At 38.9% G+C, this 72,089-nt stretch overlaps 1 protein-coding gene and 2 pseudogenes across 2 annotated transcripts; 2 read left to right on the forward strand and 1 right to left on the reverse strand.

The window, feature by feature from the left end:
* Positions 1 to 3,333: 3,333 nt before the first annotated feature.
* Positions 3,334 to 4,181, reverse strand: LOC101428498 (OTU domain-containing protein 3 pseudogene; annotated as a pseudogene).
* Positions 4,182 to 5,517: 1,336 nt separating this feature from the next.
* Positions 5,518 to 38,238, forward strand: LOC101428052 (zinc finger protein 596-like). Of its 2 annotated transcripts, none has more exons than XM_058296724.2 (7): positions 5,518 to 5,660; positions 31,695 to 31,829; positions 31,913 to 31,994; positions 34,130 to 34,256; positions 35,161 to 35,256; positions 35,778 to 35,860; positions 36,325 to 38,238. In XM_058296724.2, exons 3-7 carry the CDS (start codon positions 31,983 to 31,985, stop codon positions 37,180 to 37,182), a joined length of 1,176 nt encoding a protein of 391 aa, XP_058152707.1. In that variant the 5' UTR covers positions 5,518 to 5,660; positions 31,695 to 31,829; positions 31,913 to 31,982; the 3' UTR covers positions 37,183 to 38,238. The 2 variants fall into 2 exon arrangements, with proteins under 2 accessions (XP_058152707.1, XP_058152708.1); XM_058296725.2 differs by having other exon boundaries at positions 5,524 to 5,655.
* LOC111758658 (adenylyl cyclase-associated protein 1-like) lies at positions 37,229 to 52,793 on the forward strand (annotated as a pseudogene).
* Positions 52,794 to 72,089: the final 19,296 nt, after the last annotated feature.

Below are 72,089 nucleotides of genomic sequence, written 5' to 3' on the forward strand. Positions count from 1 at the left end.
ACTCCACTTAGGCAAGAAATATAAATAAAATCAGGCAAATTAGAAAGGAAGAGGTAAACCTTCACAATTTCCAAATGACCTGATCTCATTTACAGAAATTCCCAAAAAGTCTACAACAAAGCTTCTAGAACTAATGAATTCAGCAAAAAGTCAGGGTGCAAGATCAACATGCAAAAATCAGTAAGTTTCTATGCTCTTGAAAAGAGCAATCTGAGGGGGAAATCTAGGGAAAAAATTTAATTGACAATAGCAACTAAAAGAATGAAATACCTAGAAGTAATTTTAACTAAAGATATAAAGAACCTGTGCTATCATAAACATAGTTATTAATATTTCCAATAGAAAGGCCCACCAGATGCAGTGCCAGAAAGACACAGTGTGAAGGTGATTTATTGGACTGCACAAGCAGAGAACTGGGAGAATCTTCCCCAACGAAGTTCAAACTGAGAATGGGAGCTAGGGTTTTTATAAGCAAGGAAGAGTGTATTAGTCAGCCAAAGGTATGCTGATGCAAAGTACAGAAATCTGTTGGCTTTTATAAAGGGTATTTATTTGGGGTAAAAGCTTACAGCTACAAGGCCCTAAAAAGTTCAGCCCAAGGTACCATAAGAGGTACTTCCTCACTAAATATCTGTTGCCATTTGTTGAAGCAAGGTGGTGGGTGATGTCTGTGAATTTCAGCCTTCCTCTTCCTCATAAGTCTCCATGGACCTGACTTCTTTTGATTTGAGCTAGAGTTCGATAGATAAATGGCCAAAGCATCCTGGATACCTCTTGGCCATATCTGGGAAACAATGATACAGTATAACTGTACTCAGCTTCTGGGGGATGGACTTGGTCCCAACCAGCACACACGCCAGCCAATCGGTGTATGTAACATGATAGGTATGTCACTGTAAGAGCCAATCATATATTCTGATAGAGTGAAATAAAAGCAGCTCCCATGTAAACAGAGGAGTGAAGAGAACAAAGGAAGGGTAAAAAGAGCAGGGAATAAACTCAGCATGCATAAACTCCCCACAGCTACACATGTCTTTCTCTTTGCCAATGGCCCTGACTCTCCCACTGTGACTGAGGAGCTTGAACCTGACATTGGGCATAGTTGGCAGAATCCTCCAAGCTTGATGAGTGGATCTCCAACCCTGATTGTCCAACAGTGCATGATGGGGGTGCAATGTGGCCCTCTTCTGGTCTTTGGTATCTGGTGGCAGTGATTCTCCTGTAATGCACACCCCTCCCCCCCCACCAGGGGAGCTGGGATACAGTTCATCATACTCCAGAGTTCATTGCAAAGGCACTGGAATCCTTGGGAGCCATGTTAACTCTTTCTCAGAAGGAATGGGCTGTGGGAAAAGCACAAGGAAATTTTAGCTGCACAAGCCCTCATTCAGAGACTTACAGGGTGGCAGGAGGGACTGAGGCCCACCTTAGAGGTGGCTCTCAGAGAGGCTGGTGGTGCTGTGATCTCAGGCAGGATCTCCACACCACCCCCAGGCTCGGTTTATTGTGAAATGGTAGGTAGAGCATAATCAACCACTAGCACCAGGCAGAGAAGAGGCAGGGGTCCATCAACAAACTATATATATGTGATATACACCTGAAGGTCTGAGGAATCTGGCTAAGGAGGTTCACCAGTGGCATTCTGAGACTGTACCCACTTGGTTGCTGTGCCTTTGGGATGTTGACACTGATAGCATCTCCCTGCAAGATGCAGCAGTTGAGCTCTATCACCTCCCACCCTTTGTTGCAGCAGTGTATTCATTTGTGCCAACAGCTTAACATATAGGGTGAATACCCCCTTATAAATTGGGTGATGACTCTGTCAAATGATCTGGCACAATGTTGAGGAGCTCCCTGAGACTGTTAGTAAACGGGCTGCTTATATGGACCTGGTTCAGATTGTTCATAAGATGGGAATGCATTGAATGATGTTCCAGGCAAATTACATGGGCCCAGACAGTGAGCCCTTTTCCATCAGTATGAAGGACATAATTCTGACTACAGCTTCTCCAGGTACTTTTGGCTCCTCAGCAGCATTCTTTGCCTCATACATGGATCATAATATCTACGAAGTAACCATGGCCCAAGCTCAATTAGGGGATATGGAGTTCAGAAAGCAGGACGATGGAGTAAGGCCAATATGCCAAAAGATCATTACCCCTCCCAGAGCGGCATGAGGGAGGGCTGTAAGGGGGGGTAAGGGACTGGCTCAACTCAGGCCCAGGGAGCAAGACCTTGGGGCCACTGAGAGTGTCTCAACTGCAAATGTGGGCTGGTGCAGGTCCAGATAAGAAAGATCAGCAGCAAAATAAGGTGCTATTAGCCTTTGGAAGGAGTGGACACTGGAACATCAGTACACAAAATTTTGGGGGGAAATGCCCCCACTAAGGGGATGTCTGCTCCGTTTACAAGATGTTTTATGAGCAGAACCAGAGGACAATGTTTATGATGATTGACAAGTGGGCTGAGGAACCCAATTAGGGGGTCAGAGGACCATAGACTTCACATAAAGTTAGCAATTTATTGGTCCGCCCATAATGTGCAATGAGTTTTGGCCCTAGTGGATACAGGGGCCAATTGCGCTTTGATTCACTGCCATCTCCTTCAAATTCCTGATGGGTAACAATCAACAATCACACTACTAGTGGCCACAATGGAAGAGTTCCTGCTGAACAGTTTGACTTCTTAAGATGTTCCTTTTTGTTTTGTGTGTTTTTTTTTTTTTGAGGAGAAATGTAACAGTTTAATTTCCACCCTGACTATAGGTCACAGCCCTGAATTATTTCCTGAATAATATGGATTACAAAAAAATTATATCTAAAAGTGTTCCTGAATTGGAGATAATTTACAAACTACCCTGTATGTTAATATCTGTTTGAAAATTAAAGGGAAAGAGAGAAAACTTGTCATTCTAAATTTCTAACAATTAATCTAAACCACTTCATGAACAATTACAGCAAAACTCACCCAACTATTAAGGAATGATCTCAGAGACACTGAAAGCTGACTTTCAGGGTAAGTAAAGCCACACTTAAAAAGTTTTTTCCTAGCCTAATTATCCATATCTAAAACTCTAATTTTTAAGTTTGTATTACAGAAAATGGCTTTACTGCATCTTCATAAAACAAAACACATCACTAATGTAATTAAAAAAAAAAAAAAAGAGAGAGAGAGGCACCTTGGAGGGAACTAATTGTATAAGCTTGTTTGGATTTTCTTGGTTCAGTTTTCAAAAGGATGACCTCACTGGAAAGCATGATGTACAGCATTCCATTTCCCATCAGCTTGACAGAACTCCCAGGAAGCAGTCAGATACTGTGAGAACATAGCTGCTCACCAAGGGGACCTGTGACCTAGCACCTGATTTGCATCTTTGTCCCCATGACCACTACTGCTCTCTAGGCATTTCTGATTGTGCCTCTCCTCCTGCAGTTTCTTCTTCTCCAGTCGCTGCTGCTTGTTTGTGGCTTTCAGAAGTTGGGTTTTAGTTGCTTTGCTTTCTTCAACAGGGTTGTTTTCAGTCCTGCTTTCATTTAAGCCTCAATTTCCAAAGATTCTGGCACCACTGCCACCCTCTTCCCCTAAAGGGCCACACTGCTTCAGCACTCGGCCACTGGACTTGAGGCTTTCCTCCACATTATTCCTTTTCCCCTAGTTCATATGAAGCATGGCAATTATTCCAGGTTCAATATTGTAATTTTTGGCTTTCAGATTCTGGACTATTAAATTAAAATTGGATCATGAAGTTGCATTACAAGCTTTCTGGACAGCCTCTTCTGCTTCATCTCAGGTCATCTTCAAAGTCCACTCCCTTTGTCTTGATCTCTTTTACTGATTCCTCTTGATGAAGCATCTGAAAACCAGTCTGGTGATGTGCAGGTGCTTCCAAATTGTAATTGACCCTCAGAACACTGACATAATGTTCTCCACACCCACAGGCGATGTGTAACTCCCTCACATTGCTTTTATCTGTACCATGAAACTGCCACAAAGGGGCATTGAGTAATCAGCACCTTCCACTGATGATTTCTCACAAGGTTGCAATTGCATCATTGCCTGCCAAAGTACCAGGCTTTGCTAAACTGGCCACGTTTTCTCAAAATGTCATCTTATATATAGGGTTCAAAATCTTCCCTGTGCTTTAACATATAATCCACTGTCTCTTTTTGTTGCTTGGGATGATTTAATCAAAGGCCAATCTAATGTCAGAAGTCATTGTTTGCAAGTGTTACCTGACCTTGATTAAGCAGGTCTAATAGTTGTTATTGAATAGTAATGTAAAATATTGAATTGTAGAAATTTGTAATTAGGTGTCGATGATATTTTTTAAAGATTTATTCCCCCTCTCCCGTCCTGCTGTTTTTGTTCTCTGTGTTCATTTGCCATGTGATCTTCTGTATCTATTTCTCTTTTTTGGTCTTCTCATCTTTCCCCTCTAGAATTGATAGAGATATGATCCTTGGGACCAATGATGTGGTGAGAGGTTCCCTGTCGATTGCATCACCTCGGTTCCTGGTCTCTGCTGCACTTCATTTTGACTCTTCTCTTCTCTCTGTTTTGTTGAGTCATCTTGTTGTGGGCCTCACTTGCATAGGCCCCGGCTCACTGTATAGGCACTAGGCTCACCACACCGGCACTCACCTAGGCATTTGACTCACCACACAGGCACTCATGCAGGCATTCAGTTCACTTTATGGGCACTGGCTCTTCTTCATCTCTTTTTCTTTTTCACCAGGAGGTCCAGGGATTGAACCTTAGTCCTCCCATATGGTAGGCAGAAGCCTTATCATTTGCATCGCATCCACTTTCCACGTCAATAATTTTTAATAGTTGGATTACAGCAATGGTCTCTGCAGCCATTCAAGGAAGTCTCAAAAGGGTAGCAAATACAAATATTATAGGTACGCCTGTGGCATGTCATAAATGCTTGGCTTGGGTGAGGGAAGAATGATTAACATTTACATAACTGAGAAGGCCTAGGGGCCCAGTATACGTTTGTGACTTGGTAGTGGAAGAGCAAAGTAGTAGGAATTAGCACGCTTGTTTGTTGGACAGGAGACAGGTTGTCTCATATCTGCCTTCCCCGATTTTCAGGAGTTGAGGGTTTTTATGGATTCAAACAGGGAAAGCTGAGAGGTTACCATCACAACAGTAAGTATACTCAAGTGCGAGCCTAGGTTTAAAATAGCCATAAACTAATGTGAGCCAGGTGTAGCCAGTCTCCTTAACTTCAGGTTTTAACTTTTGGCTATTCTAGAATATAACGGAAAATAAGAAGAAAGAAGCACCTATATAACGATTCAGTAATCATAACCACTTCTTACTTCTTAAGCCTCCATGACAGATAGAAAATCCATATTCATGAGCAGAATCCTAGTAAACAGGAAGACGAGACAGGCCGCCTTGAAACAATACAATTTCGTTTGTGTTGTAGCCATCCCAAAGGGCTGGGATTTAGTGGAACGGAGGTTGGGCAACAGCGGAACGAGCAAGCGACTAAAGGCCTCGGAAGGCTGTGACGTCATCAGCACGGCGCCGGAAGACGGCCGCTGAGAAAACCTGGAGATGAGCGAATAAAGGACGACGTCGCTTGCTGAGAATGCTGGAGTAGTCCAGCCTGGAGGAGGATTCCAAAGCAGAACTGGGGAGAGAAAGGTCAGGTAGGAAGCTCCGGTAGGGAGCGGCCGCCCTCCCCCTCCCCGGGGTCCGAGGCCGCGCAGCCCGGGGCCCTCGCAGCGCAGACTTCAGGGGAACCACCAAGTGAGCTCGATCCCGCTCGTACAGGCCAGGACCCGAGTCCGCGGGTTCCACGGCGGAACAAGCCACGGAGGAGCGCCGGGAACCAGGCTGGGGTGGGGCGGGAGAGACCGCGCAGGAAGGCTGCGGCCGAGCGGCGCCTTCCCTCGGTGCAGTTACTGTCGTGGCGGCTTTCTGAGCGCGGAGTGGGCTTTCCCGGAGGGACCCAGCTTCCTGGATCGGTCCCGCCTGGCCTCCTGGGCAGGATAACCTAGCAGGGAAGAAACCTGAGGCAGACAGCCTCCCGGAGAAAAGAGCAGGGAGGGGAGTTAAACCAATCCAGTTGTAAGCCTGGAGCATCCTAGAAGTGAAAAGTGGAAGGAAAATGGGGCACTGGTGAGGGAGAGAATTTAAAAGAATCGGAGCTGCTGGGAGAAAATTCTGCACATCAACAGACAACACATCAAGATGCCCAGAGAGGGAAGAGAGGAAAGGAAGCTGGCAGTTATGACAGGTTGTTTTAGGTTTCAGGTTCTGGGTGATGAGCACTTACAAGGGGCAGGAACTTAGGTAAGCGTCAGTTTGCTGATGCAGGGTTTAATATGAGGGACTCCCCTGGCCTACTTAATTTATTTAACAGATTCCCTCAGTGATCTGGCTCTCAGCCATTGAGAATTGTGATCAAGTTTAAGGTGTTGGACGCTCTTTTCAGTTATTGCCTATGGTCTTGGGTTAATACTTGCATGTTGTTTTCCTATTGGGTCATGAGTGGTCATGATGGTCTCAATTTTTCCTTGATCATCATTTGTACATTATTCTAGAGATAAAATTTTTTTTTACTGGTTCATAAGGGGCTGGGGACACACTTGCAAATATCTTGAAAGGAAACAGTGCACCAGGGAGTCTGTAATGCGTGCTGTGAGTGATAACATGCCGAAATGCCCATGTCTTAGTATGCTCCCAAGCCCTGGCTCCCCTGATTTAAACCACCTGAAATCAAAGTGATCAAATCAGGGCCCTGAGGAAGGCCTTAGCTGCTGAAGTCATGTGGCTCGTTTAATTATTTCATGCAATTGTGTCTCAACTTCCTTAGTAATGTTCACCAGAGTATAATAGATGGTGTTGGCAATGTTTCAAATGCCCCCTTGTTCAACTAATGAGCAATCAATTTCAGCAATACAAAACAATTTTGGCTAATGAATCTAATAATTGTTATTGTGCAGCTATAGCTTTAGCAGGATATTCAGTAATTTCCCTTATTGTGATTGATAGATTTCTAGTCATGTTTTCATCTGTGTTAACATCAAGCCAAGGTAGCAACAGTGTGCCAAGAGATAAATCCAAACCTTAAAATCCCCAGGAAAATCCAATAGTTTGTAGATGAGGGATGGAGCCCAGTGAGTAGTTTAAGATTATAAACTCCTGAGGGGCCAGTGAGGAGACCAAATGCACATTGCCCAGACATTTCCAGCTATGAAGGCAATTTAGTGCCCAGGCTCATACCTAATGAAAACCTCCACAAATAAAATGTAGCCTGGCAGAACAATGTAACTCCAGCCATGGGTTGTTGTTTATAGAATACTATCATTTGTCTTTAGTACGTAAAAGGAGGTGGCTAAAATTTATTTGTGTTGTGAATCTCTTGCATAACCAATGTCTTAATCTAAAAGTAGATATGCCTTGTCATGGTAACTTATAGTTAGTGGAGGCATATGGACTATGAGGGTAAGGTCTCCACGCTCTTCTATGATATCTACATTATACTCTAGAGCAGTTCTGTCTACAGTGAGGTTACAGCTACAAGACATTTTAAAGTGAGGTAAAGAGGCTCTTGGGTCTAATATTCACAGTTGATAGAAACCAGTGTGCAGCTTGATCCAAAGAGACCAAAGACTTTGAGACAAGAAAGATCTTTGGTATGGGTAGAACAATGGTCCCTGCATTGTCCAGCAATCAGGATTTATGATGTCAATACCAACATTTTGTGAGGTTACCTCCCTTTGAAATGTCCTGGGGAAACCAGACCATAGCATTGCCTTTCCAGGCTAATGCAAGGAGAAAGCATAAGATATAGAGGACTGTATGCATATAAGTACTAGGGAGATAAAGTCTATGTGAGGACCTGATCTACATTTCAGAAGGAGTCATTTACCTTGTGATATCATCTACCTCACTTCCTGGCTAGTTCTATTTTTAAGTCCCCAGAGTTAGAACAAGTCCAGGACTTTGGTAGTGCCTTTTTTAGTTGAGAGATGTGAGGCCATGGTTCAACATCCTGTGATTTAGTTGCAGAGTCAGAACATAAGAGCACTTGGTGGGGTCTCTTTTTTTTTTTTTTTTTGCCATAGAGAATTTTTTCTTTATTTTTAAGGAAGGTTTAGATCACGAAAATGTTACATTGAATATATAGGGGATTCCCGTATACCTCACCCCAAATTGTAGATGGCTGCCTCGTTCACTCAATTCATAGTGAGTGGTAACTACATAACCAGATTGGAATTTACCATAGAAATTTCTATCATAAAAACCATTAATACATAGAAAGATTTCTGGGTTGATTAAGGGAGTATGTATGCAGTCACTAATTGTGAAGTTACCAATCTACAGTCATGGGGTTTTCCCTCATTGGTTGAAGGTAGCAGAGTAGCAGGGTGAAGAGCATTGCAGCACATCAGGTTAAGATTAGGTGAAAGTAGAAGGATCTTATACGTTTTCCATTTTGTGGAGGTAAACTTTTGGGTCTGCTCAGAGTTAAGTGGCTGAGGCTTTAACACATTTGGCAGCTTTTATGCAATTTGGATAAACACAGGCAACTGCATTAAGTTTTAGGTTAAAAGAGACAATAGGTTTAGAATTTCCTCTGTTCTTAATTTACCATTCCTACATCTTGGTTCTATAATCAGTGTCTCCAATTATTTCCTGTTATCATGAGGACAGATTCTGATTAAACTTCTGTGAATAGTTACATTTTCATAAAAATATAATATTCAGTAAGAGTTCCTAAATTCTGGAGGGGTCAGGGAGGGAAAGAAAGATGACTGTTTTATGAATAGCAGCAGCTTCTTCACTAAGATTCTAGGAATCTTGACTCAGTCCAGTGGTATACTTTCAGAGTTATTGAATTAATGTCATTAGAAGCTGGTGGCTCAGAGAATATGGCATAATCCTTTCCAAAGGTCTGTTAGGTATCCCTTTTGTTGAAGATGTGGCATAATGACCTCTAGCTGATTACAAATGTTTTCAGGGAATCATCAGAACAAAAAATAACTGGAGATGACAAATACCTTAAAATGTCCATGGTTAGCATATTGCTCTTTTATGGAAGTGAATGATCTGATTGAGAGTTCTTTAAACATTATTTTAAGAGTAATTATTGTTGTCCCATATCAGTCTATCATAAGTCTTTGGACATCTCATGGACAGAGAGGATATTAACAAATCTCTGAGAACTTTATGTAACTTTTGAAATGTTTACTTTAACATTTCCCTATAAAAGTAGCTAACGAAGGTTAAAAATCATTTTACATTTGATAACACTTCCCATATACCTGATAAAATAACAAATAAACTTAAGTAATTTTAGCATTTTTCTTTTTACAAGGTGAAAAGAACAAATCCTTTGTGATTTCCAGGAGCTCCCTTGAAAGTCCCAGCAACAGTTTGAATTCAAGAAGACATCATTTAGGGTTCTCTTGTGGGAAGGCAATATGTCAAAATCTATTGGTGTTTTTCGTTTTGTTTTTTTATTTTTAAAAAATTTTAATGAAGCTTTAGATTACGTAAATGTTACATAAAAAAATAAGGGATTCCCATATGTCCCCTCCCACCCCCTCTCACACTTTTGCAAATCAGTAACATCCCTCATTAGTATGATACAATTGTTACAATTGATGAACACATATTGCAGCATTGCTGTTAACCATGGATTACAGTTTGCATTATAGTTTATACTCTGCCCTGCTCAGCTTTGTAGGTTATGACAAAATATTAATGGCCTGTATCTGTCACTGCAGTGTCTTGCAGGACAACTCCAATGTAATGTCCCCAAAATACCCCTCATGTTATACCTATTTTTACCTCTCCCATCCCTCAGAACCTCTGTTGGCCACTGTCTTTATATCAATGTTAAGTCTCTTATGCTGGGGAGCGTAAATTCCAAAGTAAGGCTCACTGACAGGGTGATGAATTCCTGAGCTGTCTGCCCTGCTTATAGTTTCTAGATGTCTCTTGAGCCCTCAGGAGCCTGCTATTTGAGGTACTGTTTACTGTGGCAGTCAATGAGATCCTGCTGTGACTTGCATAAGTGTAAACTCTGGAATGACCTCTTGACTCACTTTGAAATCTCTCAGCCATATAAACTCATTTGTATTTACCATTTCCAACTTTTGGTCAAGGTCTTTTTCCAGATGCATTGCTAGTTGGCACTTGGTAATAATCTCTCAGTGCCAGGGAGTCTTATCCCTGGGAGTAATGTCCCATGCTGGGGGAAAGGTAGTGCATTTGTCGGTTTAGAGAGAGAGAGTTGAGCAACAAAGAGGTTTTCAGGAGGTACCTCTTAGCATATAATACTAGGTGTAATGGTCTTCCATCACTAGGCCCTGCCCTTGCACTCAGGGGATTCTTGATGTCCTGTTAGAAAATGTCGCAGAACTTCCCAGGATGGGACTTCAATATTCTTTTTTTTTTTCCCAAGTTTTGGTTTTGTTGATTCTCTCTGTTGTTTTTTGTTTGTTTGCTATTTCATTTTTCTCTGCCCTAAGCTGACTTATTTCCTTACTTCCATTCACTTTGGGTTTACTTTACTCTTCTTCTCATTCTTCCAGTTTTGAGTTTAAGTTTCTGACTTGAAGTCTTTCTTCTTTCATTTTCTTAAACACTATTTAAAATATATAATTGCTCACGAAGAACATTACATTAAGAAACATAAGAGGTTCCCATATAACCCACTCCCCACCCCGCCACCCCCATCATTTTTGTGAATTGTATTTTTTGAAGATATATACATCTCAAAAAATGTTATGTTAAAAAATGTAACAAGGGGAAGCGGACTTGGCTCAGTGGTTAGGGCATCCATCTACCACATGGGAAGTCCACGGTTCAAACCCCGGACCTCCTTGACCCATGTGGAGCTGGCCCATGCTCAGTGCTGATGCGCACAAGGAGTGCCATGCCACACAGGGGTGTCCACCGTGTAGGGGAGCCCCATGCATAGGAGTGTGCCCCATAAGGAGAGCTACCCAGCGCAACAGAAAGTGCAGCCTGCCTAAGAATGGCACCGCCCACACGGAGAGCTGACACAGCAAGATGACGCAACAAAAAGAAACACAGATTCCTGTGCTGCTGACAACAGAAGCGGACAAAGAAGAAGATGCGGCAAATAGACACAGAACAGACAACCGGGGTGGCGGGGGAAGGGGGAGAAGGGGAGAGAAATAAATAAATAAATAAACAAACAAATAAATAAATAAATCTTTAAAATATAAAAATAAAAATAACATAAGAGGTTCCCATATACCCCCTACCTCCCCACCCCACTCCTTCCACACCAACAACCTCCTCTGTCGTGGCATACTCATCCCACTCGTTGAACATATTTTGGAGCACTGTTACACCACATAGATATTAGTTTACCCTGTACTTCACACTGTCCCCCATTACATTCACTGGGTTATGGCAAGATTATTATAAAGTCCATTATCTGACCCTGCAATATCATTTAGGACAACTCAAAGTCCCAAAAATGCCTCCACCTCACATCTCTTCTTCCCTCTCCCTGCCTTCAACAACTACTGTGGCCACTTTCTCCACCTCAGTGCTACAATTTCTTCTATTATTAGTCACAATAGTTTTATAGTAGAATATCAGTAATCCACTCTAATCCATATTTTCTTCTTCCATTCTGTGGAACCTGGGATGATAATGTCCACTCTACCTCTAGATCAAGAGGGAGCTTAGATTCCATATAGATGATGGATGCAATTCTTCTGCTTGCTGTTGTAGGCACTCTTGATTCCCTGGTGTGGTGGTTGACCATCATCACCTCCCTGTTAGCTGACCTGGGTAAGTCCAACAAACCAAAGAGTAGGAGTTGCAACTCTGCTGAGGCTCAGGGCCCAGCTGGCACATGGGCAGTCCAGAGATTCAAGTCCCCTGAGTATACACCATCCATAGTGCCAACCACAGGTTCAATAAAAGTGATGGGAGAGGCATGTGTAGAAAGGTCACATCTGAGTCTAGCTCTATCACACTCCGGAGCACAAATTCCAAAGTAGGGCCCTCAGACATGGCACAAAACTCCAAATCCATCTGCTATGACCATCTACCCTGTGGGTCTCCATAGCCTTCAGGAGAACCAGTACCTAGGGTTGTATCTACTTTGACTGTTTCTGGCATCCTGCTGAGGCATGCGTAAGCGCCACCCCTCTGATGACCTCCCAACTTTTTTTGGAAGACTCTTAGCCATATCAGCCCATTTGTCTTTGCCATTTCCCCCCTTTATTCAAGGTCAAAAAGCAGTTTTTAAACACATGATCATACATGTAATCTGAGATATTCTGCTGGTCTGAGTTGACCCTTTTATTCAAGGTCTCTTTCTAGTTGTATCACCAGCTTATGATTGGTAGTCATCCTTCGGTGCCAGGGAGGCTCATCCTGGGAGTCATGCCCCACGCTGGGGGGAAGGTAATGCATTTACATGCTGAGTTTGGCTTAGAGAGCAGCCACATGTGAGCAACATGGAGGCTCTCAGGAGGTAACTCTTAGGCACCCTGCAGCTCTAGGCCTAGTTCATATTTCAGACACATGGGCGCATAAGCATAGTCATCAGTATCAAGGGCTCATTATTGGACCAGCCTTCCTTGTTGGTCTTTGCCCTTGCACTTGGGGGATTATTGCCCTTCAATTGGGGAATGTGACAGAGCTCCCCTGGATAGGAACTCAGCACTCCTCAGTTGATGTTTATAACTGTAACTACTATGAAAGTACCCAACATATATCAGAACTCTGTAGTCTTTTGATTATTGTGTGGATCTCTACCTTGACAATGCCCCATGAACACTTGTACATATTCAATGCCTTAGAGTCATGTCCAGATGAACCCTTTCCCATGGAGCCCCTTTCACTGACACCCTGCACCAGTCTTCCTCCCCTGCTACTGTTGTGACCCTTCTGTGATCCATAATCTCTCCAAAAATGAAGCCTACAGGAAGCGGACTTGGCCCAGGGATTAGGGCATCTGTCTACCATATGGGAGGTCCATGGTTCAAACCCCGGGCCTCCTTGACCATGTGCAGCTGGCCCATGCGCAGTGCTGATGTGCGCAAGGAGTGCCCTGCCACACAGGGGTGTCCCCGGGTAGGGGAGCCCCACGCGCAAGGAGTTTGCCCCGTAAAAAAGAGCTGCCCAGCACGAAAGAAAGTGCAACCTACTAAAGAATGGCACTGCCCAGACGGAGAAATGACACAACAAAGATGATGCAGCAAAAAGAAACACAGATTCCCGTGCCGCTGACAACAACAGAAGTGGACAAATACACAGCAGATGGACACAGAGAACAGACAACCGGAGTGGGGAGGAAGGGGAGAGAAATTAATAAATAAATACATCTTAAAAAAAAATTCCACACAATTTAAACAGCCAAGCAGATACTTTCCTTGGGAACTGATTCGCCCCTGGGAGTTTGGCTGAGCTGCCCGGGTTGCCTGGCCTCAAAGTTTAAAAAAAAAAAAAAAAAAAAAAAAAATGAAGCCTTCAAAATAACCAAATATTAGTAACAAAATAAAATAAATTTTAAAATAACCAATAAAATAAAAAAATTTTAAATTTGACAGTAATAAAATTTTTGGACCTTGTGTCTTTTATCACTATAAGATCTGTTATCTCATATGTACAGTGACATTTTCTTCCATATATCCCTGCAGTGTCTTATTTTTTTCATTTAATCTTCAAATAAGCTTTAGGTTACAGAAAAGTCATAGAGAATATAGGGGGTTCCCATATACCCAGTGCCCTCCCCATTTTGCCCTCTCCCTTATTAATAATAATTTGTATCAGACGGTACATTAATTACAGTTGATGTACAACTGTTGAAGCATTGCTCCTAACCATGGTCAATGGTTTACATTATGGTTTACATTTTGAATCATACATTTTTATAGGTTTTGACAAAATTTGAAGTGGCCTGTATCAGTTATTGCAAGATCACATCGAACAATTCTGATGCCCTAAAAATGCCCTACGTTCCATCTATTTTATTCTTCCATCCCTTCCCTTCCCCCCCAGAACCTATGGTAATGACTAAGTTTCAATTTTTGAAGAATAAAATTCATAGTTACTTGCAATAATATTGATTGTTTGACATACTAGTCTGTTTTCTGTTAGTGGGCACTGCCTATGTTCTCAAGGGATTCTTGTCCCTCTAATTGAGAACATAGCAGGACTTGCCAGAATGGGAGTTTAATAGTTTTTTGTTTATTGTGGGTCTCCACCCCCTGATGTGACACACTATGACAAGATCAACAGTTACATATTGCATAGAAGTCTGCCCCAGCTGCTCCCTGTCCCATATACCTCCCCCGCCAACATGCAACACCCTCACTGCCTAGTAACCCTCACTGCCGCATTTGCCAAAAGAATATTCCCAACATTGTAGTTATAACCACAGACTTCAAAATCCCCAGAATTCACCTGCTCCTTTCCCATCCTTTACATCATGGAACTGGGGGGAGGTTTTAACATTTTGTTAAATAGGATCTTGGGTTAAAGTGAGAATATCTGTTCTCTAAACGATAAAAGATGATAAGATCAATATGATATACAGCAAATTATTTTGATAAATTACAGAATGTTTGCCTTTTAAACAAGTTAATCAGATGGTTAAGGAAAATGTTTTATAACTTTTTATTAAGAGCAAACCAATAATCCAAGAAAACTGTCATTTAACAGAGAGAATACCAAATTCTAGTTTTGTATGAAGATACTGTCTGATAAGAAAACTCTTAAAAATCATATAAACCCATCAAATCTTAGCCAACCTTGACCATGATAAATAAAATTCCTTTTCTGCAAACCTACAGCTTTCTCTATTCATGATTATCCTACATATTACTGTTTCTCATCTTGCAACAACCAGTTATTTTACTTTAAGGCAAAACTACTTTGCTTTACCTTAAAAAAACTCATCTTGTATACTATATTAGCCAAAGGGGAGCTGATGCATGATACCAGAAATCTGTTGGCTTTTATGAAGGGTATTTATTTGGGGTAGAAGCTTACAGTTACCAGGCCATAAAATGAAACTTCCCTCACCAAATTTGTTGCCATGTGTTGGAGCAAGATGGTGCCAGTGTTCAACCTTCCTTTTTCTCTTAAGGCTCCATGGTCCCAGCTTCTTCCAATATCATTGGTAGGCTGGGATAAGTCTAGTCTCTTTCCTGGGGCTTGGTTTTCTTCAGGCTCAACTGCTCTTTTCTCTCTACAAGGTCAGCTGTAGACTATCGGACAAGTGGATTCTCTCTCTTCTTGGGGCCTGTGCGGATTCTGTGGAGCTGTTTCTATTCCTCTGTGTTCTTCTCTTGTGTGTTTACTTCGCAGGCTCCAGCTCAAAACTCCAACTCTCTTCTCTGCCATGTAGTTTTCTCTGTGAGTTCTTACCCACCAAGATAGTGGGGGCTCAATATCCCACAGATGTGGCCCAATCAAAGCCCTAATCATTATTTATTCACACCTAGGTGCAGACCAGTTAATTCTTAAACAATGCTAAACTGCCACATATACCTAACATTTAAGTTCTCAAAAAGATCTCGGAAGCTGTCCTCAAGTTAACTTTCTTCAAAATGCAATTATTCTTTAAATATGAATTTGATTTTTATCATTTTAAAGATCTACTGGATATAATACTAGATTTTTTGATCAGTAATCCTGTATATATTTAGGAACAACACATCCAAGTGAATGAAATTATATGTCTATATTGTACTTATATTGATAGTTTCAAAGACATACCTATTTTTATTTGAGTAATATTATTAAATTAGCCCTATTTGCCAAAGGTTTATCTGAATAATGTAAACTTTAATTTTCTTCAAAATATTTGGATTTAGTTCTATGAATACGCTTTTCTCATTGGAAATATGAGATGTTTGGTTTCCTTGATTTCTGGAATGCTAGGAGTATTAATTTATATACAAGTGCTTATTTCTCTTTAAGCCAGTTGATTTGGTACTACTATTCAGAAGTAGGAAAATACCATATATCAAACATACAGACACAAGTAGCTTATACCTTCCATTTGAAAATTTTTAGTCATTGATTTAACTTAAAACATAGAAATACAGAAAGCATAGTCATTTCATGAGTTTTTAAAATCAAATTAACAGTTTTTAATTAGAGAAGTTATGTTTTTACAAAACAGTTATACATAAAATACAGGATTTCCGTATACTACGCTATCACCAATACTTTGCTGCAGTGTGGAACAATGTTATAATTGACAGCACACTTTTTATAATTGTATTATTGTTTAACAGTAATTACCTGTGTTGTAATTGATGAAATATTGTCCATAATGTACATTAGGTGTATTTTCCCTATTTGCCACCCTATTATTAATAAACATTTTATTAGTGTTGTACATTTGTTATAATCCTTGGAAGAACATTCTTTTTCTATTAACTATAGTTCATCTACAAAAGAGTTCACTGTGTTATATAGTCCTGTTTTATCTTTAACATTTATGACCTCACATTTCCTCCTTTAACCACATTTACCTAAATAATTCAGTGCTGTAAATTAAACTCACAATATTGCTACCATCACCACTATTCATTTCCAAACCTGTATAATCTACATAAACAGAAATTATGCACAAGTTAAGCATCAACACTCCATACTCTAAAGCCTATCTATCCCCTGAAAGACTGTAATATAGATTCTAACTCTATGGATTTCCCTATTATAATATGTTTATATCAATGAACTCATACAATATTTGTCATTTTTTGTCTGGCTTATATCAAACTAATGTCATCAGTGTTCATCTCTGTTGTTGTATGCATCAGGACTTTATTCCTTTTTACAGCTGAATAATATTCCATCATGTATATACCATATATTTTTTACCAATTAATTGACTGATAGACACTTGGGTTGCTTCCATCTTTTGACAAATTTGACAAATTATGGCAAATGGCTCTATGTACATCCATTTGAGACCCAATTTTTAATTATTCTGGGTATATACCTATTAGCAAGATTGCTGGGTCATCTAGTAATTCTCTACTTAGTTTTCTGAGCAACTGCCAAACTGTTTTCCCCAGTGCCTGCACCATTTTACTTTCCGTCCAGCAAGGAATGTGTGTTCCTCTTCTCTGTATCCTCATAAACACTTGTAGTTTTCTACTTTTTTCTTTTAATGGTGGCCATACTAGTGGGTGTGAAATGATATCTCATTGTAATTTTGATTTGCATTTTGCCAGTGATGTTGAGCAATCTTTTCATGTACTTTTTAGCCATTTGTTTATCCTCTTTTGAAAAATGTCTATTCAAAACTTTGCCCATATTTTAATTAGGTTGTTTGACTTTATATTCTTGATATTAAACCCTTAATGGGTTCTTTCCACCATCTTGGAGCCTGTGGAGGCCTGCTGGGAACAGGACTTCTAAAATGGCAAATATGTCTGGAAGGCTGTGGTCCTAAGCCACTTTTGCAGGCTATAAGTGGGGGCTCCGGAACCAGAGGAGCACACAGCCCTTTTTAAAGTTGAAGGTGTTTATGCCCAAGATGAAACTGAATTCTCTTTGGGCAAGAGATGCGCTTATGTGTACAAAGCAAAAAACAACACGTGACTCCTGGCGGCAAACCTAACAAAACCAGAGTAATCTGGGGAAAGATAACTCATGCCCATGGAAATAGTGGCATGGTTCATGCTAAGTTCCAAAGCAACCTTCCAGCTAAGGCCATTGGATACCGAATCTGTGTGATGCTATAACCATCAAGGATTTAAACTTACTGAAAATTGAATAAATAAAATTGTGGAAAAACAAAACAAAACCCTTAATGGGTACGTGGTTGTCAAATAGTTTCTCCCATTGAGTAGGTTATTTTTTCACTTTCATGACAGTGTCCTTTGTGCAAAATATTTTTAATTTTGCAGAAGCCCCATGTGTATTTTCTTTCATCACTTGTACTTTCATTGTAAAGTCTATGAAGCCATTGCCTAACACAATGTTTTGAAGATGCTTCCCTACAAAAATGTAGGGAAGTTTGGTAGTCTTGGCTCCTATATTTAGGTCTTTTCATCTATTTTGCATTAACATTTATATGTTATGCGTTAAGAGTCCCTTTTCATTCTTTTGCATATAAACTTACAGTTCTCCCAGCACCATTATTTGAAGGGATTATTCTTGCCCAATTGAGTGGACTTGGCAGTCTTGTGAAAATTAATTGTTCATAGATGTCAGGGTCTATTTCTGAACTTTCATTATGATTACATTGGTTTATCTGTTCTGTGCCAATACCATATTTTTGAACACTGTAGCTTTGTAATATGTTTAAAAGTCAGGAAATGTGAGTCTTCTAACTTCATTATTCTTTTTCATAATGCTTTTGGATATTCAGAGTTCCTTACCATTCCAGTTAAATCTGATCATTGGCTTTTGCATTTCTACAAAGTAGGCTGTTGGAATTTTGATTGGGATTGCATTGAAACTGTAAATCATTTTGCAAAGAATTGACATCTTAACAATATGTAGTGTTCCAATCCATGAACACTGAATATCCTTCCATTTATTTAGGTCTTCTTTGATTTCTTTTAGCATTAAAAAAAAAATCTGATTGTATCATTGTCTTTTTGGTGCATAGCTTTGCCGCACAGGAGCCAGTGCTTTGCCGTGCTGCACGGGTCTGGGATGCCTTTTTTCTTTTTTTTAACCAGGAGGTCCCAGGGATTGAAACCAGGTCTTCCATATTGTAACTGGAAGCTCAATTGCTTGAGCCATAGCTGCTTCCAGCAATGTTTTGTCGTTTTCTGTGTACAGGTCCTTTACATTCTTTCTTCCTATTTATTTGATTCTTTTAGTGGAACTTTTTCTTTGATTTCCACCCCAGATTGCTCTTTCAAAGCACATAGAAACATTCTGATTTTTTCTTTGATCTTGTTCACTGCCACTTCTTTGCTGAATTTGTTATTCATCTAGTAAATTTTTATAGATTCTTTGGGACTTTATATGGGATCAGGTCATCTGCAAATAATGAAAATTTTATTTCTTCCTTTCCAGTTTGACTCCCTTTATTTATTTTTCTTGCCTAAGTGCAGTGGCTAGAACTTCCAGTGCAAAATTGAATATCAGTGGTGACAGTGGACATCTTAGTCTTGTTCTGGGCTGTAGAGGGACTCCTCTGAGTCTTTCACTGTTGAGTATGATGCTTTCCCCACTAGGAGTTTATCCATTCTATCTAAATTGTCTAACTTGTTGCCATACAGTTCATAGTATCATTTTAGGATCCTTTTTATTTCTGTGGGATTACTAGCAATGTCACCTCTCTCATTTCTGATTTTATTTATTTACATCATCTCTCTTTTTCTTTGTCAGTCTAGCTAAGGGCCTGTCAGTTTTATTGATCTTTTCAAAGAACCAGTTTTGGTTTTGTTCATTTTGTTAATACTCTTTATTTATTTTTCATTCTCAATTTCAGTTATTTCTGTGCTAATCTTTGTTACTTCTTTCCTTCTGCTTGCTTTGAGAGTAATTTACTGTTCATTTTGTAGTTCCTCTGGGTGTGCAGTTACATCTTTGATTTTAACTTTTTTTCTTGTAGGACTTTAGGGTTACAGATTTCTCCTTCAGGACTGCCTTTGCTGCTTCCCACAACTTTTGATATGCTGTGTTCTCATTTTATTCATCTCTAGATATTTACTTATTTCCCTTGAAATTTCTTCTTTGACCTACAGATTATTTAGGAGTGTATTATTATTTAACTTCCATGTATTTGTGGATTTTCCAGTTCTGGTCCTGTTATTGATTTCTGGTCCATTCCATTGTGACGGAGACAATGCTTTGAATAGTTTCAATCTTTTAAAATTTGTTGAAACTTGTTTTGTGACCCCAAGATGTGATCCTAGGAAATGATCCATGTGCAGTTGAGACGAATGTATATCCTGATCTTTTGGAGCTCATTGTTCTGTATAAGTCTGTTAAGCCTAGTTCATTTATCATATTATTAAAGTTTGCTGTTTCCTTATTGATCTTTTGTCTAGATGTTCTATGTATGGATGACAGAGGTATATTGTAGTCTTCAACTATTATTGTAGAAGTTTCTAATCTCCATCCAGTTTTGCCAGTGTGTGCATCATGTATTTTGGGGTATTGTGGTTAGGTGCATAAATATTTATGATTGTTATTTCTTCTTGATTAATTGCCTCTTTTATTACTATACGGTGTCAGTCTTCGTCTTTTTTTTTTTTTTTGGTTAAAGATTTATTTATTTATTTCTCTCCCCTCCCACCCCCCCCCCCCCCGTTGTCTGTTCTCTGTGTCTATTTGCTGCATGTTTGCATGTTCTTTGTCTGCTTCTGTTGTTGTCAGAGGCACAGGAATCTGTGTTTCTTTTTATTGTGTCATCTTCTTGTGTCAGCTCTCTGTGTGTGCGGCACCATTCCTGGGCATGCTGCACTTCCTTTCGCGCTGGGCGGCTCTCCTTACGGGGCGCACTCCTTGTGTGTGGGGCTCCCCAATGCAGGGGACACCCCTGCGTGGCATGGCACTCCTTGCATGCATCAGCACTGCTCATGGGCCAGCTGCACATGGGTCGAGGAGGCCTGGGGTTTTAACCGGGGACCTCCCATGTGGTAGACTGACGCCCTAACCACTGGGCCAAGTCGGCTGCCAGCCTTTGTCTCTTATAACAGCTTTTGACTTAAAGTATGTTTTGTCCTATACTAATTTACCTGCCCTCTAGGTATTTTTTGGTTATTATTTGCATTGGATATCTTTTTCCAGCCTTTTGATTTCAACCTATTTGTCTTTGTGTCTAAATTGAATCACTTGTAATAAATATATAGCTGGATCATACTTCTTTAAAAAAATTCATTCTGGCATTGTGTTTTTTGGTGAGTTTCATCGATAAACATTCAGTATTACTACTGTCAAGGCTGTCCTTATTTCAGCCTTTTTTTTTCCTTTAGTTTTTATGCCATTTTTTTGGTCTCTCTTTTCCTTCATTTCATTGATACCTTTCTCATTTCTGTTTATATTTTTTAAATTCTTTTTTTTTTTTTACCCTGGGGTTTATATTGCACAACCTGCATATATAGCCTACTAATTTGAAAAGATACCAACTTAGCATCAAGAGTACACATATTCTCTGAAACTTCATTTCTTCACACTATTCAAAGCCATTCTTTCTGTCTTTTCCTTTTCAATGTACAGATCTCCCTTTAGTAATTTTTGTAAGGCATACTTTTTGTTGATAAACTCTCTGTTTCTGTTTATCTGTGAATATTTTAAACTCTCCCGTATTTTTGAATGACTCTTTTACCTGATGAAGAACTTTTGTCTGGATGTTGTACTCTTTCAGTACTTTAAAGATAGCCTACCAGTGCCTTCTCACCTCCATGGTTTCTGGTATGATTGATTGGCACTTACTTTTATTGAGGATCCCCTGTATGTGAAGAATCACTTTTCTCTTGCTGCTTTCAGAATTCTCTTTATCTTTAGCATTTGACATTCTGATTCAGATGTGTCTCAGTTAAGTCAATTAGGATGTATTCTGTTTGGAGTACTTTGTGATTCTTGGACATTTATTTTTATGTCTTTCATAAGATGTGGGAAAATTTTGGCCATTATTTTCTCATATATCCTTTCTGCCCCTTCTCTTCTCCTTCTGGGACGCCCATTAGGTATATGTTTGTGCACTTCTTGCTGTTGCTTATCCCTGAGACATTGCTCAACCTTTTCTTTTCTTTTTTTAAAATTTCTTCTAATGATTCTGTGATTTTGATTGCCTGTCTTCTAGTACACTGATTCTTCTTCCTTTTCATATCTGCTGTTGTATACCTCCAGTGCATTTTTTTAAAAACAACACTATATATAATACTATGCCAAAATATAATTAGATTTTCAGGAATTTTATGCGCTCTTTAAGTATTCATATGAACATTTTGCTGGTACAATTTTGATTAACAGAGGGTTAAAGAATCTTTTAATTTATAACACTTTCAAACACTTTTCATTCAACTTATAATATATACAGTGAATTCACCTATTCTGGTATCTCACTTTTTCCCAAGGTGAAAGATATTTTTCAGGATTTGACTCTGAGAAGACAGGTTTGAACATTATGTTCTTTTAAAAGTGATAAGATTTATTTTTCTTAAACAGCCAAGAAAAAGATAAGGTTAAAGTATAAGAAGTTATTTTGATAAAAGAGATTTTTCTTTTGTATACTGATTATTCAGGAAAAAACCTTTTTGTAAACTTTTGCTGAAACAGACCACTGATTTGGGGAATTTTGCTATTTAACGGGGAACAAAATTTTAACTGCATCAGTATACTATTTGATTTTATAACTTTTAAAACTTTATACACAGACACAATACATTTTACCCAACTTTAGCTACAAAAATTTCTGTATTCATTCAGGTTTTGTTTTGTATTTTAAGCTTTCTTCATCACCAGTCATTTTATTTTAGGACAAAATTACTGTCTTTTTCTTTAATAATAAAAGTACATTTTATGCACCCTACATACATAAGTTAGCAAAATGATTTTGGGAACTGTCCCAAAGCAAATTTCTTAAAACATATAGTTACCATGATTACATTAATTAACAGGTATTTTATTTTAGCAGTGCAGGAAAAACTACTTTCCTTATTATTTTATGAAAACCTAAATTCCCAATGGAATCAAAATTATCTTCTATCTATCACCACTTTAATACGTAGGTTGAGGTGGCGTCTGATAGGTTTTCCTGTTATGCATCAATTCAGTTTCTGGTTAAAGATGACTTTCTGTAATTAGCCATTTGAATATTTCAGTTTAAGCAATGCTTCTGCGAACTTCTTATAACTATTCATAACCACATAGAGCATAGTTACTTCACTTCAAGACAAACTCTGCCTTCACAAACACATTTCCTTACTTAATGCTTCCATAATACCTTCTACAACTTGCCATATGCATTCAGGTTTTGTCCTATATACTTCTTCCATTCTGATTTTATGAAACCACCCATCAGATCTTAGGACAAAACACTTTCTTGAACAAACATCTTATTTCAGTCAGCATTCCTACAAACTTTTTACTTCTTTTGATATCCATTTAAGTTTCACATCCTTCATTTTATTCTGTGAAGAAAAATAAACTCATTTCAATTTAGGCAATTTATGAAAAGATTTGTAGTAATTTAATTAGTCAAGACAATTTTCATCACTTTAAGGATTAGCATTCATATTTACTTATTTTAAAAAAGATTTATTTATTTCTCCCCCTTTCCCATGTTCCCCCCATTGTTTGATCTCTGTGTCCATTCACTTTGTGTTTTTCTGTGTATGCTTGTATTCTCCTTAGGCAGCTCCGGGAACCGATCCTGGGACCTTCCAGAGTGAGAGAGAGGTGATTACTGTCTTGCACCATCTCAACTCCCTGTTCTGCTACATCTTCTTATTTTCTTTCCTCTGTGTCTCTTGTTGCATCATCTTGCTGCACCAGCTCTCTGCATCAGCCAGCACTACTGCACAGGGTGGCTTTCTTGAACTGGGTGGATTTCCCACACAGGGCGGCACTCCTGCGTGGGGTGGCATTCCAGCATGGGCCAGCACTCCACATGGGCCAGCTTGCTGCATGGGCCAGCTTACCCATGAGGGTAAGCCTGGGCATTGAACTCTGGACCCTCCTGTATGGTAGACAGGAGCCCAGCTGGTTGAGCCACATCTGTTTCCCCATACTTACTTTTTAATGTAAATGCTTATTTAATTTTTGGCCATTTGAATAGATCTCTTTTAGGAATTTTCATTTATAAATTTAATATTACCATCCAGAGGTATTCAAATATACACTGGCACTGAACAAACAGAAAAACACAAAAAGAGTTACCACACACTGACAGAAACATAAAGTTCATTAATTTGACTTGTAATTCTTACTCATTTGGTATGGCTATTTTTAAGTTTTCATACTTTTATATCTTTAATTTCATTGCTTTTATGGTATCTTTTTCTTCTGGAATCAGTGTTGCTTGTTATATGTAAGCTCGTTTTTAGAAACACTTTAACTAAGAATCAGAAACAATTAGGAATATATGAGCACTTTAAATGAAGTTCAGCTTTAATTTAGTAGTTTAGATAGACAGGTATTTAACACATATGTTTTGAATTATTGCTTTTTAGGAGTGCATGTAGACTTAGGAGTCAGCTAAAAGCTTACTTGTAAGAGGTGAGCATTTGTTGGTTAAGTAAGGTCATTGGGGACAGCTGGGTGTTGATAAAATGAGAGGGATCAGAGGAATAGGATCTGAGACAGTGTTTGATTTGGGAGAGATCAGAGAGGAAGAAGGGGATGTTAATGTGCATAATGCCTTTTGCCTGGGCCACTTCCTGGAGAGGGAGGACAGGAGCTGGGGAAGGAGGCTGGAGAGTGGGGAGTTGGGCTTGAGAGCAGGTGGTAGGTGGGGAGAATGGAGTGGGTTTAAAGGAAGATGTGGGGGAATAGGAGGAGGATGGAATAAGTCAGGGTGCTGGAGGCATACACCAGTGAAGGAGGGGTGTGATCGGAAGGACTGGAGTTGGAAGAAGGGTTTTCTATGTGCAGAGGTTGGGGAGTGAATGGGAAGGGAGGGGAGCACTGTCCTCAGTGCCTGTATGAGGAGAGGAGAAAGTTGGGGTGGGAGGTGGTGACAATGAGGAGGGGGAGGAAGGAGAGTCAGAGAATGAGGAGGATGTGATGTCCAAAGTATGTATGGAGGTGGTGCAGGGGGATCCTGATTAGCTGGATCAAAGTCAAGGTTTTTGGCAGATTTGGGGGTGGAAAGGAGGAAGATGAAAGCTTTTGAGGTGGTTTTTGGTGTGAAAGAACAGGATTGACAGAGGGAGAGGTGGATACAAAGATGAAAGAAGGCTTGAACGTAAGTAACCTCAGGCTCCTTTGCTGCTGCACTGGATAAAGTTCTTTTAGTCTTGGAGAACTTGGAAATCAAAGATGCTCCTCTCTGGCCATTGACTTTAATTGTCATATTTGTATGTGGCCACACAGTGATCAAGTAGAAAATGAGTTTTTTGGGTTTGATGTCTCCTTTCAGATACTGTGTTTTAAAGTTGTGAAGGAGACAACCCAGAGGTGTGGTTTTTCAGGCACTGAAATTGAATTCCCCATTTTAGGTGGCATGGGTGAGACTAAGGATTTCTAGGACAGGGGTGATTCTGAGTGAGCCAGCCATCTCCAAATCAGTTAGAATTCTCCAAGGAAACAAGAAACCATGCTTGGAATCAGACATCCCTGGAGCCAAGGAGTTTCTTCTCATGAAGACGCAGGCTTTCCCACTGCCATGGTCCCTGGGGACAGCATTGGGAATCACTGACGTAGTGCTTAGGATTTTCAGTGGGTTGTCCTGGACAATGGAAAAAGGAGAGAGAGAGAGAAGGATCCTCTAGCATAGAAACCCTTGACTCACCCAGCTATGAATCAGTGTCCATTGTTGGATGTATTCTTTCAGCAGCAGCAGGGTGGAAATTCCTCACCAATAGATTGGTCTCAGTGTGACCCCAGCCTTGGTTTTTGGCACCAAATGTTAGAGAAAAACAGCACCCACTGGGACAAGGAGACTGAGGGTTGCAGGCAGGAAGTTTATTGGGAAGCTCTCCCAATGGAGGGGGTCTGAAGAATAGACCTCACACCCCCCACCGGCATGGTGGGGGTCTGAAGAGAGACCTCAGCTTCTCTAGTGCATGTTAATCTCTGCTGTTGTATCTTTCATCCACATGCTTTTTTATACCTTAAAATCTTTGTTATGTTCACACATTGTCTTCTTAATGTCCTTTATCTCTTTATGCATCTTTTCCTTCATCTCCTTGAACTGATTTAGATATGTTTGAACTTCTTTGATTAGTTGTTGCAAATTCTGTCTCTTCAGAGTTTTAATTTGCTCCCTTGACTGAGTCACTTCTTTTTGTTCTTTAATATAGCTTGTAATTTATATTGAAGTCTAAGCATCTGATTATCTTGAGTTCACCCTAAAGATAAGTTTATTCCTCTTGTGTATGGTTTTATTGTTGATTGGCTTTGTGTTAAGACTTCTTTGACACTTGATCCAACTTATCCAGAATCTTTATAGAGTATCTTGCATTTAACTGCTCAGAGTTTCTCAGGTCTTCATTTAATTCTTGCCCTGGATAAATGGTATAATTTTTTAAATTGCATTGTTTGTGTAATTCTTTCAGGAATCCTTTATTTAAACTATTTTAAAATATTGCAGTTTCTTAATATGCTTTGGTTTGGAAGCTCCTCTCTGGAGTACATTTTTGAGAATAGTAATTTTGTCTATTTGGAATGTTTCCCATAATGAACACTGAAATTCTCTGTTGTCTTTGATGAGATTTTGCCATTTTATAAGATAGGCACTGTGTCCTATCTTATAAATTTTTTTTCATTTATTGAAATATATCACTCATACATAAACATACATAAACAATAAATGTATAATAGTTGTGAACTTACAAAACAAACTTATATAGCATCAAACATATATAACGTCTCACCCTACCACCAATAACTTGCATTGTTTTTAAACCTTTTTAACTAATGATTAAAGAGCATTGTCAAAATATTACTACTAAACAAAGTATTTTCTCCCTAACCAATCTGATTACTGTTATCTTTATGTCATTTATATATGAACATACATAAACAAATGTATAGTAAAAGTGGTGAACTTACAAAGCAAACATGCACAACATCATACAGGGGTCCCATGCATCAACCTTCCATCAACATTGTCATGAGAAGTTTGTTACAAACTATGAAGAACACTGTCAAAATCTTCCTACTAATCATAGTTCTTTTCTTACATTTGGTGTGTTTTTCCCCCAACCCATCCTATTCTTATTTTTTAAATATATTTTTTTATGACAGAAGTTGTAAACTTATAAAACAATCATGCACATGTACAGAATTCCCAAACAACATCCCTCCACCAACACACCACATATCATCTGATTATTGCCATGTCCATAGTGTACATTTGGCTCACATTTTCCATACTGCCTCAGTATCAATACAGTACATCTTTTGCACAGATGTAAGAATATTTTATTATTACTACTAACCACAGTCCACAGGTCACTCCAGCTGTATTTTTCCCATGCTTCTCCACATTCCCAACACCCATCAGTAGTGATATACATTTGTTCTAGTTAACAAAGGACACTCTTGCGTCTGTACCATCAACCACAAGTCTCACCCACCTCTTGGTTTACTGTGCTATCCAGTTCCTAGATTATTCTCCAGCATTCTGTCAATTGACATTTACATAACTAGACTACCATTTTCAGTCACATCCCCATTTATAAACTAGCTGTTACTCTGTGTGTTACCATCCACTCTATACATTTCCTCAATTTTACAGTAGAGCTAATTAAAACTTCTATGTATGTTAAACATCAGTAGTCCACTCAGTCCTCTTATCTTCTTTAAGAATCCACCATCTACCAACAGGTCTTGAACATATTTTCCTACAATTTCTTCTAGAAGTTTTGTGGTTCTTGCTTTTATTTTTAGTTTTTTGATCCATTTTGAGTTAGTTTTTGGATAAGGTTTGAGATAGGGGTCCTCTTTCCTTCTTTCAGCTATGGATATCCAATTCTTTCAGCACCATTTGTTAAATGGATTGTTCTGCCTGAGCTGTGTGAGTTTGACAGGCTGGTCAAAAATCACTTGACCATATATGTGAGGGTCTGTTTCTGAGCCATCAATTTTGTTCCATTGGTCTATATGTCTGTCTTTATGCTGTTTTTACCATTATACTTGGTAGTATGGTGTAAAGTCCAGAGATGAGGGTTCGCTTTTCCTTTTATGATGTGTCTAGCTATTCAGGACCCCTTACCCTTCCAAGTAAATTTGATAATTATGTTTTCAATTTTTTTTTTTATACTAGTGGAATTTTCATCAGGGTTGTATTGATTCTGTATATCAATTTGAGGATAATTTGACAATTTGACATCTTAATGATATTTAGTCTTCCAATCCATGAGCATGGAATGTTCTTCCAGTTATTTAGGACTTTTAAAATTTCTTTTAATATTGGGTTGTACTTTTCTGAATAAGAGTGCTTTACATCGTTGGTTAAGTTTATTCCTATTTGAGTTGTTTCTGTCATATTTTATTTTTATTTTCACCACTCTTTTGACACTTTTAGTTACTTTTATTGATATAATCATTTCTAGACTCTCTTCCAGGCTTCTCTCTCCTGTCTTTTCTTTTCAGGCTCTAGCTCACCCTTTAGTATTTCCTGAAAATCTGATCTCTTGCTTAGAAATTCTCTCAGTTTCTGTTTATCTGTAAATATTCTAATCTTGTCCTCATTTTTGAAAGACAGTATTGCTAGATATAAAATTCTTGGCTGGAGGTTTTTCTCTCATATCTTAAATATATCAGACCGCTGTCTTCTTGCCTCCGTGGTTTCTGGTGAGAAATCAGCACTTAATCTTATTAGGGATCCCTTATATGTTATGCATTGCTTTTCTCTTACTGTTCTCAGAATTCTCGCCCTGTCTTTGGCATTTTCACATCTTTAATTTAGGGTTTCCTACTCTTTCTCCCTTGCTGGTTGTGCAGTAGGAGACAAGGATGTAATTGGTGCTATAAACTGGAGAGCCTCAAGCTGCCCTCATTGCCCCAGGGACCAGTGAAGCCTCTCCCAATTTTCTCATTACAGCAGAGTCACAGTTACATGGAATAATCCAAGTCATGCAGGCCTAGACTGTGGTTGCCCAGAGAGACTGATGAAGCTTCACACCCCTTTCTCCCCTGCCTGGAGTGGGGATGGAGCTGCAGGTGTAAGCAGCAATCTATGCATTGTGGGCCCAAGATGACCGCAGTTGCCCCCATACACTTCAGATTATTCCGTTTGTGGCAGCCAAAGGTACCCAAAGTTACCTGGATAGGCTGGTGCAGAGCTAGCCAGCCTCCTCTCTGCTAGAGGTGGGGCTGAAGCCTAGTCTAGGGCTACGGGCTTACCTAGGTGAAAAAAAGCAGTTCCTACTGTCACTGTGATATTTGGTCAGCCAGGCTTCCCCTCAGTCTAGGGGCAGAATCAAATGGTGGCCACTGGCCTCTTTCCTTTCCAACTTGGACAGATTCACAGCCCACTTGTTTCTTGGTTTATTCCTTAGCCATCCAAATCTACCAGTCAGTAGCTGAAATTGGCAGCCAACCATCTCCTCCTCCCGTTTTTGGGAAATGGAACTTCCAATTCCAATCACAGAACAGCTCCTTGTGTGGCTTGTGCCACCAGAGTAGGACAGTCACCGGCCTCTGCAGCTTGGCTGGCAATTTCCTGGAGAGGCTGGCGCAGGTCCCTGCAGCTTCCTCCCTGTTGGAGGTGGCACTGGGGCTTAGGCTAGACCTGCAATATGACCTGGATGGAAAGAAGCCAGTCCCCACCAGCATTGTGATTCTCAGTCCACCCCACTTCCTGCTCAATTCAATTCCATCCTTCTAGTTTTTGGCGATATTCTTATCGCAGGGAAAAGGACGCAGCTCAGATCTTCTGTAACTACTTCCTGGTGACATGGACGTTGAGCTCTTAGAAAACTATAGTAAGAGGGTGGTCTAAGGAGGAAAAGTTAGTTTGTTAGAGTTTGCAACTGCTTTTAATTAATATATGAGTATAGCTGCAATCATTAAAAGAATAAGGATAACAATTAACAAAGGGGACCTGCTACTTAGTGAAGCTGGATGGGTTCCAGGAGGAGAAATTATTTTCCTGTATTATGAGGTTATTGGCTTTGCTTTTTTAGTTTTTTAATGCTCTCACTTCTTTGGAGTGGTTGATAACTAAGTATAGGGATGTGGCTGCAGTACCAACAAATGCTGTGATTCCTAAAAAGGTAAACAAGGGCACTAATTGGCTTTTAAAAAATTATTTGTGGTGTTACCTGTTTTGGGGTTTACTTTTACAAAACCTGTTGAATTTTATTTAAGTAGGTTGTTTTGGCTATTGCTTTTAAGGTGTAGATTAACTGAAACATTTCATAGTAAACTGGTTTAGGCATTACTTGATATTGATTGTGCAAATTTTCACAGTACCAACACTTGGTTCTAATTGTAGAGGTTTTGGATGATTTGCAAAATATTTGTGAAGGATGAGTGATATCTTTCCTCAGGGCTAGTTACTGGCAGGTTCCTGTAGTAGGAAGAACAAGATTAGTATTTGGTGGAGTTTTTTCTTCTTGAACAGGAACCGCAGGTTCTCAACTGGCTCCATCCCATATTTTGCTTCATGCTCTGGTGTGATCTCTGGCTCAGGACCTACTTTATCTGCTGGCTCTGATAAGTAGTAGGGTTTTGCTCTAGTATGATGGACCCAGGACTTGATTCCCTGTAAAATTTCCTGTGGTTTGGGGCATTACTGTGAAGTCTATTTGCCAATCTTCCGCCGGGGCAAGCCCTCAACTTTGTGTCCCCAAAAAAGTCCATGATGTTCCCTTTGGGTTATTTTTCTGGCAAGTAAGACACTGGTTAGAGACTTTTTGCACAGCTCCCATGGAGGGGAAGCTGCGGGAACTGGGTCAGTGCCAGGGACGTGATGATGAGGGTCCTGTTTGTGTAGGGAATCTCCAAAGGCAGTGGCTGCAGCCCAAATGTGGCTTTTTTCCTCAGGGTGGTAGAAGTTATTATGACACAGAAATCCTGATATGTGAGATCACAGGAGCGAGTGAGGTGTTGGAATTCTTTGATGTATGTAGCAGTGTTTTCTGAGAAGGAGCCTAATTGCTCTTCTGTCTGACTAAGATCTGAGAGTGAGAAAGGAACCTGTACTGGGATGATTCCTCAGCTCCCACCGCTTCCCTCAGGCAATGTCAGGGGATGTTAAGGGGACTAGGGGGGCCAAGGGTGGTTCAGCTAGTGGGGTGGAGGGAGGCATTCTGCGGGAAGAGTGTGACGGGGAGAAAAGGAGGTAGGAGCAGAGGTAGGGGATGGAGGCGGAGAGCCTGAGTCAGGTGAGGTCAGAGACTTGAAAGGGGATGCTGAGGGATCATACCAAGGAGGGAGAGTGTGTTCAGATGGATCATAATTTTTTCATAATTGAAAGGGAAAAATGATGTGCATATTGATTATGATGAGGGAGAGGTTTCTGGTAAAGATTTCAATTTTAATCAATAATATTGTATAACAGTTACTATTTATGAATTCTAAAAAGATATTTGATTATGTTTGTAAACTGGTTTGTTCCTCTGGACACGATACCCTTTGTATTAAATTTAGAGATTTCACTTTTACTTGATTAAATTATGATTAGGGTTTTTGATTCGGCCACATCAGTAGGGCATTGAGTCCCTGCTCCTTTGGTGGGCGATCACTCACACAGAAAACGACAGGGCAGAGGAGAAAGCTTAGTTTTGATGCTGGAGCCCTGGGGAGAGAGCCCTGCCATTTGCCTGATATTTTACAGCTGGCCTTGTGGAGAGCAGAGCAGCTGAGCCCAGAAAGAGATGAGCTCTGAAAGTGAGACGAGCCTTATGCCAGCCTTCAGCTGAGATCAGAAGAAGCTGTACCCATGGTGCCTTAAGAGGGAGAAGGAAGGGATGGATATTGGGGAAATAACGCTAGTGCACAATGAATAAGTATATCCAAGAAATTCTAGACTACCTTCATGGGTCAGGGATTCCTATGTTGGAATCAGGGAGGGAAAACAGTATGAGCTAATTAATACATACAATTCAATGAATTTCATATTTTTATCCATACAGTGGCAGTATTCAGATATTTATTTGCCAGAGAAGCCAAAGTTTCCTAACTTTTGACCATGAGAGAAGAGAGTCCTCTCCCTATTTCCATTGGAGCACACCTCATGTTCTTGTTGATTGTGCTGCTGTAATTCCCAGGTAAAATATTTGGCATGCATGACAGTTGTGTTGGGAAATTGTGGCCAAGACTTGAACCTGAATGTTTCTTTGTCCATTCTCAGCTTTGTTCATCTACTGCTTTTCTGGTTGTGAGTGAAAATCTGGAAGAAGACAGTTGTCATCTGACCTACAATGCAGCCACAGGTGAGTAGGGAATTCTTTAACTGAAATTACACATCTGTTGCCAGCAATGACCAAGTTCCTCCTATTGACATGGAAATTTTAAGTGCATTCAGGAGATATTCATGGATGAGCTTCATTTAAGGTTATCTAAGACGCAATAGTTATGGTAAGTTAGGGACTCATCAATAAGTAATCTCTTGCCAAAATCACAATAGTTTGTCCCATCTCCATTGAGACTGTATTTTCTGAAGAGATGAGAGAGGTTTTCTGTATTTTATTCAACCCATGGCCTCGTTAAAGAAATTATGCACTCATGGATCATGTTAGTGCCTGAAATTGCCTTAAGCATGTGGTGAACATAGGTGATAGCTATGAACAGGAGCAGTTTATACTTAATAGGAAGGCTGAGGTTGATTCAGTAGGTGCTTACAGTCAATCCAATGTTACACATCCTGGTGTGTAGGGCTGTGCATTGTTAAGAATAGCGTAGGACCACAGAATGGAAGAATAGAGTATGGATTAGAGTGGACTTACTGATATTCTACTCTGGAACTATTGTGATTAGTAATAGAAGAAATTGTAGCATTGATGTGCAGAAAGTGGCAACAGTAGCTCCTAAGGGTAGGGAGAGGGAAGAAGAGATATGATGTGGAGGCATTTTCAGGACTTGGAGTTGTCCTGGGTGGTACTGCAGGGACAGATGCTGGACATTGTGTGTCCTGCCATGGCCCACTAGGTGGACTGGGGAAGAGCGTAAACTACAATGTAAACCATTATCCATGTGGTACAGCAGTGCTCCAAAATGTATTCACCAAATGCAGTGAATGTGCCACAATGATGAAAGAGGTTGTTGATGGAGGAGCATGGTGAGGGGGGTGGGGGTTATATGGGGACCTCATATTTTTTTAATGTAACATTAAAAAAAAAGATAAAGAGACGAAAAAATAAAGAATAACATAAGAGATGGTTAGGCAGTAAAAGAAAATGAGGAATGACTTATTTTCCCCAATCTTAAACTTTTGATAGAATACATTTGATTATTTTGAAAAATTAAAAGAAAAACAATAAAATTCTCATTGCCATGAGTGTTCCCAATTACCCAGTTTCAATTTTTGTAAATCATATTTATTCAAATTTATATATGGATGCATTTTATAAAATGTATTGTTTCTTCAGTTTTAGCTGTGCATTCAGGAGGAGTATAATAGGTAGGATAAAATTTATGATCTTGTGAAAATGTGTGCATAATTGGAGAGACCAGAAGCAATGAAGGGTCTTTTTTTTTTTACTCTTGGATACACATATGAGATGAAGAATAAGACAGACCATGAAAACTGGTATCTGTAGATCCCCCCAAAATTTGAGAATGGTATATCTCCCATTACTTGAGTGGGCAGGCTAGGGCCGTCTTTCAGTACAGTAGTCTCAGGGGTCCTTGGCCTGTCATTCTGAATCATGTGTATGTAAACATTATATCAAACACCTGAGTTATGTAGAGGTAAGTAAGCGAGCAAGCACTCACTGATCCTGAGTGTTGTGTGAAACCTGTTCAGTTCTGCAGAATTTTGTGTACTTCTTCAATGTTCTCTGCCATTTTTATGAATAATAGACCTGTAGATAGAATTTACATAGAAAGTACTTTACATATTACCTCACTGGATCAGTAAAATACATATGCATAACATGTTGGTTTATGATTTTATAAATGAGAGGAAATGAAGTCATCTATCCAAGGGAATCATCTAACTATAGTCCTTGTTGAAAAATAACTTATGGTTTGCTTATCTTATGATAAGCCTGTAAATTTACTTGAAATTGGTGAAAAAGTGTATTTTAGTTATGAATGCTTGTAGCAAGTTTAATAATAAGCATTGTGAAGTAACAATGAAGAGTTTCTTGAGAAATTTCCAGGTGTATTTCGCACCACATTCATGTAATATTCCTTTCCAATGGACTTTTATGTATTTGGAGTTTGTACTTGTGAGTGCAACTTAAAGGCAGATGGCAGTTCAGGACTGAGAATGTTCTGACAGGAACTCCAAACACATATACTGACTGGTTCCTCAGTGCATCCTCAGTGCTATTATTTTAAGCATCACACTCAGGACATGGGTATGGATAGCTCTGTATGAACCCAAATTTCTCTGATGTTTCAGGAGTTAGTAACTTTCAAGGATGTAGCTATAGACTTCACCCAGGAAGAGTGGGCCCTGTTAGACACATCCCAGAGACAGCTATTCAGAGAAGTGTTGCTGGAGAATATCAATAATCTGGTCTCAGTGGGTGAGTCTCTCAAAATGAATCTTATCATCAATATATATCAATCATCTATCTAATCTGACTACTATCATGTATCCGCTAGTCATTTATTCAGCTATCTATGGAGATCAGAGTCTCCATATTGTTGTGTAATTTTTTTATACTTTTTATATTATATTTTTATATTTTAAAACATTTATATTATTTTATATTATTAATATTTTAAAACACATACAACTGCCTAAATGAAAATTTTCTTTTAAAGAAATCAATTTTATTGGTAAATATTAAAGCATACAATTCATCCAAAGTATACAATCAGTGGTATTTGTTATAAGAAATTTGTTTCTTTACCTTTTACTTACATCTACGTTTTGAACCCAATAGAATGTAATCTTGAGCACAACTTCAGGTCTGTCTTAAAAGTCATATCTCCAACACACATAGCAGGTCTGGGAATACAATAAATAATTTTTGAGTGGATAAGTGACTAAACTTTTTGAAATAATTATTCTGCTCTCAGGAGTATGTGGAGGCTTCAGACCACAGTAATAAAAATATCAGGTATATCTCTTTCAACATATAATTTGGAAGTTATGGTAGAGTTTATATTTATTGGATTATGTTTGAAAATAATTATTAATTGTGGGAAAATAGAATTGCTCCTTATTTAGAATATATGCCATTTTCTCATTGATTTTGAGTATGAGCAGCAATAACCAAACATCCCATGGTATTGGGGCACAAGTTCAATATTTACCCCTTCACTGGTGAAAGATTGTTAATGTTTTCTGTGTTCAAGATACTTATCCCTCACTGACCTTCAGTGCTTACCTTTCCTTCTTTGGTAGCCTGCCATGGTATGATGATACTACACTGTTATCAATTATTAATTCAAAATACACCTATTTTTTTTTCCTATAAACAGGCTACCATGTCTGCAAATCAGATGTGCTTTCCCAGTTGGCACAAGGAGAGGAACTGTGGAGAGAAGAAATAGAATTTCCCCAAATCCAGAGTCCAGGTGAGCTCTTGGAGCCTGTGCTTCAGTAGAAGAGGGGCATGGTCAGTTAGTAATAAATCTTTGGAAATATGAACTTCTGCTTTCTTTAGGTGAGTTATATTTTCTGAAATGTAAGGAGAATATTGGGAAAGTTTTCTGTAAGTGTCATTATTCTATTCTATATAATTCTCAAACTTTTTTGAAATATCTTTGATTTTGGGAAAGTGATATACATTTGCTGTTGGACTTAAACTTTCACAAAATGAACCTTGTCCTGGTCCTACATTTGCAGGGTTTTCCCTCTATTTGCCTCCCTGAGTTCTCAAATTCTTTTCATATTTCTCATATTTCAATCTTAAAAACTCTTCTGATTGTAATATCTTATAATGTTTTCTTCTGCTTCGATTATTCATTGATTTTTCTTTCCCAGAAAAGTGCCAATGTTTGAAACACATTAACAAGGTTATTTAGGACTTTCCAACACTTTCATTTCCCTAATATTATTTTAATAATTTATTGTGTTTTGTTTTCAATTTTGACAGGCAGGGAAATTGCCTTTAATAAGCAGCTAATGAAATTCATGCAACATATCTTCAGGAAAGACACATCGGTTATCCTGTCATTGGTAAGTTTTATGGGTGTGAACCTATCTGCCCAAAAAGATACCTGATGATGGAATAAATTAGGAATTCAGTACAATCAACTGATTGTTATTAATTTGGGGGTTAAATACTAATCCAGGAAAAATCTTTAATAGTTTGAATGTAGGGAAACATTATCCTGAACACAAAACACTAAACTGAGTTCTAAGAATAGATAATTGCATAAACATTCTTCATATACATAGTCTTTGAAATATCATGAAGTTTAAATAGATCAGACAGGGCTGCAGTTGGGATGCAACAGTAGAGAAAATTTGTGCATGAAGGAGAATAGTGTATATATATAATAGTGTATATATATAAGTAACCTTACATGTTAATTGGAGACTATTATGAAAGGATTAATTTAGAATTCATATGTAGGTAAATGAAGAAATTCATGTATATGAGCAAATGTTTTACAGTCTCTCATCTAATTTCCCCACAGCAGGAATCTCATCCTCAAAAGAATTCCTTTAAATGTAATTATTTGCAAGAAGATTCCACTCAAAGATCCTCAGTGACTGAAGATGCATTAACTCACATGACAGAGCAACCATATTTCAACAAACAATTTGCAAATGTCCCCAGTGACCTGTCATCTTTTAATGTACATAAACAAATTCACACTAGAAGTAAACCATATGAATGCCATCAAAGTGTTAAAGCTTTTATTAAAAGCTCTGTCCTTAGACAGTATAATGGAACTCACATTGAAGAGAAACTCTATGGATGCCATCTGTGTGGGAAAGTATTCAGTCAATATTGTGATTTTACTCGACATGAGAGAAGTCACACTCGAGAAAGATCCCATCAGTGTCATCTATGTGGGAAAGCCTTTAGTCAATATGCTGATCTTACCAAACATGAGAGAACTCACACTGGAGAAAAGCCCTATGTATGTCAGCAATGTGGAAAAGCCTTCATTCAGTCTTCTAATCTTAGAAAACATGAGAGAACTCACACTGAAGAGAAACCCCATCAATGTCATATATGTGGGAAAGCCTTCAGTGAATATGGTACTCTTAGAAACCATGAAAGAATTCACACTGGAGAGAAACCCTATGAATGTCATCTATGTGGAAAAGCCTTTAATCGATGTTCTAATCTTAGACAACATGAGAGAACTCACACTGGAGAGAAACCCCATCTATGTCATCTGTGTGGGAAAGCTTTCAGTCAGTATGCTGATCTTACCAAACATGAGAGAACTCACACTGGAGAAAAGCCCTATGTATGTCAGCAATGTGGAAAAGCCTTCATTCAGTGTTCTAATCTTAGAAAACATGAGAGAACTCACACTTAAGAGAAACATCATCAATTTCACATATGTGGGGAAGCCTTCAGTGAACATGGTGGACTTAGAAACCATGAGAGAATTAACAGTGGAGGGAAATCCTTTGAATGCCATCTATGTGGAAAAGCCTTCAATTGGTGTTCTAATCTTAGACAACATGAGAGAACTCATGCCAGACATAAACCCCATCAGTGTCATCTATCTGGAAAAGCCTTCAGTCAATATTCTGTTCTTAGAAAATGTGAGAATACCTACACTAGATAGAAACCCTGTGAATATCAGTGTGGAAAAGTCTCCATTCAGTATCTTAATCTGAGAAAAAATGAGAGAACTCACACTGGAGAGAAACTGTAAGAATATCTATACAGGAAAACACTAATTTTTCTAAACATAGACTGTATGAGAGTATTCAAAGTGAAGAGAAACTCTGAATGCTATCTATGTGGGAAAGCCACAGTCAATATTCTGGCACTTAATGAAATGAGAGAACTCACAATTTAAGTATTTATATGGAAGAGTCTTCAGCCATAGATTTAGCATTTAAGCTTGCTCAAGAAATCATTTACTGCAGAAACAGTAGGTTCATAATCAATGTGCAGCTCCTTTTTCATCCATACTGCCTAATTAATCCTAAATTCATCCTGGAGAGAATTTATAAGAAGTTCATCTGTGTAGCAAGACAGTTAGTGCATAGTCTGATGCTATACCATGAGAGTACTAACAATATACGTGTAATAGAAGTGAAGAATCCTCATTCAACACTAATAAGCAAACCAGAGAAATCCCATTTGAGAGAAATTCTGTTTATACTCAATGTGGGAGTGCCTTAGTTTATAATTTATCCCTTAAGTAAAATGAGGGAACTTTACAGGATTGAAATACTAGATCTGTAATCATTGTTCACTATCATTTATCCAAGCACAAGCCTTGGTTTGCAAAACTTTAGGAAAATAATGAAAATATGAAATAAGAGGGGTAAGTCTTTACTGGGAGGGTGAACCCCTTGGAAGAGTTCCAGAAAATTCATGCTGGAAAATGTATTCAATAAAAAATCATGTGGAATCATTTATTTTGAGACTGGAAAGTTTGTGGGGATCAGTGATTGTGGCTCTGTAAAAGATAGTGTTTGAGAAGTTAGAGGAAATGATTGTGTGTCTGAGAACTGCATTGTGAAGGTTCATGGTATAAGTGCTAAGGTTTGGGATAGAATGTGTTAAGTCTGATTTGGAAGTCTTCTAGGGTAATTAAATATGATTCTGTGGTTGCTTCAATGTGTCTGTGATGGACTCGGATCAGTTATTAAGTATCTGAAGGGTAAGAAATATGTGCTTTGTTTCTGATCTTAGAGGAAACAATATTTCATTTCAGTGACTAGACCCTTCTCTTTTAAATTTTATTTTGTTTTTTAAAATATACTTTTTCTCAAATACTTTTTCCAATATACATATACGTATCCTACACTCATCCTTTCCTCTATTGTTAACATCTTAGTTTAGTGTGGGATATTTGTTACAATTTGATGAATTGTTACCAATCCAAGTCTGTAGTTCACATTATACTTTAGACTTTTTGCTGTACAGTTCCAGAGGCCTTGAAAGATGCATAATGTCATGCATCTGCCATGTCAGTATCATAAAGAGGGCTCTTATAGCCCCAAATATGCCATTATCCATGGATTCATTCCTACCCCTTCCTTTTGGATTCCTGGCAACCAGTATCTTTTTATCAGTGTTAGACATTTTTCCATTTACACACGATAACTACAATAACATCTATTTTGGTCCATGATTACACACACCATTATTTTATTTTCATTCATTATTTTTGAGGGATTTGGGATGATGTCTGCTCTGACTACTTCAGGCTGAGTGGCTGAAGATATAGGGCAGATGGAAGGAATTGTTTTGGTTGCAGCTGTAGATACACCTTGTATTTTTGTGACAGAAACTATTTGTCATCCATTTTTTTGGTTATCCAGGACAAGCTCAAGGAACTAGAGAGTGGGAGTTGGCTGCTGCTCTGCTGGGATTCAGGGCTCAACTGGATATGAACAATTCAAAGATTTCATTCTCTTGAGATATAGTTAATGGATATTTTTAGAATTATAGGGTCAAATAAAAGTCATGGAAGAATCATGAGGAGGGGAATTATAAATGGATATAACTATGTTATATTTGGGAAATAGATTATATATTCTCAAATAGGACCCACGGAAGGGGTGTTGATAACATGAGGCTGTATGCCTTTCCTCTGGTGTCCAGATATCCTTAGAACCCTTGGGAGAACTCCTGTGAGGCTTTGTTTACTGTGGCAGTTAGTGAAATGTTTGAGATCTGCATAAGCTTAACCTCTGGAATGACTTCCCTGATTTGCTTTGAAACCTCTTAGCCTTAAAAAAAAAAGATTTTCTTATGTTGAACTATCCTTGCATACCTGAAATAAAACACTTGTCCTGGTGTATAATTCATTTGATTTTCTGCCGTTGGATTCTATTTGTAAGTATTTTGATGAGCATTTTTGCATCTATATTCATTGGAGAGATTGGTCTGTTTCTTCTCTTGTAGTATCTTTACATGGCTTTTGTAATAGGCTAATATTGGCATCATAGAATGAGTTAGGTAATGTTTCTTCCTCTTCAAATTTTTGGAAGAGTTTGAGTAGGATTTTAGTACTTTTGAGAATTATTTTCTAGAATTCACCTGTGAAGCCTTCCTGCTCCGAACCGGCCAGGGCGAGTTCTAGGACCTGTGGGAAGGAGCGGGGGTAGGGGACGAGAAGAATGGAGGCAAGACAGGATTCTGATCAAGCCTCGTTTATTAGGGGTAGGGCAGTACAATTTATACTGAGGGAAGGGAGCGTGTACATAGGTGATAGGCTGGTCTCACAGGTGACAGGCATCCAAGGAGAGGATTTGCTGAAAGTTCGCGCCGGGTCTGCAGAGTTTCACGCCTTGCGCATGCATGGTGCTGTGGTTACCAGAGTTGTGGTGGTAAGGGGAGAACAAAGAAACAAGGAGGAAGAAGAAGGAGAAAATGGCGGGGCAGGGTTGTGAAATCCGCCATGTTGTTGGAGGCTGTAAATAGGTTTTACAGCGGGTAGCTCCCCACACCTTCCAAGTCCTGGGCTTCTCTTGGTTGGGAGGTTTTGGTGACGGATTCAGTCTCATTGCTTGTGATTGACCTATTGAGAGCTTCTATTTTTTTTTTTTTCCATCAATATAGGTTGCTTATGTGTTTCTAGAAATTCATCTAAGTTGTCCTTTTTGGCATACAGATTTTAATCATATCCTCTTGTGATACTATAATATTTATTTCTGTGGGGTTACGGGTGATATCCCCTCTTGTTTCTGATTTTAGTTTTTGGATCTTTTCTTTTTTCTTTGTTAGTTTAGCTAAGGGTCTGTCAACTTTATTAATCTCTAAAAACCACTTGTCATGTTGTTATTTCTCTCTCTCTCTCTTTTTTTTTCCCTATATTTAACTTAATTCTGCTCCAATCTGTTTTTTTCTTTCCTTCTGTGTGTTTTGGGATTAGTTTGCTGTTCTTTTTCTTTTCCCTCCAGATGTGCAGGTAAGTCTTTGAGTTTATCTTTCCTTTTTAAAGTAGGCATTTATGGCCATAAATTTCCCTCTCAATACTGCCTTCAGTGCATCCCTTTAGTTTTGATATGTTGTTTTCTCATTTTCATTAACTTCTAGGTATTTATGATTTCTCAATCAGTTTCCTCCTTGACCTACTGATTGAATGTGTTATTTAACTCTATGTATTTATGAATTTTCTTGTTTTCCAACCCTTATTAATTTCCAGCTTCATTCCATTGTTTCCTCTGATAGTGTTTTATATAATTTCAATCTTTCTAAATTCATTGAAACTTGGTTTAGGACATAACATAGTTTATATTGGAGAATGATCCATGAGCACTTGAAAAGAATATATATCTTGCTTTCTGGAGGTTCAATATTTTGTATGCATCCATTAGTTTAGTTCCTCTAACATATTATTCAAGGTTGGTTTTTCTGTATTGATCCTGTGTTGAGATGGTCTGTCTATTGCTAAGCATGGTGTATTGAAGTTTCCCACTGTGATCATAGAGGCATCTATTTCTCCCCTTTGTGTTACTGTTTCCTCATGTATTTGGGGGCACCCTGATTAGGTGCATAAATATTTATGATTGTTATTTCATCTTGGTAAATTGTCACTTTTATTAATATAGAGTTCCTTCTATGTGTCTTGCAATAGGTTTTTCATTTAAAGTCTATATTGTCCAATATTCATGTAGTTACCCCAGCCCTTTTTTTATATACATTTTAATTTTTTCAAAAAGATGTTTTGATTACATTGATGTTACATAAAAATAGAGGGGATTTCCATATGCCCTGCTCCCTATACTTCCCACATTTCCCCACATTAACCACATCCTTCATTAGTGTGGTACATTCCTTACAAATGATGAAAACATTTTGGAGCATTCCCACTAAGCATGGATTATAGTTTATATTGTAGTTTACACTCTCTCTTGCACAATTTTGTAGGTTATGGCAAGATGTGTAATGGCCTGTTCTTGTTCTAATATCATGCAGGACAATTTTCAAGTCCCAAGAATGCCCCAATATTTCACCTGTTTTTCCTTCTCCCTGTCCTCAGAACCTTCATTGGCCACTGCCTGTTCTTCAGTGATATACTTTTTGCATGGAAAATTATTTTCCAGCCATTCACTTGAAACCTATTTGTGTCTTGGGTCTAAAGTGAGTGTCTTGTAGACAGCATATAGATCTTTTTTTAAAATCCATTTTGCCTATCTTTGTCTCTTAATTAGAGAGTTTAATCCATTATCATTTAATATTATTACTGTAAATGTAATACTTTAGTCATTCTTTATGCTTATATGTGTTGCATTTTATTTTTGTTTCTCTTTTTACTCTTTTAATTACCTTTACTAATATTCTCCCTTTCTACACTCTTCTCCAAACTTACCTCTCTTGTCTTTTCATTTCAACCTGAAGAACTCTTTCATATTTCTTGAAGGGCAGGACTCTCGTTGACAAATTCTCTTAAGTTCTGTTTATATGTGAATACTTTTATGTCCACTTTCAAAGGATAATTTTGCTGGATATAGAGTTCTTGGCTGGTAGTTTTTTTCTTTTAGCACTATATGTCTTAACACTGCCTTCTTAGCTCCATGGTTTCAGATAAGTAATTATGTAATCTTATCAAGCAACATTTATATGTGATGGATCATATATTTCTTGCTGCTTTCAGGATTCTCTTTTTATCTTTGGCATTTGACTATCTGATAAGTATGTATCTTGGAGTAGGCCTGATAGAATTTATTCTCTTTGGAGTACATTGTGCTTCTTGGACCTGTATATCCATGTCCCTCATAAGAATTGGGAAATTTTCAGCCACTACTACCCTCTTTTCTTCCCTTTTCTTTTCACTCTGGGATACCCCTAATGTATATGTTTGTGCTTTTTGTGCTATCATTCAATTCCCTGAGTCCCTGCTGGTTTTTTTTTGCTTTTCTTGTCTATCTTTTCTACCTTGTGACTTTGAATGTGGTATCTCCCACTTCACTAATTCATTCCTCTGCCTGTCCAAATCTGCTATTGTGTTATCCTTGTATATTTTTAATTTCTTCCATTATGCTTTTCATTACCATAAGATCTTTTATTTTTTATGTGTATTTACAGTTTCTTCTGTATGTTCTCCCGGTGTCTTTTAATATCCTTTATATCTTCCATCATCTCATTGAATTGATTTAGGATATTTGTTTGGGCATCTGTTGATTAGTTGTTCCTAACTCTGGGTTTCCTTCTGCTTTTTAGATTGTTCATTTGTCTGGGCCATAGACAGACAAGTTGATGAGTATATGCTCTCTCTCTTGGCTAGGGTTTGATATTTGTTTGGCATTGTGTTAAGGGTCTTCCTTGACACTTGGTTCCTCTTATTCTGAGTCTGTAGTGTTACAAAGAAAAAGAACAAAAAGAAAGGGAGGAAAAGAAAGAACTATATGTAAATAAAAAGAAACATAAAAGATAATATATAAAAATAAACTTGGAAAAAAGGAAAGAAAAAGAAGAGACAAGAAAAACAGGAAGAGGAAGAGGAGAAGAAAAAAAAGAATGAAAAAAGGAGTGCCTCCCTCTCAGGTTACAGTCTTCCAGCTAGGCTCCTCCCTATTGGCTGCCCTTGCCCGCCAATTATTCAGCCCATGTCCTTTCTTGTTGTGGGTGTCCAGATTAGGAAGGAGGGTAGGAGAGAGCAAAAAGAGGGAAAAAACCAACAGGGCCTCCCTCTTCAGACATCTGAGAAAGGCTAGTCTCTCTGGCCACCCAGGCCTGCCAGTCAGTCACTCCATGTCCTGCCTCTTCTCAGGTATCAGAATGGGGAAAGGGAGAAAAAGAAATAACTGGGCCTCCTTCTCAGACCACCAGCAACCAACTAGTCTCCTTCCTGGTGGCTCCCCATTCCTACAGTCAATCACCCCACAGCCCACCTCCCCACAGCTACCTGGGTAAGAAAAGGGAGAAGGGAAAAAAAATGGGGCTTTCTCAGGCCACTGGTAATGGTCTTGGTTTCTCCTCATTGTGCCCACCAATAATCACCCCACAGCCTCTCACCACAAGTACCCAGGTGAGGAAAGGAAGAAGGAAAAAGTAAACAGGCCTCCCCCTCAAGCTTCTTTTGTCTGACTAGGTTCCTTCTCACTGGCCACATCACCCCACTTCTGGCCACTCTTCTGGTGCCAGCTCAGGCACCCCTATACTACACTGATTACCCAATGGCCTGCTACTTGCCTGGGGTCTGGGTAGGCACCTGGATTGTTGCCTGGATTGTTGTGTATCTGCCCTCTCCCCTGGCCTCCCATGCCTGCCAGTCATTCAGGCCATGGCTGGGCACTCCTATACTGGTCTAACCACCCCACAGCTTGCTACCCTCCTTATGCCCATTTGGACACCCCAACACTGCTTTGACCATCTGCTCACCCAATGTCTGTGCACCCAGGCCCTGGTCATCTTGCCCTGCAGCTCCCCTCTCCTTCAGTTCCTGGCTGGGTACTTTAAACCACTCCCCCAGTGCCCCGCTGGGCACCCTTCTCCAGCCACCTTCTCTAATCATTCCCATGGCCTTGTGGCTTTCCCTATACCCCACAAATCTGCCTGCCATCCTACAGGATCTGGAGGTGGAGGGAAACCTGCTATTCCCTCACCATCTTGGATCTCTTTTTCCCTGCCATCCTGGATATCCTAAAATATTTTCTCAATGGGTGAGAGTATCTTGTATTTAGCCATTCACTGAGTGAAGCACAGTCCCAGGTAGTTCCCATTGCCCCTCAGTAATGGCAAGAATCAAGTCTTTTTCTTAAAATATAAGCATGTAATAGATTCCAAAATCTACAAGACCCATTGGAATGCCATTCTGAAGGACCAGTTGTGGAAATCCAGTCCTGGACATTAAAAAAGGAAAAATTTTGATCCAATGCATGCATATATAGATACTTTTCAAGTAATTTCATACATAATTTTGAAAGACTGCTGAATGTTTTCCTACTAAAATGGTTCTCAACAACAGATTTCATATTTTATGTAATACTTTTATTTTATTAAAGATTTATTTTTTTTACTTCTTCCCCCCCTCCCCCCCATTGTTTGCCTTCACTTCTGCACTCTTGTCATTTGTTGTGTGCTCATCTTTTTAGGAGGTACTGGGAACCAAACTCAGGATATCCCATGTGAGAGGGAGGTGCCCAATGACTTGAGCCACCTCCACTCCCCTTTATGTAATACTGAAAGAATGAATGTTTTAACCTAAATAAACACCTAGAAAAGTATGTCTTCTCTCATCCTTTCCATTATATACAGATATAATGGTGGACTTAATGTAATAAGTCAAGAGTAGAAAGAAAAAGCTAAAAACTTATGAAAGAAAATGGCATTCATTTGCAAATGACATGATTGGGTACATAGAAAACTCTTAAATTTATTAAAAATTGGAGTTAATTAGTAAATTTAATGTTTACCATATGCAAAGTAAAGAAAAAATCAGTTGTCTATATACTAGAAATTATCAAAATTATCAAAAATTGAAATATAAAAAAACATCAAAATATAAACTATAAGGGTGATTTTAATGGAAGATGTATAAAGCTCTATTCTGAAAATTATGAGATATTACTTAGAGAATTTAAAACCCACCTTTATTAGGAAATATAATACACACATGGGTTCAAAGATTCAGTGCTGCTAAGGCATCAGTCTACCACATAATCTACAGATTCAATGAAATTCCAATCTACATCTGTTTTATCAAGAACTGAGAACAAAGGATCCTCAAAAAGATGAAGTGTTGATTTGTTTTTGGAAACTGAATAAGAAGGCAGTGGGATGTCATATTTAAAGAGCTAAAGGAATTATTTTTTAAAATATATTTTTTGTCTTTTTTTTTTAATGTTACATTCAAAAAACATGAGGTCCCCATATACCCCCCACCCCCCTCACCCCACTCCTCCCCCCATAACAACAACCTCCTCCATCATCATAAGGCATTTGTTGCATTTGGTGAATACATCTCTGAGCACTGCTGCACCTCATGGTCAATGGTCCACACCATAGCCCACACTCTCCCACAGTCCACCAGTGGGCCATGGGAGGACATACAATGTCTGGTAACTGTCCCTGCAGTACCACCCAGGACAACTCCAACCCCCAAAAACACCCCCACATCACATCTCTTCCTCTCACTCCCTACCCCCAGCGGCCACCATGGCCACTTTCTCCACACCAATACCACATTTTCTTCAATTTATTAAAAAAAAGTTTTTACATAAAACTCAACCAAGAATTCTATGTCTGGAAAATCTGTCTTTGAAAAATGAGGGAGACATTTCCAGATAATCCAAAACTGATGCAATTTGTCATCAATAGACTAGCCCCAGAAGAGATGCTAAAGAGAGTTCTGTGGGTTGAAAGGAAAGGATACTGGATGTGTCAGCCAAATCGATGCTGATCTGAAGTCCTGGAAATTTGTTGGCTTTTATAAAGGGTTTTTATTTGGGATGGAAGCTCGCAGTCACAATGCCATAAAGGGTAAATTACTTTCTTCGCTAAAGTTTGTTGCCATGTTGGAGCAAGATGGCTGCCATTCTCTGTGAGGGCTCAGCCTTCCTCTTAAGTCTCAATGAGCTGAGCTTATTCTAACCTCAGTTGTAGGCTGGCATAAGGCTAGTAGTTTCTCTTCTCAGGGCTTCTCTTTCTGGGCTCAGCTGCTCTCTCTCCACAAGGCTAGCTGTAAATTATCAGTCTAACAGCTTGGCTCCCTCCCTGTGGCTCCAGCATCAAAAACTAAACTGTTCTGCATGTATTTTCCTACAGAATAGAAGAGCACTTGATGCTGTAACAGTCACCCAAGGTGACACATGTGCCTTTTTGGGAGAAGAGTGTTCTCTCTATAAAATCACTCAGGACAAGTCCAAAGAGTCATCAAGGAAATTAAAAAAATAAACCAAAAAAATTCTAATTCTGCAGGAGGTTAGGCACTGTGGATCAAGTCTTTCTTCATGCCTTTTGTTCCCTTTCTCATCACAGCTTTCAGTCTTTTAATATTTGGCCCTCGTCTCTTCAGAATCTTTTCTGACTTCATCCAAAAAACAGTGCCCATCCTGACTGAAACACATGTTGACAATATCCTACTCATTGGAAGAGTCAGCTACATGCTCCTAAACTCAAATTTTCAAAAATCCCACTGCTACGGGCAGCCAGAGGGGAAGTAGCACCATCCCCCACAACACTGCGTGACAGCAGGAAGCAGCCAGATGATCAGATGATCATCGCCCCCATTCCAGCTTTCACTCCCTATCCCTTACTATACCAAAAAGAGTTGGGAATGTTAGCCACATTTGGTGAAATAACCCACCTGTGACCCCCAGCCTGCTCCAGCCTGTCTCCCCTGTCCCAACGACAAATGGCCAAAACTCTCACCCTTTGCCCCTGAAAAAACAGGGTATGCCTTACCTCAAAGCAGATCGCAAGATTGTCAGACATCCTATCGAGCATTCCTACATGTACACTTCATCCTCAAAGACCCCTTCCCAAAAGGATAAAAATCAGTACTTCTTCACTATTCTTGCTAAGCACCTTGCCCCCAGGCTATTTAAGTGCAAACTAGAGTCACTCAGATGGGTTGAAGTAACTTTGGACCCCACCCTTCTGGCAATCTAAAAAACTTTCTCTACCCGTCTCCTAGCCTCATTGAACCAGGATCTAACGATAAATTGTGCATGGAAATACAAAAGTAAACAAATATGAATGTATTTGCAAAATTGAATGTTACAGTCTCCAAGCCTTTCAGAAAGCTATCATAGAAACTGAAGGAAAGATGAGAACAATACCAAACTATATGTTGAATAAAGAAGGAAATGGAGACCACTTGCCCTGCCAAATTGGGAAAATTAATAATTTCTGTTTGACCATATTTATACATTTTCTTACTCTACAGTCTTGCTGATAGTCATCTTGAGCCTCCATGTATGGTCCAATGCACTCTGTTCTGCTCCCCTCTGCCTGTCCCATTCTTCACAACTTCCTTTACTCGCTGTCTTCTCTGATGGCACAGTGAACTTCACTCATTCTCTAGGGATCTCATACTTTACTTGTTCTTGCTTCTGAGACTTTGCACATCCCTGTCCCCCTTCCCGGTGAAGCAGGCTAATAAGATAAGGAATCAATAGATGGATCTGGAACCTGGCAGAGAGTCCACGTGGACATCAATAACCCCCAAGATGGCTGCTGGAAGATCCCCACCCCCATGACCTTGCCATCCAGAACAAAGACTTCCTCTGGAAGCCAGGAGAAGCCCCGGATATTCCCCAAGGACTTTATCATTGGGCCCTCCTGGGAGACTGATGGGTGGGTAATCAACCAAAATAGCAAACAGCTGGAACTCCTCCCCTGCGATTAGCAAAGGGTGGAATAATTAACAGTTCAAAAAACCACATACAAGGCCTGAACTAGCGCTCTCGTTCTCCTGCTCTCTCGCCTCTGGACCTGTTCCTGCCCTCTGTGCACCGCTTCTATCATTTTTCTTCTGCCACATGGCCATGCAAGTAAACCTGGACATTTATAATCTATAATGGGAAACTGTAGTCTGTAAATCAGCTTACTTTATCACTTTTCAACTCCTTACTCTCCACCTAGGACTCCTGATCTGTTATTTTTTCCCATTTCTCGTCCCTCCATATCTCACTAAATTATTGACCTAACTCAACCAATATGCTCTTGAAATTCATTTTTGCAGCATAGTCAAAGAACCTAGATAAAATCCGGTAACACTAGTAGATTCTAGATGACAACTTGGCTCCAAGATGTCAACTCAATGATCTCCACCTCTGGGATCTCCCTGCCCCCAAGGTCAGGTGAATGCACTTCCTCTGGACCTGCCCCTTTAGAGCACAATACCTTGTGTTGCATTTGCTTCTTTAATTGTCTGCTTCCTCCATTAAATGGGCCACCTGTTAGGGCAGAGCATGTAAGTATCTTCATTGCTGTATTACTTTCATAAAGCACCTCAGAGCTTGACAATGAAGAGACTCTAAGTGCAGGAAGAAACAGTGATCAAACTATTATAATGCATATATAAAATTATGGTCTCTGGGAAGTGGAAGTTAATCAGAGATCATCTCAAACTGCCATGAAGCAGCTCACTGGTCTGTTGAGAATAGGTCACCAGGCAGCCCCTTCCTAAGAGTTGTTAACTTTGTCCAGCCACAAGAGTCTGCCAAATGCACCCCCAAAGGCTCCAGAGACCCTCTGTCTCATTCAAGGGAGTGGGAAATGTACCCATGGGTGTCCCAAATACCTCCCACTTCAAGATCTGGGTGCTGTAGAGTCAGATGCAAGCATAAGACTGGAAACTGACCTTGAATATTTCTATCTTATTACTTGTGACTAAGAGGACCAACCATGGAAACGACCATAATCTTTAAGTTGTACCATCCACACAGGTGTGGGTAAGGTTTCAGGGTGGGCTCTAGCTTGTGTGGTAGAACTGGGACAAAGAGATGGATTGAAGAAGGATGGGGTTTGGAGACAAGATGAGGAGCATTAGGTCCAGGCAGAGGGTGCAGCATCAGAAAAGGGAAGCATGAGAATGAACAAGATGAGAGCAACTTCTCTGTTTGGAGGCTTTGGGTGAGGAACATATCAAAGCCAGGCCCATTCCTCAGTTTCACTTGCCTTTGTGAGGGTCACTTCATTTTTCTTGGGAAGCAGTAGCAGCAGAGAGTGTCCAGTGGGTCCTGTCAGAGCAGGAGACAAGAGCATGGAAAGATACCATGTTTCCCACAGCCTCCCCATACTCCTTTGACATTCTGTATTGCTGTTTGATGCCTCTGCTTTTCAGAATCACCTAGGATACTGTGTAGTTGCTGTTCCTTCATTAGCTTCAATTCACAACATCCAACTGAATCAGGTTTGTTAACCACTTCTAACCTCCCACTCTGTGTATAGGAATCCTTTGAACCAACCCTTTACTTCCATAATATCCTAATGTCCTCACATCCATTCTGCTCTGCTTAGCAGCCAACTAAGACTAGAATCTTCCTGGATCAGTTTCTCTGCTGTGGCTTGGGTAGACTTGTTGTGACAATGGTCAGCATACTAGAAAGAGGTCACCACTGGCTAGAGGACAGAATAGTCTTCTGGTAAGTAAAAAGGCCAAAGTTGAGTATAGAACATGCCCCTGCAGTCTCCATGCTATTAATATTTACAAAGCCAAAGGCCAGGTTAACAAAAGAGCCAGAGTATAGCTCCAAACTTCAATGAAAGTGTTTGATATCTTTGAAACAGAGATACATAGATACCCAGAGAGTGAGCAATTTCTTTCAGTTTATGGCTACCTATGTGTATATTCATTTTAATACAGAGCTCTTGGACAATAGGATTCAAGCATTCAGGAATAGTCTAACATAAGCAACCTTTTAGAGATCACTTAGCAATGAAAGGGTGAGCAAAAGTAACATGAGCCAGTCTGTATGGTGAACAATTGAATGATCCACATACACATAACTTCATTCACATGACAAGCATTTGAGAACCAGGTCTGTGTCAGGTACTGTGCTGGGCACCATGGATACACAAGGACAAAGATCCAGTTCTTGCTCTCAGGATGTTACTCATCCAGAATGGGTGAAGGGTTATTAGAGAAGATAGTTTTAATTCTCTCCTTTCATCCAACACATGTATGCACATGTATGCATATGTATGTGCCCCTCCCCCACTACACAGGATATTGCCTGAGTTTATGCCTAAAATTTATTGGCCAAAATATTTCAATTAAAAGAATCAGTTAAGTCACTGATAAAGCTGGAGTAAGAAACTCTAAACATTTGTCATTCCACTAAGTTTGCAAAAAATGCACAAATCAACTTTTTAGGAAACCTGAGATCACAGAAAAAGTACAAGAAGCAGGAAAGTGCTTAATGAAGAAGAATTCACCAAATTTCATTAAGAAAATGTCATGGCATTTTCCTGCTGTCCAAAGATCCCCCCTTTCCCCAAACTTGAAGATGCCTTTGGATCAGTGGATCATGTTCCTGATATGGCTTGTTGCTGCCAGAGGGGGAAATGTGCACCATGTTCTCAAAAAAATTGTACCTGTGCATTATGACCTGCATGAAGGCTCTCTGTGTCTTACCAAGTTTCAGAGTCTTATCATTTTTTTTTTCACCCCATCAGAACACTTCCAGCATTGGTGGGACCTCTCAGATGGTGATTGTTGAAAATAATTAAAGGTATATATTAGCCATGGCCACCCGTTGTAAAGGCTAACAGAAAAAGCAGAAGGCAGATCTAAATAAAGGCCAAAGAGGGAAGATTCTGGTGAAAAAGATAGATGGAGGGATAAGGGCTTTTTTTTTTTTTTTTTTTTCCTTTTTGGAGTAATGAAATTGTTCTAAAAATTTTGAGATGATGAATGTACAACATTGTGAGTATACTAAAAGCCATTGATTATACACTTTAGATAGAACAGCCAGAAGCAGCAGCTAGGTACCATGGGGGAAACACAGAGAGATTGAGAGGTGAGGAATTTTCTTATTTGTCTGTTTTTTGTTTATTATTATTGAAATAATGAAAATGCTCTGATAATGATTGACGTGATGAATGTACAACTATATGCTTATAGCAAATATCATTGATTGAACACTTTGGATGAATTGTGTGCTTTATTAATATGTATGAATAAAATTGATTAAAAACAAAAAATATACAGAATGATTGGAGAGGGTGGTGGGTCATCTGGAGGTACTATACCAGATCTGACATGTACTGAGGATATGAAGACAGTCATCCAAAAGAAGAAGCTCCTTATGTGCAAGTGTTTGACTTCCTGCTTGCTGGATCTGTAGCAGAGTTCCTGAAAATCTGTAAAAAGATTAGGGTAGATGTGCAGAAGCACACATAGGTGGTCCACACAGGTCTGAATTTGGAGCTCTCTTGGCTACAGTCTCAATGCCAGCAACCAGCAGGTAATGTTTTCTGAATTGTTGGCACCCATCTCAGAGAAGATCCCAGAAGTGATAACCTTTCTGGAGAAGAAGAGAGGAAACAAGCTGTTCACTCAGCTGTCAGTGAAAGCATCCAGGCCCTGGGTTGGGTGGCTACAGCTCCCAAGCTTGGCTCTTATGTGAAAGAAAGGAATGATGCTGCCACATTATATACATATCAAGTCCTCAAGGAGTACAAAGATGTGGATAAGAAGCATGTGGACTGGGTCAAATGTTACTTGAGTATGTGGAGAGAGCTGCAGACTTCCATTAGGGAGAATCATACCACTGGACTGGTCTGGAGTAAAATGGTCCATGTGGCAAAAGAACTGAATGGATAGCCATCTGGACCCTCTCCTGGATTGGGGCCTTGCCCCACCCAACCAGATCTGCATCCTTCCTCATTCCCTACCCCTTTGGGCTCAGATGACTGTTTCATGCTCAGCACTGTTTGCCCAGATTAATCAGAGTGAGAGCATCACACATGCTCTGAAACATGTACCTGATGACATGAAGGCTCAGAGTGGTCCAGTACACAGTGGCCCCAAAACATTTCTGCACCTAAACCTGGAGTCAGTCCTTCCCCTGAAGCAGTCACAAGGAAAGAACCAACTATACCTGAACTGGAAGGCAAGAAGAGGAGAGTGGAACATCAGTAGAATGTCTCTAACCTGGTGACTGATGATTCAGAGCAGAAAAAGGTGGCTTACATATACAAGTGTGTCAACACAATAATGCAAATCAAGGACAAAATTACCTCCTTTACAGTAGATAACTGTAAGAAGCTCAGTCTGATGTTCAATGACATGGTGGGCATTGAGGAGATAATCAATAGTAGGGATTCAAAGTTCAGGTAATGGGTAAAGAGCCAATCATTTCCATCAGAGAAACAGATGGCTGGCTCACTTACCTGAGCAAGAATGCCCTGGATTGTGGGATAGTCAGTGTCAAAACTTCTGAAATGAATAACTTTATTCCTTCAGAGAGCAGTAACTTTAACAACTTCTCAGTCCTTGAGTAGTTCAAGACCCTATGGAATGGGAAAAATGTGGTCAGCATAGTGACCAAAATTGCTGGATAAGTGCCTTCAGATTCTTTGCCTTCTCCTTTCACGCCATGAGAGAAATCTGTGTCAAAATAGTTCTTTCCTGGATTTCCTCTATTTTCCTGTTCATAAACTGCTTCTCTGCTCTGAGAAACACAGCTATCTGCCTTCACTGAAATATACCACCATCTAAAATTTGGGGTGGGGTAACAGTCAGTTGATCATCTGCAGGAAGGTATAACTTTTCACATCAGCTCAACCACGCCACCACTCTATTACTCTGGAACTGCAGACCAGGATTAGTGCATTTTAGCTTTCGACTTTTGGGGGTTATTCTACCAACATTCATTTGGGAAGAATAAAAACAGTCCTCAGGAAGTAATAGATAAGAATATTCACTCAATATTGAATATTATTTTATAACAATGAGCTGGAGCATAGCAGTGACAGGTGTGATTCCAGTTAATTTTTCTAACCAAACTTATTTTTAACTGTTGACAAGTCAGACAAAAGTTGCACTAGTCCAAAGGTTCAGGCTTGGCCATCTAGAATTCCAAGCAAAATCGTTTGCTATAAACATTCCTTTTATTTTTCATGCCATCCCGAGTCTGCCTAAACCACGAGATACTAGATTACTTGTACCATCTGCTGTAGTGTAGCAGTGCCCTCTAACTAGGATAGTAAAGGAGTTTTTGACCATTTCTTTCTCTGCATCTCTGTCTAGCACCTTCCTACAGAGATGACTTATGAAGAAATAGGGGGGGCAACACACCACTCCAAGGAATCTGTCATTTCTTCTTTCTTCCAGGGCAGGTGCCTGCCATTGCTTTTCACTGCCTTCTTTTCCCTGTCATGCTCAACAGCTTATAGCTTCTGTGCAGACACCTGCGCAGAGGACAATAACCTCCACTCAGGCTGGCTTTAGACCTCCACATATGTCAGAACCTTGCACAGCATTGCTAACATAAATTTCAGTTTTTCCCTCTATGACAAACACAAAAATATGTAACTTTTTTTGGTGGAGGAGAGATTGTCCAGTGTCTTCTACATATTTCCTGAGGCCTGCGGAAATAAAACTTTATGTACTTTAAAGTTATACAGAAAACAGAATAAAGCTAATGCTAAAAAAGGAAAAATGGCCAAAACTTCCCAAATTTAAAGAAAGACATATATGTACACACTCAAGAAGCAAGGTTAATGCAGAGAGACACTAATAATCAACTGCCAAAAGATAAAGTCACTGTTATCCATGTGGTGCAGCAGTGCTCCAAAATGTGTTCAGCAAATGCAATGAATGTGCCACAATGATGAAAGAGGTTGTTGATGTGAGGGGAGTGGGGTGAAGGGGGGTGGGGGACATATGAGAACCTCTTACATTTTTCGAATGTAACATTTAAAAAATAAATAAAGAGGAAAGAAAAGGGGAAAAAAAGACAAAGTCAAAGAGAGACTTTGTAAGGAAACAAGAGAGAAATGATTCATCAGATACACAGGATTCTTGATTTCATAAGTAGCTAATTTCACACCTGTTAACGTTCAAGTGGATGGCATACAAAGTGCGGAAAGAAAAAAAAACCTGTCAACTAAGAACTCTATCTATGGCAAAAAATTCTACAAAACAAAGGATAAATGAAGAATTTCCAGATAAACAAAAGGTGAATGAGTTTGTTGATGGTAGTTCTGCCCTACAAGGAATGCTAAAGGGAGTCCTTCATGCTGATGGGAAAGGACAATAGAGTTAATCAAGACATATGAATGAATAAATGTCAGCATTATTTTATTTTTGGCTTGTAACTTCACTTTTATCCCTGTTGATTTAAAAAAGAAATTCTTAAAACTATACATATGAATCTTTGTTAAACTGAACATTAAGTATAAAGATGCAATTTGTGATAACACATAAAGAAAAAGGGAAGAGATGTATTAAAGCAGATTATTTGCATACTACTAATGTTAAATTGGTTTTAATTTAAACAGATTTGTTATAAATTTAATATATCAATTGTAATCCACTAAAAATAATGAACAAAGTAAAAGGAGAAGGAAATCAAAAGAAAAAATTGAAGCAAAATTAATGAAACCCAAAGGAAGAAAAGGAGAAAACTGATATTAAAATATGACTATAGAAAACACATAACAAAATGAGAGACAACCTACCTTATTAATATTTAATTTAAATATCAATTAATTCAAACACGGGTTGGCAGAAGTGATAAAAAATAATACATGATCCAACTTTATGCTGTCTAGAAGAGCCTTAACTGTACTAGAGTGAAAAAAAGACATTACATATTGATCAAATCCAAACCATCAAAAATAAATAACAACTATGAACATTTATGCACATAACCAAAGAGCCCCAAAATATATGAAGGAATGACTGTCAGAATTGAAAGGAGAAATGGACAGTTCTACAATAATAGTTATGGACTTTAATATCCCAGGTTTGGTAATAGAGCCACTAGATAGAGGATCAACAGGGAAATAAAGGACGTAAGCAACACAATAAAACAATTAGACCTAACATACATATATAGAACACATAAATGAAGTAGAAGAAAATTCACATACTTGTCAAGTGCACATGGGACATTCTTCAGGACAGACCATATATTAGGTTACAAAGCACGTCTCAATAAATTTAAAAAGATTGAAATTATACAAATTGTCATCTTGAACCATAAAGGAATGAAGCTATAAACAAATGATAGAAAAAACTGTAAAATTCACCAAACAATGAAAAATTTGAAACATACTCTTAAGTTACCAAGGAGTCAATGAATAAATTACAAGGGAAATTAAAAATACCTTTGAGATGAATTAAAATGACAAAAATAACAAATGTATGGGAATCAGGAAAAATAGTGCTCAGAGAGAAATTTATTCATGTAAATGCATACATTGAGAAATACTAAAAAGAATGCTCTCAAATCTATAAACTAACTCCACACCTTAAGGAACTAGGAAAATATTGAACTGAACTCAAAATTATCACAAATGAAAAATAATAAATATTGGAGTGGCAATAAACAAAATGAGAATAAAAAGACAACAGAGAATCAAGACAACCAGAAGTTGGTTCTTTGAAAAGATCAATCAAATCGATAAACCTTTAGCAAGATTAACAAAAAAAAGAAGAAATGACTCAAATTACTAAAATCAGAAATAAAAGTGGGAACATAAATATAAGATTTAGAGAAATAAAAAGCATTATAAAAGAAATTTTCAACAACTGTACTTTAACAAATTATATAAACTGGATAAAATAGAAAAGTTTCTAGAAGCATACAAACTACCAAAACTGACTCAAGAAGAAATAGAAAATCATAACAGAACTATAGCAAGAGATTGAATCTGTAATCAAAAACGTTCTACAAAGTAAAGTCCAAGAGCAGATGGCTTCACTGGTGAATGGTATTAAATGTTTAAAGAAGAATTAACCCTGATATTTTTCAAACTCTTCCAAAAAAATAAAAATGAGAGAAAAGTCCTAATTCATTTCATTAGGCCCTCATTATCCTGACTTTAAAGATTCCACAAGAAAACTACAGACCAATAGTTTTTAAAAAATTTTTTTTTTAAAGATTTATTTATTTATTTAATCCCCCCCCCGGTTGTCTGTTCTTGGTGTCTATTTGCTGTGTCTTGTTTCTTTGTCCACTTCTGTTGTCGTCAGCGGCACAGGAAGTGTGGGCGGCGCCATTCCTGGGCAGGCTGCTCTTTCTTTTCACGCTGGGCGGCTTTCCTCACGGGCGCACTCCTTGCGCGTGGGGCTCCCCCACGCGGGGGACACCCTTGCGTGGCACGGCACTCCTTGCGCGCATCAGCGCTGCGCATGGCCAGCTCCACACGGGTCAAGGAGGCCTGGGGTTTGAACCGCGGACCTCCCATGTGGTAGACGGACGCCCTAACCACTGGGCCAAAGTCCGTTTCCCAGTTTTTAAAAATTTGTATGCAAAATATTGAACAGCATGCTAGTAACAAAATTCAATAGTACTTGGTGGGAATGTAGAATGGTGCAGCCATTGTGGAGGACAGTGTGGCAGTTCCTCAGGAAGCTAACTATAGAACTGCCATATGATCCAGCAATCCTACTGCTGGGTATATACCCTGAAGAACTGAGAGCAGGGGCACGAAACAGATATATGTACACCAGTGTTCATAGTGGCATTATTCACTATTGCCAAAAGTCTAAAACAATCCAACCTGAGCCTATTAACAGATGAATGGATAAGCAAATTGTGGCATATACATACAATGGAATATTACTCATCTATAAGAAAGAATGTGGTATTAACATATGGGACAACATGGTTGAATTTTGAAGATCTTATGTTGAGTGAAGAAAGCCAGTCACTGAAGGACAAATATTACATAACCTCACTGTTACGATTTAAGCAAATTGGGCAGACAGAGCTATATTCTGGAAGATAGGCTATCAAGAGTCAGAAAGGGAGTAGACAGTGATGAGCCAGTGCTCACTATGGGCAAATCCTATGATAAGGTGGAAAGAAGTGGTTGGGCAGTGGGTGGGGGTGATAGTGGTATAGTGATGTGATTGAGTTTGAGGGTGCAGGAATGTGAGAGGGAGTAGGGTGGGGGCTTGGGTTAGACTACGATTGGAACTGAGGATAGGGTTAGAAGAAGGAGCAGGTAAACTCAGGGCATTTGCAGGTCTGTGCTTAAAATTACAATGGTGGGAATGTTCTTTTGGCAAATATGATGGGAGGATTACTAGTGCAAGGCATTAGGGGTGGAATGATATGCAGAATAGGGAACACTTGGAGCATGATTTTGTGTAATATGAAAGTGTTCGACTTGTCATAGGGAGTTATCTCAGTAGGTGGAGACTCACAATAAACAAGGGAGTCTTGCTATGTTCAGAGAGACAAGAATGTCTCGAGAACATTGGCAGTACCTAATAAAAACAAACAGACCAATATGTCAAACCCTCAATATTATTCCATATAACTATGAACCTTATTCTTCAAAAACTGAAACTTAGTGGTCACCATAGGTTTTGAGGGGAGGGGAAGGGAAGACTAGAATAGAGGGAACATAGGGCATTTTCAGAACACTGGAATTGTTCTGCATGATCTTGCAATAATGGATACAGGTCATTTTAAATTTTGTCAAAACCTATAATGTGTACATGCAAAATGTAAATCTTTCTGTAAACCATTGACCATGGTCAGTAGCAATGCTTTGCTGTTTGTACATCAATTGTAATAAATGTATCATTCACATGTAAAATGTTATTAATGGGAGAGTGGGGGGTGGGGGAGGAGTTTGGGTATATGGGAATCCCCTATATTTTCAATGTGAATTTTCTGTAACCTAAAGCTTCTTTGAAGATAAAGTGAAAAATATAAGACACTGGGGGAACATATGAAAGAAATTGTCACTGTACATAAAAGATAACAGATCTTACAGCAATGAGAAACACTGGCGATTTTTAAAATTTTTATTATTTTTTATAAATTTAATTTTGCACTTTGCTATTTTAAAATTATTATTATTTTTTTATTTTTTATTAGTTTCTCTTTTTGGCTTTGTTTTTGGGGAGGCTTTGGATCACAGAAGGGTCAAAACAGTGGCAGGAGAGGTTGGTGCAGGGTGTTGGTGTTGGGATGTGTAAGGATGGGTGCACCTGGGGCAAGCCTCTATAGCATATGAATATGTTCAGGTGGTCATGGGGCATTGTCTTGGTGGATGGAGTCCCACATAATAGCTGAAAGAATATTGAATTCCCATCCTGTGAAGTCCTGCTATGTTCTCTAATAGAGGAATCTTCTGAGTACATGGGCATTGCCTAGCAAAGGAGGACAGACCATTATGCCAGGCCCTTAATATTGATGGTTGTACTTATGAACATCAGCCTAGTATTATATATTGCCTAAGAGTTACCTCCTAAAAGCCTCCTTGTTGCTCAGTTGTGGTCTATCTGTAAGTCAAACTCAGCATATAAACACACTACCTTCCCCCCCGGCATGGGACATGATTCCCAGAGATGAGCCTCCTTGGCATAGAGGGATTGTTAGTAAGCACCAACAAGCCTGAATCTGGATAAAGACATTGACAAAATGGGGAAAATATTAAAGACAAATAAATTTTCATGGCTAAGAGACTTCAAAGTAAGTCAGGAGGTTATTCCAGAGGTTACGCTTATGCATGTCTCAGCTGCATCTCATTGACTGCTACAGTAAACAATGCCTCAAATAGTGGGGCTCCTGAGGAATTTAGAGACATCTAGACACTAAAGGCAGGGCAGACAATTGGAGACAAGGTGGGCATCACCATCCCCAAATCCTCAAGACAATGGACTAACATACACTTATGATTATTCTAGCCTCTTGTGGCCACCAGAGATTCCTGGGGGCTCTAGAGAGATCCAGACACTATAAGCAGGGCTGACAAGCTCAGGAATTTGGCACCCTGTCAATGGACCTTACTTTGGAATTTATGCTCCCCAGTATAACAGAGTTAGACTCATTTAGAGTTTCCCTAACATGGTTCTTCTGCCCCTTTTATTTGAAGCTATAATTGCACTATACTTGTTAAGTATATGTCCAAGAGACTTACATCTTTGACCTCTTCATGTGCCAGTTGAGCCCTGAATCTTAGCAGATGTTCAACACCTACTCTTCAGTTCATCGAGCTCACCTGGAACAAGTATCAAAAGAATAATGATGGACAATGCCCATCCCAAAAGAAGAGAGCATCTAAAATTGTAAACAAGACAGTTCCATCCATCTTCCCCATGGGATATAAACCCCTTCTCAAGCAGAAGCAGACTGGGCATCACAATTCCAAAGTCCTCAAGATTGAGGAATTAACAGACATAGGGGGGAAAGCAACTATGGGCTAAAGTAGGCTTATTGTTCTAGAAATAGAAGAACTTGTAAAATTGATATAAAGACAGTGGTCACCAGAAGTTCTAGGGGAGGGAGAGAGAAGAATAAGTGCAACATGGGGCATTTTGGGGACATTGGAATTATCTTGCAGACATTGCAATGATGAATATAGGCCATTATACATTTTGTCAAAATCTGTAAGATTGTGCACGGCAAAGTGGAAACTATAATGTAAACTATAGTCCTTGGCTAGTACAATGCTTCAATATGTATGCATCAATTTTAACAAATGTACCACACTAATGATTTCATGTTGTTAATGTTGGAAAGTGTGGGAGGGGCAAGGGTGGGGTATACAGGAATCTCCTATTTTTTTTCACTCCCTCCCCCGCCCTTGCAGCTTGCTTGCTGTCTGCTCTCTGTGTCTGTTGGCTGCACATTCTTCTGCATTTTTGCTTGTCTCCCTTTTTTGTTGCATCACCTTGCTGAGTTGGCTCTCCACAGCATCTGCAGGCTGGGCAATGCTCCACAGCACCTGTGGGCTAGGCAGCTTTCTGCAGTATGTGGGCAAGCCTGCCTTCACAAGGAGGTCCTGGGATGCAAACCCAGGGCCTCCCATATGGTAGACAGGAGCCCAACAGATTGAGCCACAGCCCTTCCCTTTCCTGTATTTTTTTATGTAACATTTATGCAATCTAAAGCTTCTTTAAAAATAAAAGAATTTTAAAAATCCAACAACACATTTAAAGGTTTATACATCACAATCTAATAGAATTTATTCCAACAATTTAAGAATAGTTCAATATATAAAACCAATCAAAAATAATTACTATAAAGCTATAGTGATTAAAATTGTGTGATATTGGTGAAACAATAGAAAATTAGATAATTGGAATAGAATAGACAGTATTGAAGTATATCAATGGTAATAAACTCATTAATCAACTAATCATTGACAAAGGAGCAAAGGTAATTCAAGGGAAGAAGGGCAGTCTTTCCACCAATGATGAAACAACCAAATTTGGATAAAAAAAAGATCTAGACATAAACTTTACAACTTTCACAAAATTAAATAAAATTGAGTCATAAACCTGAAATAAAATGCAGAAGTATACAACTTCTACATGTTAACACATAGGAGAAAATCTGGGAGACTTTGGATTTGGCAATGACATTTTATACACAATACCAAAAGCAGGATTTGTGCAAAAAGTTATAAATTGGACTTCATTAAATTTTGTAAAACTCTGTTATGTAAGAGACACTATTAATAAAATGTAAAGATTGGCTACACACTGGGAAGAAATATGAGCAAAACACAATTCAGATATAGGATTTGTATCCAAAATATGAAAGGAATACTTAAAACTCAACAATAAGAAAACAAATGATCCAGTTAATAAAAGGGCAAAAGATTTGAAGAGACACCTCACCAATGAAGATATGCAGATAACAAATAAGTATATGAAAATATTCTCAAATTATATATCATTTGGGAAATTCAAATATAAAAATGAGATACCACTACAAAACTATCTGAATGATTAAAATGTCCACATGCTGAGATTCCAAACGCTAGCAAGGATTTGGAGCAAAAGGAATTCTTATTCATTGCCGATGGAAAAGCAAAATAGTACAGCCACTTTGAAAGACAGTCAGAAGTTTCTTATAAAGCTCAACATTGACTTACGACATACTGCAGCACTTATGCTTAAGTATTTATCCACATGCATTGAAAACTTATGCCAACACAAAAACTTGCAAAGAATGCTTATAGCAGCTTTTTTTCATAATGGCCAAAAACTAGAAATAACCGATATGCTCTACTGTAGGTGCATGGAAAAACAATCTGTGGTAAATCCATACAATGGAGTGTTAATCACTGATCAAAATATTTGGGCTGTCAAGCCATGATGGAACACAGAGAAACCTTAAATGAATATATATTACTAAATGAAAGAAGCCAATCCAGAAAAGAATACATTCATACTGTGTAATTTCAACTATATGACATTCTGGAAAAGGCAATGCTATAGAATCAGGAAAAAGTTCAGTGGTTGCCAGGGTTTCATCCAGAGGGAGGGAAGGGTGAATTGGTGGAGCACTGGCATTTTTTAAGTGAGTGCAACTGTTCTGTATGATAATATAACACACACATGACCTTATTCATTTGTTAAAACCCATAGACTGTACAAGACTAAGATATATTCCAGTGTAAATTATGGACTTTAGGTGATAAAAATGCATTATTATTGGTTCATCAATTCAAAAAAAATTTGTAACACATTAATGTAAGACGTTGATTAAAAGAGAACTGTGTGCAAAGGCTTTGGAGAGGGAATTTCAGAACTAACTAATTGTACCTTCTGAGCAATTTTTCCATACACATAAAAGTGCTCCGAAAAATAAATCCTCTTGTCAGAATCTAGAATAAAGTTTACAAGGGGCTGGGATGGGTATAGGGAATGAGGAGATAATGCTTAACTGGTACAGACTTACTATTTGGGGTGTTGAAAAAAATTGGATAGCGGAGAGTGGTGATGACATTGTGAAGGTAATTAACTCCTATGAATTGTGTATTTGAAAGTGGTTAAATGGAATATGTTAGGTGGTATATATGATACCAGAATAAAAATTTTAAAAATCATAGAACTGGACAACAAAAACAGCAAACCCTAATGCAACTATGGACTACAATTAAGAGTATAATTATAATAATACGGTTTTATCACTTGTAACAAAAGTAACACATTAGTTCAGTGTTAATAACAGGGAAAACTGTGTGAGAGGGGCATATGGGAACTCTGTACTTTATGCAGTAAGCCTACAATTTAACTAAAAATTTTTTAAAAAAATAAAATCTATTAAAAAAGAAAGACAACATGCAACATTATTTCAACAAAGAAAAAAAATGTGATCATGTCAATTGCCACAGAAAAAACATTTGACAAAATCCAATACCCTTGCAAGATTAAAACAAAGAAACAAGCAAAGAAAACTAGGAATACGTAGCTTGTATCACCCTGAAAGGTGAAAGACTGAAAGCTTTCCTAATAGGATCAGGAATAAAGAAAAGATACCTGCTTTCATCACAGTTAGTCATCATTTTCCTGGGTGTCCTAGTCAGAGCAATTAGGTAAGAAAAAGAAAGAAAGGGCATCTACGTTGAAAAGGAGGAAATAAAACTATCTCTATTTGCAGACGACATGATTTATATATAGAACTTCCCCTAGAATTCACAAAAGTACCCTTAGAGCTAATAGAAAATATAAGCAAAGTTGCACAGAAATCTGTTGTATTTCTGTATCACAACGACAATCTAGAAAGGAAATTAATAGACGATTTCTTTTACAATACCATCTAAAAGAACAAATTATCTAGGAAGAAATTTAACAAAGGAAGTACAAGATTTATAATGTGAAACTAGAAAACCTTGCTGAAATACATTAAAGGAGAGGGGTCTGGGGAATATATTTTAGGAAGGCAACATTTTCGAAAACTTATCACCATTATTGGTTCAAGAGAAATTGTTAAACATTGCAATTATGCCAATTGAAAACAAAACTGTTGCTGCCAGCCCAAAGGGTATCAGGAATGAAGGACAAGAGAGAAGGGATCAGGGGATCTGCAAGTCAATGCCTACAGACAAGTTTATTTCTATTCAGCTACATACTTATAGAGAAAGCTTATGTGCTAACAAGCACATGCAGATTTATTGTTGTTATCGTTAGAAACAGGGAGAGGCTGTTTTTCTTTTAACTTTTCAAAGTGACTTTGTTCTTTCTACTAAACTGGACTGTCGACCTAGTAAATCTTAACCAGAGACATTCCTGTCCCATTGACCAAGGGAGTCTCAACAAAGAACATTCTTTTCTTACTCTGTTTCCTAGGTAACATCACATCTTATTTTCTTCAGCCAACAAGTCACTACTTCCTTCATTTCCCCCTTTTTGTTTTAGTGCCAGGGTGACTATACCTGTCTTGGGTCACCCTTATCACAATTTAAGGGTCTTACCCATCATTGACTACCAAACAAGTTCTTCTGGAACAATATTTAAAGGGTTTTTTGCAATGCTCATGCAAGAACAAGGTTGTTGGCTCGTCCCAGCTGGCCAGGGCTCTGTAATTACTTTGTAACATATCGTTTAAGACAGGCCATTGTCATAAGCACTATTATTAAAACAGCCATCCTTATTCCTAAGCATGATAGAAAATGCTGTGATTTCCACTAATTTACAGGATTAAACTTCATAACATGAGAAATTAAGTCAGAAAAAAACATCTTTAACAGTGGCTACATGTATTTGATTGAGACCATTCTAATATTTTCTTTTGCAATTCAACAATTTCTAATGAAATATTTGTTTTGTGGCCCAATAAATGAATTTTTATTTTTTCTCATTCTATCTGTGAGGAATTATATACCAGTGGTGTAATACAAAAGTTACTTTCATTCCAATCACACTTAAGTCCTCTCAACAAGTTTAGATTATGCATTTAATCTCCAAAATGCAATACAGAAGATTCTAAATCATTAACTCTATCATTAAGCTGCTCATCAATATGCTCTTGACTATGCCATAAGTCACTGGCGTTTTTATGCCAATCATGCACATATTGCTGTGTCTGAACTGTTTCATGCAATGCAATGGCAGCCATGGTGGCAGCTGTTATTATTCCAATTAGTCCCAATATTCCAGGAATAATTAGTTCTATTAATCACTTTGTTCATTTTATGTATGCTTGTGCAAGATGCAACAGCAATTGACTTTCAGGTGATGACTGCCGTATCCAGGTCATCCGCACTGGAACCCATACTCCTTTTCTTCTCCTAGCAACCACAATAGTTTCATCTTTCTGTAAAATATTCTCAGAAATACAAGTATATAGTGTACAGTTTTTACAAAACAGGGTTTGATCTCCAATTTCTAATTTTCCTGTCACAAAAATGTAGGGATCTCATATACATGTTTTAAAATGATATGTTTGATTGAAATAAAGGTATTGTCTGGTGTCGTTCATATTCCCAAACCATACATAAGTGGGTACCAGTCCAAGAAATACTTTCCACAAATTTCTTTGAACAATTTGTGCACTATTAGTCCATGGGGAAGGTAACCATCTTCCTTTATTTTTCCAAATGATTATCTATTAGTAAATATAGTTTTTTATTCATGGACCATGGAAAAGGATGTTGTCTATTAGCACTAATCTGACTGTTGTTCATTCCATACCAGGTAAAGCTGCCACTGTTATTAGTGGGATACCCCATAGGGGCACGATCCCATACCATTCCATAGGAATCACTAAAAGCAACAACTCCTCTTCCCTTATGGCAATTTTGCCATCTTTCTTTATCACCTTGTTCTTGTGATGGACAACTATAATTTTGTAACATGCTCACAGAACTAGTATAAGATGAAATACAGTAATAAACAATTTGGTACCATTGGCTTTAGTAATGATCATAGTGAGATTTTGTATTCTCATACAAGGAAGCTCTTTTCCTCTACATAAAGGATGATCATCAAAATGAAGGGTTAAATTTAATATAATTCTTCCTTCTTCCTCAGGTTTCAAAGGCAATCGAGGGACGTTGACTTAGCCCAATGGATAGGGTGTCCGTCTACCACATGGGAGGTCCGCGGTTCAAACCCTCGCCTCCTTGACCTATGTGGAGCTGGCCCACATGCAGTACTGATGCGTGCAAGGAGTGCCCTGCCACACAGGGGTGCCCCCTGCCTAGGGGAGCCCCACACGCAAGGAGTAAGGAGAGTCACCCAGCATGAAAGAAAGTGCAGCCTGCCCAAGAAAGGCGCCACACACACGAAGAGCTGACAGAACAAGATGATGCAACAAAAAGAAACACAGATTCCCAGTGCCGCTGATAAGGATAGAAGCGGTCACAGAAGAACACACAGGGAATGGACACAGAGAGCAGACAACAGGTGGGGAAAGGGGAGAGAAATAAATAAATAAATCTTTTTTTAAAAAAAATGTAAACAAAGACAATAGATGATCTATAGGTCCTGGGAACATATAAGTTTTATTTAAATATACTGGAAATGGGGAATCTGCCCATGTCAAAGCTCTCAACAATGGCTGATTGGGTATATATGCCCAATAAGTATGGTTTTCACCTACATTACCCAGAACCATTGGTGTTGTCAGGAAGAGGTAAAAAATCAGGGAGGGATGTCTCATTCTCTGTCCATGATTTAATCTGCCGTGCTAGTAACCAAATTTGTTCTCCCTCCTGTAATTACAAGAGCATATCCTCGCCCCCTTCATGCCAAGTGCTGGTCAAAACGTCTTTCCAGTATACTGGCTGATACTCAGTTTGGCCAGACAAAACCTTTTCTTTATTTAAAGCATAATGCTGTTCAGCCAGTGCTATGGAATCACATACATTAAGAAAATTTAAAGTAAATAAAATCTTTGTCATTTGGTCCTTTGGTACTATGATACCATCATCTCGCCCTTTTCGTTTTAACAGCATTTATTTAAGGGTATGATGCAACCGTTCAACTATGGCTTGGCCTGTAGGATTATGAGGAACTCCTGTAATATGAACAATGAAATATTGAGAACAAAATTTGGCAAATTATTTACCAGAGTAAGCTGGATCATTATCAGTTTCAATTTGTGCAGGACATCCCATGACTGCGAAGGCAGACCACAAATGTGAACGAACATGACAAAACTCTTTCCCCACTATGTGCTGTTGCCCAGAGAAAATGAGAATAAGTGTCAATGCAAACAAGAACATACTGCAATTTACCAGAAGACGGGACATGCGTAACATCCATCTGCCAAATCTGATTCGGGGCCAGCTCTCAGGGGTTAATACGTTTATTCAACGGTGCTGACACGAAAGGGCCACAGGGAGAACAACGTCGTACAATATCTTGTAGTTCTGTTAAAGACGGAAATTTATGTCGCAGTTCTTTAGTGTTAAGATGAATAAGTATGATATTTAGCGGCATCCTGTACAGACCCTACTAGAATATCAGCCTGCGCATTATGTGCAGACAAATGTCTGGGTAAATCAGAATGTGATCAAATATGGATAATATAGAGAGAATTTGATCATTGATGAATGAGTGCCTGCGGCCACAGGAACACTTGAGGAAGTTCATCGGTTGCAGAGATATTAGCAGTTTCAATTTGAGTAACTTAAACATATTCAGAATCAGAAATACTATTAAGAGGCTCTTTAAAAGTTTGCAGGACCATAAGAATAGCTGATAATTCTGTACATTGTGCAGAAGTATGCGGTGTTTGACAAACGTTTCCTGTGAGGGGAGTGACATAAGCCACTTTACCATTGCTACTACCGTCTGTGAAAATGGTGAGTGCATTTTCAATTGGAATGGATTTAACTATTTTTGGTAAAATCCAAGTTGTTCTTCATAAAAATGTTAATAGCTTAGAGGTGGGATAATGGTTATCAATAACTCCCTGAAAATCACTAATACCAATTTACCATTGTGTATTTGTTGCATAAAGATGTTTAATTTCATTGGTAGAGAGGCTGCATATTATCTGACCAGGATCAGTCCCTTTCTTTTATTTTTTTTTAAAGATTTATTTTTTATTTATTTCTACTCCCTCCCAACCCATTGTCTATTCTCTGTGTCTATTTGCTGCATGTTCTTTGTCCACTTCTGTTGTTGTGAGTGGCACAGGAATCTGTGTTTCTTTTTGTTGTGTCATGCTGTGTCAGTTCTCCATTTGCGCAGCACCATTCCTGGGCAGGCTGAAATTTCTTTTGCACTGGGTGACTCTCCTTACGGGGTGCACTCCTTGCGAGTGGGGCTCCCCTATGTGGGGGGCACCCGTGCGTGGTGCAGCACTCCTTGCATGAATCAGCACTGCGCATGGGCCAGCTCCACACGGGTCAAGGAGGCCCGGGGTTTGAACCACGGACCTACCATGTGGTGGAAGGTCGCCCTAACCACTGGGCCAAAGTCCACTTCCCAGGATCAGTCCCTTTAAGTTGCATGAGCTGTAATCGACTTTTAGCAGTGATAGAAATAAGTTTCTGTAAACATGTTTGCAATCTTTTTTGTTTATTATTAGGAAGAAATATCCATTCCAAAATGCCATCTTGCCAAAATAAGGCAGTTGGAGATTGTAAGGTAGAAAAGATAACCAAATCTATAGTTTTATCAGGATCTATTTGATTTAATTTTCCTTGAGAAACTCACTCTTCAATGAGAGCTAATTCCTCCTCTGCCTCCAAGGACAATTTCCTTGGGCTCAAGATGTCAGAGTTCCCTTCCAAAGTCTGAAATAAATGCTGCAACATGTAGTTAGGGACTCTCAGAGTTGATCAAATCCAATTACTGTCCCCTAAAAGTTTCTGAAAATCATTTAAAATATTTCACTTATCCCTTCTTAACTGTATCTTTTTGTGGGCGTATACATCCATTTGCCAGTTGCATAACCAAATAACAATAAGGGGCATTCTGCTGAACTTTCTCAGTGACAGTCTGTAACCCATACTCAGGAAGCACCTTTTTAGCATACTGAAACAATTGTTGTAACTTGTCATCTAAAGAATGTACAAATAATATATCATCCATATAATGGATAATCATGGCTTTTGGAAATTTTTCTCTGAGCACCTGTAGAGGTTGACGAATGAATAGTTGACACATGGTAGGGCTGTTTCTCATGCCTTGAGGCAATGCACATCACTGATATCTCTGCATAGGGGACTGATTATTTATAGCAGGAACAGAGAAAGCAAGTTCTTCTTTATCAGAAGGATGCAGAGGAATGGTAAAGATAGAATCTTTCAAATCTATAATAATCAAAGACAAATTCTTAGGAATCATAGAGGGCTGTGGAACCCCTGGTTGTAGTGCCCCCATAGGGCTCATAACTTTATTAACACCTCAAAGATCCGTGAGCATCCACCATTTGCCGGATTTCTTTTTTATTACAAATACTGGTGAATTCCAAGGTTGTGATGGTTCAATTTGCCCTTGGGATAATTGCTCTTGAACAAGGGTGTGAAGGGCATTAAGTTTTTCCAAAGGAAGGGGCCACTGGTCAACCCAAACTGTTATATTCATAAGCCAAGTAATGGGGATAGCAATGTCCTTTGTTACAATGGCCCCTACGTTAAATTTGTCCTTACGGATTCAGGGGCTGTTTGGAAACCTAGTCCTTGATGTTCATTCTTCTTTCTGATATTGCTATATTCATAAATAGTTTTAGCTTGTTCTGAAAGTGTAGGAATGTGTAAAAATGCTCCCCATTTACTAAGCAAATCCTGGCCCCACAGATTAAGTCCTACATCAGCCATATAAGGTTGTAGTGTAGATTTTTGCCCATCAGGTCCTAATACGTCAAAAACAGAGGTGCTTTGATAAATATCTGTCATAGTCCCAATGCTAGTAAAGACTGTTAGAACCTTTTGTAATGTTCATGATTGAGGCCAATATTACTTAGCAATGGTGGACACATCAGCTCCTGTGTCTATTAGTCCCCAAAACACTTTTCCATTAATAGTAACTTCAGGTCGATCATCGCCTACGAAAGTCTGCCAAGAAATTTCATTCCCCGTAAACCCGAATCCTCCATTTCTATCAAAAGGAAGAGTTAAAGGTTTGTGATAGGGCAGGAGTAGTAATTGAGCTATGCATTGCCCCAAAGTAACTTGTACTTGATTAATAGCTTGTACCATAAGCTTAATTTCTTCCTTATAATCACTATCTATAATGCCAATTTGTACTAGCAATGCTTTCATAGTTAAACTACTCCTACTTACAATTAAGCCAACAGTTTCAGGAGGTAATGGGCCTTTTACGCCCACAAGTGTAGTTTGCATACCCATAGCAGGAGTAGTAAGTTTAGTTTCTATAGAAGGTAAATCAATGGCTGTGCTCCCTCGAGTACCTGCCCTTAATTCAGAAACTGGGATGCATGCTGCTGGCCATTGCTGACTGGGTATTCTTCCTGTAGGCTCATATTTTTTTGTCTGAGGGCCTTGAGATAAGCCTGCAAAGCAGTTTCTGGATGACAAAATGGGGGAGACGTTTTGGTGAAATTTAGATTTACATTCATTACTCCAATGAAAACCTTGCTGACACATAGGACATATGTTGGAGGGGGATTTTCTCCCACCACTCTTTTGCGGTTGAGCAAAATACGCTCTGCAATCCTTTTGAAATTGACCAGTTTTCCCACATTTAAAACAATTTCCTCTTTTAGCTTGCGTTCTCTGGTTACCTTTCATTGCCGCAGCTAATACAGCCATTTGGTGCATAGTGGAGCCTATATCCTGACAAACTTTGATGTAATCTTGCACTGATCCTTCTGCTGCCTTAAGTGGTCTTATCACCTTTTTGCATTCATTATTTGCATTATCAAAGGCCAATGTTAAGAGAATCAAACCTCATGCTTCAGGAATTTCAATAGTTTGTTGCACAATGTCAGATAAATAAGCTATAAATTCAACATATGGCTCATTGACACCCTGAATCACTTTTGAAAAGGATTGAGTAGGTTGCCCTGGTGGAGAGATTTTTCTCCATGCAGCTAAGCATGCCAAGCACAGCTGGACTACAGCATTGTCATCATGTTGTAATTGCCTGGCTACCCCTGCCCATTGTCCTGTGCCTAATAATTGCTTGGCTGTAATAAGAACAGGAGGCTGGAAACTAGCATTACAGTGAGCTGTCTGATTAGCCTTGTCAGTCCACCATGTTTTAAACTGTAAAAATTCAGCTGGGTTTAATACCGTCCAAGCTAACATTTCTCAATCCCATGGTATTAGTCTATCAGTCTGAGCCATGCCTTGAACTAATCCAAAAGTATAAGGAGAATTAACTACATATTATGCTCATGCTTGTTTCAAGTCTTTTAATAATTTAAAAGGAATTGGTTCATGATGAAACTCTACTCCACCTTGAGGGTTATTTAAATCTGGTGGAATGGGTCTGAGTGTAACAGGAAAAGCAGGCAAGAACTGTATTTCTTCAGGATCCCCTTGGCGTGAGCCCTGCAATAGACAACTCATCAATGGCATTTGAGGTATCGGATTAGGCACCACAACCTTGATAATGTAAGGCAATGCATCAGGAGTGTCAGAAAAAAAGCCTAAAGGGACCATTCACCATAGTATGCATTTGTGGAGGAGAAACTGAAGAAATCAACTGAGGATCTAAAGGAGCAGTAGGTTGAACAGGAAAAACCTGTACTCCCGGATCACCTAATCCCCATATACTAGTGGGACGTGAAACATAAAGTCTGGGAATTTCACTAGGATTAACGGCAACATTTTTGTCCAAAAAAGGATTAGCATTTTGGGAAGGAACATGACAATCAGGGTCATTATCATTGTCCCTATCTGAATCCAAGGTTTTGTTACCACAAGACTCCTGCTTAACATCAGTTTTAGAAAACATAGTAATCTCATCATCATCTCCATCTTCCAATTGTAAAGGATCTAATGCAGCAGCAGTCTGATGACATAAAGCCCAAACAGACAAGGGAACTGTCTCACCTTTCTGATAGGCTCAGTGAAGTGCCTTCATAACTCATTTCCATTGCTTCAAATTTAAAATATTTTGTCCCTGCAGTTGAAACCAATAGCAATGTTTTTGAATTAAGGCAAAAAGCTGAAGCAACTCCAACATTTTAACAGACACCCCATTGGTTTTCAATAAGGTTTTAAAACCTGAGAATATTCTTCCAGTCGTCCTGTTTGATTACCCATTACCCTGATGATCCATGGCAATGTTACTTACATAAGACTCTAGTCAAAAACTTAATGGACAATGCTCATCACCCTTGCAGGAGTCCTTTCTGCTGGTTCCTCGATACTGCAGGGAAGAAAACTTCGGGCCCCACGTAGGGCACGATATGTCGCTGCCAGCCCAAAGGGTATTGGGAATGAAGGACAAGAGAGAAGGGATCAGGGGATCTGCAGGTCAATGCCTACAGACAAGTTTATTTCTATTCAGCTACATACTTATAGAGAAAGCTTATGTGCTAACAAGCACATGCAGATTTATTGTTGTTATCTTATTGTTAGAAACAGGGAGAGGCCATTTATCTTTTAACTTTTCAAAGTGACTTTGTTCTTTCTACTAGACTGGCCGGTTGACCTAGTAAATCTTAACCAGAGACATTCTTGTCCAGTTGACCAGGGGAGTCTCAATAAAGAACATTCTTTTCTTGTTCTGTTTCCTAGGTAACATCACATCTTATTTTCTTCAGCCAACAAATCATTACTTCCTTCACAAAATGAGCAAAATAGTAAAATTTAAAAAATATTTTTGATTAGCTCATTTTCACAAAATTCAAGAAATTAAGATTAAAATAAATACTGGATTTTTTATAAACAAAATTTTAAACATAAAATGATGTTCTATTTGAAATTACACCTAGTACTCATTTTTTCAATAGTTTGCAACTACTTTAACATTGCAGGGAAAACAGTCCATTAAAATTTAATAAAAAC

This window comes from Dasypus novemcinctus, chromosome 5 (assembly GCF_030445035.2).
Source record: "Dasypus novemcinctus isolate mDasNov1 chromosome 5, mDasNov1.1.hap2, whole genome shotgun sequence".
Lineage (NCBI taxonomy): Eukaryota > Metazoa > Chordata > Mammalia > Cingulata > Dasypodidae > Dasypus > Dasypus novemcinctus.

Excerpts from the sequence above, each read along its gene's own strand:
- LOC101428052 (XM_058296724.2), top strand. Across the intron at positions 34,257-35,160 it reads CAATAATCTGGTCTCAGTGG|GCTACCATGTCTGCAAATCA; the intron begins GTGAGTCTCTCA and ends TCCTATAAACAG. Across the intron at positions 35,257-35,777 it reads TCCCCAAATCCAGAGTCCAG|GCAGGGAAATTGCCTTTAAT; the intron begins GTGAGCTCTTGG and ends CAATTTTGACAG.